General features: G+C 41.5%; 2 protein-coding genes across 2 annotated transcripts; one reads left to right on the top strand and one right to left on the bottom strand.

The window, feature by feature from the left end:
• The first annotated feature begins 25,373 nt into the window (after positions 1 to 25,373).
• Positions 25,374 to 29,767, top strand: dlx6a (distal-less homeobox 6a). Its single transcript, XM_059972580.1, has 3 exons — positions 25,374 to 25,662; positions 26,327 to 26,520; positions 29,410 to 29,767. The coding sequence occupies exons 1-3, from the start codon at positions 25,374 to 25,376 to the stop codon at positions 29,656 to 29,658; spliced, it is 732 nt and encodes a 243-aa protein (XP_059828563.1). The 3' UTR covers positions 29,659 to 29,767.
• Positions 29,768 to 39,210: 9,443 nt separating this feature from the next.
• On the bottom strand, positions 39,211 to 42,383 carry dlx5a (distal-less homeobox 5a). Its single transcript, XM_059971349.1, has 3 exons — positions 42,028 to 42,383; positions 41,162 to 41,346; positions 39,211 to 39,915 (listed from the first exon to the last, which is right to left on the bottom strand). The coding sequence occupies exons 1-3, from the start codon at positions 42,359 to 42,361 to the stop codon at positions 39,601 to 39,603; spliced, it is 834 nt and encodes a 277-aa protein (XP_059827332.1). The 5' UTR covers positions 42,362 to 42,383; the 3' UTR covers positions 39,211 to 39,600.
• Between the last annotated feature and the right edge of the window lie 29,706 nt (positions 42,384 to 72,089).

Below are 72,089 nucleotides of genomic sequence, written 5' to 3'. Positions count from 1 at the left end.
TGGCACTGAACTCACTTCACGATATCAGTAGAAGACTACAGTTAAAACCATGTGACAAGTCAGCATGAGCATTCAAGCACAAATGTACTTTTTATTAATGATATTGTGTGTTTCTTTAAGTTCTCCATTAAATTTAGTGTGTGATTCAACAAGATGGAAATTCAATATGATAAGATTAAAAAGCTAAATTGGTGGCATATTTCTTAGATTTCAAAATCAGAATTGAATCACATTTATTATCATTGCCATTTCTTGTTTTACTGCAGCAGTACAGTCCAAGGCATTAATGCTTCTATAAGTTGCAAAAATACATAAATAAATCGTGCAAAAGAGGAAGAACAAGGTAGTGTTCAAGAATCATTCAGAAATTTTACGGCAGAGGGGTAGAAGCTGTTCCTAAACTATTGAATGTAGGTCTTCAGGCTCCTGTCCTTCCTCCCCAGTTGTATTAATGATAATTGGGAATGACTTGGATGGTGAGAATCCTTCATGATGTGTCAGCCTCATGAGGTACTGCCTAGATTGTGATATACATCATTAAGGACCCTCAATATTCCCAGTCATGGGGAGGGCTGTGTCTGTGATGGAATTGGCTGAGTATACTACCCTCTGTGGCCACTCTTGATCCTGCAATTAGGACTCCATACTAGGCCGTGATGCGACCAGTATATCTGTGGGAAGTTGCTAGAGCCTTTCGTGACATAGCAAATCTCACCAAGCTCCAAATGAAGTTTAGGTGCTGACATGCCTTCTTTGTGATTGTATTAACATATTCGGCGAAGGATATATCCTCTGGAACGTTGGTACGCAATAACTTGAAGCTGCTCACCCTTTCCACTGTTGACCATTCAATCAGGACTGATGTGTGATCTCCTGACTTCCTTTCCTGAAGTCCACAATCATTTTTCTGATCTTACTGATGTTAAGTGCAAGATTGTTGTTATAACACAAGTCAAGCACTAATGTCACACCTACTCCTCTTGGTTGCCATCAGAGATTCTGCTGACAACAGAATCTAGTGTCATCAGTGAACTTATAGATGGCATTTTAGCTTTGCCTAGCTACACAGTCTTGAGTGTAGAGAGCCTAGAGCCGAGAGCAAAGCATACATTCTTGAAATGTGACTATATTGCTTGTCAGCAAGGAGGAGATGCTATCTGAAATGCTTGGGCCAGAAGTGCTGGTATTTCAGATTTTTGCAGATTTTGAATTATATAATGAGATAGTTTGGGATCGCCATCATTTCTGACTCTGAATTTATGTGATAGCAGTGAGCAGTCTTTGTCTTACACTTGTTCATCACAGATATGTACTGATGCAGCTGTTTAGCGTGTTAGATTTTAATCGGCAATTGTCTTGACAAACTCATAAGTGAATTTCTCTGCTGCTTCATGATCAAAAGACAGTTAGAAACATAGAAAACCTACAGCACAATTCAGGCCCTTTGGCCCACAAAGCTGTGCCGTATATGTCCTTACCTTAGAACTACCTAGGCTTACACATAGCTCTCTATTTTTCTAAGCTCCGTGTGTGATCTTTAAAAATTCAGTGCTAAGCATTTTCTTAAATTTCTCCAACCACCCTGCTGAATGTTCATAATTACCTTCAATTTACAATTCATTGTGATAGACCTTTGCTTGTTTCATGATCAACATACCATTCTATGTTCACTCTGATGCTGACTCATCTACTCTTTCAATACACGATTGAATCTTCAATTTTTGCTTTATGCAGTGTTTTTCGATTTTTCATTAACTCTGTTCATTACATACTGTCTGTGGTGCACAGAGACCTGCACATCTCCTGGAAACCTTCCCAGCACCTTGTGGAATTTTCCATTTGTGACCTCATGTTAGCACTCAAAGATATTTTGGATTTCAGAGATTTTTGGATTTTGGAATTTCGGATAAGGGATACTCAGCCTGTACTGATTCACACTGACCGTGGTCTCCGGATGAGGAAGTCAAGGATCCAGTTGCAGAGGGAGGTACAGAAGCACAGGTCTTGAAACTTGTTAATTGGTTCTGAAGGGACGATGGTACTCAATGCCGAGCTGCAAGCAATGAACAACAGCCTGATGTATATTTTGCAATTGCCAGTAGACAGCTAGTGATATTGGTGTCTGCTCCAGACTCGTAGGCAAATTGCAGTGGGTCCAGGCCCTTGCTCAGCAGGAATTAATTCTAGACTTGACCAACCTCTTAAAGCACTTCATCACAGTAGATGTGAGTGCTACAGGGCACTTCAGGCAGCTCATCCAGCTCTTCTTGAGCACCAGAATGATTAACGCAATTTTGAACCAGATGGAAACCTCCATCTATAGAAATAAGAGTTTGAACACTCCAGTCAGTTGATCAGCACAGATTTTCAGAACCCTGCCAAGTATACCATCGGGGCATGACACCATGCGAGGGTTCATTTCCTTGAAGGATGGTCTGATGTCAGCATCTGAGACAGGGACCACAGGGCCGCCAGATGCTCTATGGATTTGCACAGATGTGGTGTAATTCTCCTTTGCAAAGTATGAATAAAAGATGTAGAGCTCATTGAGGAATGAAGCATCACCGCCATTTATGCTCTCAGGTTTTGTGTTATATGTAGTAATGGCATGCAAACCCTGCCACAGCTGCTGTGCATTTGATTATGTCTCTAGCTTAATTCATAGTTGCCTTTTCTCTCTCTCAAAGGCATTTTTAGGTCATATCTGGACTTCTTGTAAGGTTCTGGAATATTAAATGCCATAGATCTAGCATTTACCAGACAGTGAATTTCCCAATTCATTAAGGTTTCCTGTTTGGGTATATTGGGTCTGTTCTTTAAGACAGGTCTTGATGAAGATGGTGACAACTGTGGTAAGTTCATTTAGATCTGAAAATGAACCCCTGAATGTGGTCCAGTCCACTGATTCAAAGCAGTCCTGAAAAACGCTCTTCCAAATCCCTTGACCGTAACCTTGCTGTCCTCACCACTGGAGCTGCAGCCCTCTGACTTCGCCTGTATGTCAAGAGCAGAAGTGATTGGATTTGTGAAAGTGCAGGTGTAGACACCCGCTTCATGGTAGCTGCAGGGTCTAGGACCAGGAAACCTCCTTTAAGGATGCTCCAAAGTATAACAAAGGTGAAGGGTGCAATGAGCTAGCACACCATTTTCCAGCAAGTGAGGATAAATATAGATACAACCAGATCCTCAAAGATGTTTTCTTAGTTTTAAGCACCCAATAAAAAAATCAATGTGTGCGTCCCGACTCAGCTGCCAGAGATTTTGACATATTCCGATCATAAATGCAAACAAGTCAGTCTCTTAACATGTAACTGTCCAAAATGCAACACTGATTGTCAATTCTGTATGATTCCCAGTTCAGAAAACATTAAAGAGTGGCTAGTGTGGGAGGTGGAAAAACTAAGACTGGTAAATTAGTGGATCTTCCTTGAAGGTTGGCTTCAACAAATCATTATTCAGGCAGAACACTGGAAACAATAGTTGGCCCAAGTGCACTTAAAGTTGACATAAATGTCAAAAGTGCAGAGAAGAGCCTGATCTCAACATTGACATTCAAGTACGATTTAGCAAAGGAAAATAATAATAAAAATGCTGCAAATGCTGGAAATCCAAAATAAAAAGAAAGATCTGAAATGCATACAGAAGGGATGGAAATATTCAGCAGGTTGAAAAGCAATCTCTGGAATTAGAAACAGAGTTAATATTGCCCCTTCATCCATGTACAGCAGTCGGGAAGCATTCTATGGAATTAGAAACAGAGTTAATATTGCCCCTTATCCATTCTATCCTGCTCAATATTTCCTAGCACTTTTGTTTTTATTTAAAGTTTAGTTCTATTGCATTAAAGAAAACATGATTTTTTTATTTTTGTTTATTATAAAATCAAAAGAGGGGTATTATAGATTTAGAATTATATGAAATGCACCTGTGTATTATTTTAATTCACATTTAATTGCAAGAAGACCAAACGTAATAGACAAAAAGGAAATAAAATAATCATTGAATGATTTTCTGCATTGCATTTGTAAAGCAGTAGTCAAGTTATTATAAATAAACATTAGATGACAGCAGAACTTATTTACTGCCTCCTTCATCAGAAGACAGTACACCTTGATCAGCACCAAAGATCATTCATGGCCTCATGAAAGTATTCTTTGGAACACACACAAAAATAATCTTTTTGGATTATTTCTCTCCATTTATGCTTTTAGTGTCTAAGCAATATGACTATGAAATGCAATAGATAACTTGCTTTATCTAAAATACACAATAAACATCCAGCAACTTAGTCAGGCAATGAAGGACATCCGAAATCTAGGCCCCCACTCTGCGTTCTGCTTTCGAAGGCCAACAACATGGATGGGTGGCATGGACACCTGGATTCTAGGATGCTGCTCGATGCTCAAAGGCCAGCGACATGGACGGGTGGCAAAGGGCATTCATAATCAGCGGGCTCCGGAATGGGATGACTGTCCGAGCAGGAGGCATGAGCAGTGATGAGGTCTGGTGAGTTGAAGCTCCCAGAGTTCAATCCTGGGGCATGGGATCCTGTCATTGGCAAATCTGGGGGTCAATATCGAAGATCCAGAAATTGACAGCTGCTGGTCAGCCTGCAGACTGGGGTTGAAGAACTGTATGTGTGTGGGGGTGGGTGGGTGGCAGGGAAAAAGGGGGCTTTTTTTGCTATTGTTATTTTGTTGCTTTTTGTGTTATGGGTTGTTCTGCCGAGCATTGTGGGCATATTGCACCAGAATGTGTAGTGACACTTATGGGTTGCCCACAGCACATCCTTAGGTGTATAGTTGTGTTGGTCGTTAACACATTTCACTATGTATTTTGAGTTAATGTGGTTAAAAAAAATCTAAATCTGAAATACCAGCCTTGCAGGCAATACCCACTTACTGAGAAAAGAATAAGTAAAAATATCCATCTCATATATTCCTCGAAGGGTCCTTACATCTGGTGAAAGAGTTTAGCTTACCACCTACTTTGGGTGGAAGTTCTCTGTAGTCATTTGGAGGCAGCGCACAAGTTGGTTTCAACAAGTAAGTAGTTGCACAAGGTCCCTACCAGATTTTACCAGTTGTTTCATAGATATGAAATGGGCAGCCACGATTTGAAAATCTATTTCCAATCAATATTTCTAAAGTTATAGTTATAGAGACAACATTTAATAATAGTAGTACAGAACTCAATAATAGCAGTGAATGGGTAATATAACTTACTGAGTGATATTACGCAAGTCTACTCTAAAAATTATTATAAATCCAGAGCATTATTAAAGAAATTATAAAAATGCACACTGACTGTTAAACATACAAGTTCTGGTGAGTCAACTGTTAAACTTAATCCTGTACGCAGTATTCCAGTGGTTAAACTTCAGGAAGATTTCAATCCAGCTCTATAATAATCAAGCTCCAAAGCTGCAGGAATTAGAATCTTGGAACTGAAATGCATAATGGCCCCTGACTTTTCAACGGAAACTTGGTGACAATATCAATCTGATTGCAAAACTACTCGGTAATCCAAACAACAAAACTCCTGGGGAATACATTTTCCAGTAAGAATGTTATTTGACTTATTTTTACAACTACAAAAATATGTTTTATAGGGTAAGGCAATGTTAATTTATTAAGCAGTGGCAGTTTATAAGTCATATACCCTGTGACATCATTACTGAGTTTGGTTTATTTAAAGCATGGTACATTTGAACATCTGAAACAATTTCTTTTCCCACTGTAAAAATACCTCCAAATGAAGGCAATTGCATAATAAGTAGAGCAGATCAAGATCCCTGAGATTCTAAGTCTGTATTTGTTTGCAAATAATTCCCCAAAGAAAGAAGAAATATGCAGAGTAGAGTATTCATTATTAGGATGTTTGCAATCAATTAATATTGTACTTTAAGGCTTTCATGCCCCCATACTCTAGGAAAATAACTTAAATCTTCTCTTATATTTTTCCATCTTTGAGTAGTTTGCTTGTAGCTTTGCTCCCATATCTGTTTTGGTTAGTCCACAGGGAAAGAAATGGGCTGGTTAAGTTTCATCAAGTGAGCATCTAGTAAACAATGACTGCAATAAACAATTGTACAAAAGATGGAACGTATAAAGGATGTTCAAATAAAACAATCATGCAGGAGTTAAAAAGGTAAAATGGAACCTGAGGTAATCTTTTTTTTAAATGAGTAATGGGGGGTGGGGGGGGTTCAAGGAAGGGTTGGAACCCAGAAGAAACATTCCTATGAGAGGGAAAGCATGGGTACCTTAAATTGGAACTTCCCAAATAAGATGAAAATTAAAATAAAATAGTATTATATGTTCTAAACATATATTACCAGAGAAACAATAGTATATTGTTATACATAAATTAGCCACTGTAAAATCTTCAAACCCTCCAATGCCCTGCTTTAAATGTCACTGCCACATTCCAAAATGTTCTGAAATTTTTCCACAGAAATAATTTGGTAGTTATTTTAACACTGGGTTTCTTAAAATTATGTATTTCTTAGTGCTTGTGTTTTTTAAAGAGTACTTAAGTAAAAAGAGTTTGCTATGCTATACTGCTGTTGTTTATCCAAAAGATTAAACAGTAAATGATTCATTAACTTCTCTGTTGGATCAGAAACCATCTTCACTCATTGCAACCCTTTTTTGTTTGTGAAATCATGGGTTAAGAACAGAGAAACAGATGGCAGAAAGGGATCCAAGCACTGAAGCTTGGTGAAATCGATGGAACTGCATTTAGAGGAAGTTTAAACCAGAAATGTTGGTGATATAACCTCAGTACGATGACTCATACAGGTGATATGGTATGTTAATTATTTTATATGTTTGCAAACACATAACTTTAACCAGATTTTGCTTTTGTGAAATAAAACAGCTTAGCAATTCAAATCAATCCACCTTGCCTCATTACTGATAAACCTACTTTACACTACAACATTAGTTACACTTAAAGATACACTTAATTGATTGTTACAAAGTGGGGCAACTTTGGGTTGTGAGAGGTTTCAAATAAAGGCAGATCACTTTTCCTTCTTACCTTTTGGGAAATGGAAACAAAAACACATGCAGAGTAAGTTAACGTCTGGTTCAGGTCACAATGATTGTTGGAACCCCAGATGTGTCTTTGATACAAGCCAGAGGCAAGGCCGGAGTAGCACTAAGAGTGAAGGGAGGATAGAATGGTAGAGCAGCTGGGAGGAGCACATGTGGAGAGAACAGTGGGAGCAGCTACGTTGGGTGAGGAAGTGCTAAAGATGGGAAGGAGGGGTGAGGGTCAAGAGCAAAGTGCAGGAACGCTAGAAAGGGGTGGTGTTGTTGGGGGGGGGGGGTAGTTAATGGTTCAGACACAGAGGGATCTAAGATGCAGTGGGTACCAAATGTATGTTTTGCCAAAGGTTAGTCATTAGTTAAGGCAAGTATGTAGGAAACCCAACATGATGAGTGAGGTGATTAGAAGGAAAACTGAACAGAATTGTGAAGTTAAGTTTCTGTTATGCAGAACTACATCTGGCGCATCGTCTGCAGATCCTTACTTACTTTTCTGTTGCATGGAAAGCAACTCAAAGAAGAATTTCTGCATGTAATACCTCAATTGTCTTACAAGAAATGTTTGGAAAAACTAGGCTAGTATTCACTGGTGCTTAGAAATGTGAGAGGGAATTTCATTGAAATACATAAGATCCTTAGTGGACCTTAACACTAAAGAGTTTGTTGTATATCCAGAAACTTGAAAACATTGTTGGATGCTACCTATTTCAGAATGAGATGTTTCATAAACTTCTCTCTCAAAGTCTATTAGTGGTTGGAACTCTCTTCCTCAATGGAAGCAGTCTTTGAATGTATTTAGTCAGAAGCAGATAGCGACTTGATAAGAGAATGGTTGAATGATAACAGGAATGTGGAAACACATCAACTATGATCTTATTAAACAGGAAAATGGGTCAAAGGCAGAGTAGCTATTCCTACTCCAAATCTGAATGCTCATACGGTCTCTAGTTGTCATAGACACCCTTGCTCTATCAATACCATGTGTAAACTGATGACCACCTTCAAAAAGTGCACACACATGTATCTCTGACTCTTCAGAACTGCAGTGGAAGCAAGTAATTCTGGACAACAAGGGATGGCTTAAAATAAGAAGCTCAAAATGTGTGAATTAACCCTTATAAAAATTTGATGCTCTAGCAATTTTCAGATGTGACCTAAACCACCAAGGCCCATGTGCTATAAAAGGTAATCCTAAATTTATCACAGACTCATAAAGTCACACATGATGACCCACTGAATCCACATCTCTGACATTACACTACAATATTCTCAGTAATAAAAACATTTTTGGAAACAGTACCTCAACATTTATAGTTTTAGTCATTCCTTATTCTTAACATGTCATTTTTAGCATTGGAGATGGAGAAAGAAGTATTTTTATTTTTGAGAAATTGTATTTATTTTAAACTATTACAGTTGATATGAAAAATGTCTATTGTTTCCTTTCCCTGGTTTATGAAGTAAGCTAAAACCCTTAATTAGACTAGAGCAATTACTCATTATTCAATAAAGCCCCTTATACTTGCGATTGTTTCTGATTAATAGTTGGGGTGGAACTCTCAAAATCTTGTATCATTCATTGTATTACCGTTAGAAATGAACAGTGAGAGAAAGAAGTCTTTATAGAGTTCCTTTTATTTCCCATAGATATATGTCAAAGTAATTTATGTGCTATTAATTATCTTGAAGTGCAGTGACTGCTGCTATATAGCACATGGAACTGTACAAGGAAATAGACTCCCACACAGCAAGATCTTACAAATAAATACGAAACCAATCGTATTTTCAATGGCCCTTTTAAAGAAAGGAACATTATCAGGACATCCAGAAAACTGGTTTTCAAATAATGCAGCCGGATCTTTCATGTCAATACAAACCACTGGAACAGGCAAATGGATCTTTGTCAGTCCTTCCCTCCTTGCCTGCAGTGTCAATGTTGATGAGTTCCTTCAGCCTTTGTGTAAGACTTGAATCTATGCCTTCCTGGCTCAGAGATGACCAAATCAGCCAAGTCAAAGATTGATGTTCTATTGGCTCAATTCACTGTTGGCCAGATCTTATAATGATTAGGTGAAAGTCTCCCTACGTAGATCACTTAAAATCCAACACTGGATTTAAAATTCCACTTTTGAGTACTTTAAAATGCAAATTGGTATTATAACATCATATCTGTCCGAAGCTGGTATCTGCTATTTTGGTTCCAGCAAGATGGTACATTACTAATAACTGCTACCTAGAAACACAGTTCCTCTCCTCCAGAGAGATGCTTATATAATGACATAGCTTCAGAAATCCTTTCCCAGAGTGTAAAAATCAGACATTGAGATTTTTGGCAGCAGCATTCATATGTGTGTGAAATTATCATTTTAAAAAGTATTGAAGAGAGATATACTTCTTTAAACATAATATCACACTGGATGCATCTTTATGCATCTTAAAACAGAAGACATATACATTCCCTGGTTAAGTAACCACATTTCCAGCAAGAAGAAAATTTTACATTTACTTTGCACTTTTAGCACAGGAATGTTGCAAGAGTCCCTTTGAGATACTTTTAAGATGAATGAAAAGAGGTTTTATAAAGTGAGCCGGGGAAGAGTTGTTAGCATACGTCACTAAGCATGATCAAATGGGTACATTTTAGGGTGGGTCACAAAGGAAGACAGCAATATTTTCAGTGGGAATTGCAGATTCCCACTCAGTTCTGAGGAGTTTGAGTGCCAGGTTGTCAATAATGGAGCAAAGGCATTAAGGAATGCAGAACTCGAGGATTATGTGGCTCGAGGAACTCGCAGGCTTGTGGAAGAATGAGGTAATAGGGAGATGAGAGCACCAGAGTGTGCCTTGGAGAAATGAAGCATTTTTTACATACAGGCTTTTGCAGACTCGGGTCATCTCAATGCAATTTACATCCATCAAGATGTATTTGGAAATAAGTGAAGTGGAAACCGCAGTATCTTACTTGGATACAAGCTTCCACAAGCAGAACTGTTATACTAGACAGCAAATCTGGTACTTGAGAATGAATGTTGGTCACAACATTAGGAATAATCCCCTGCTCTTCTTCAAAACAGTGCCACAGAATCTTTTACCTTATCAGAAAATTGTTTCACCTAATTTCACATTTCTTTACTCTCCTTTTTTTTTCCGCGGAGGTAGAAACCTCTGCTTAGCCAATCACTTCTTATTCTCCCGGTTATGGGAAAGGGGTATGTGGAGACGGTGTGGATATTGAAGCAACCAAGTAAAAGTGATTGGTTGCTGTACAGAGTGAAAGAGAAAAATCTTGAGGATCTGCTATTGAGGAACTTTAACTGTGCTTGGAAGAGAGACATTGAGGATGGACATGGAAGACTGGAACAAGATAAGGTGTTTGAAAGAGGAGACGATCCCAAAAGGTGTGAGGGCATATTAATAAAAAGTACAGTACATGTCCTAAGCACAAGAAATTCTGCAGGTGCTGGAAACCCAGTGAACTCACACAAAATATGAAGGGACACAGCAGGTCAGGTAGCATCTTTGGAGTAGAATTAAAAGCCAATGTTTTGTACTGAGAATCTTCATCAGGACATGCACATGTAGTATGTGTCCTTCCCAGGTTATGAGCTCACAATTTATGAACAGCCTTTTGAAGGCTTGGTAAGATGTATTTACTGGTTGCTAAGGAACTGCAGGCATTTTCTGGTGAGTGTGACTGAAAGAGGCCTTTTCCAGGTGCCTTCTCTCACCACCCCTGCCCTCACTGAATTGCAACAATTGGGGACTGGCTAAGGCCAAGCAGAGCTTGTGCTGTAAGAACCTCTCTCACTCACTCACCGAGTTAGTGAGGCTGGCCGGAGGCTGCTCTTCCTGCTCACTGTCCCTTCACAGCTGGTTATGTGATCCTCTCCCACACACTGTTATCCATTTCCAAATTATCAACAGTTCTCTAAATCAGAATTCTGTTGTAAACTGGGGAGGGCACATATCACTTTAGTAACTTGGTACAGGTAGTAGGGGAAAGTATAGCCAGACAGGGGTGTCTTAGTGAAGAAAAATGTCTCAAAAATCATGTTAAATTTCTATGAAAACAAGCAGTTTGGGAAGCAGGTGGCATGTTGACACTCACTGCAAAAGGAATTGAAAGACTAGAGTAGGAAGTCTGATTGCAATTGTACAAGGCCCTGGTGAAACTGAATCTGGAAGAATGTCCACAGATTTTTCCTTCTTGCCCAAAGGAGGATTTTTTTTGGGAATTAAGAGACTGCAACAAAGATTCAGAAGATTGATTTCTGATATGAAGGGAATGTTCTTTGAAGACAATTATCACTATACTCAAATTTAGAATAGTGATGTGGTTCAAGCATACGAAATCCTTATGAGGCTTGGCAGGATAAAAACAAGGTGAGGCCACTGACATGGCGCTGTGATGAAGGGCGTCTTTGGGTGGATATTGAGCTGCCAATCACTGTGGAGTTCGAGGCCTGGAGTTCTGGGTTCTGTCATCAGCCTGTCTGGAGTTCGAAACCTGGAATTTAAGGTCCCATTACTGGGAAAATCCTGGAGTTAGTACCAAAGATGGAAGCTCAGTGATCAATGAGAAGTCAGAAGTGCAAGGTCCAAATTACAAAGCCCTGGGTCTGCAGATCTGTGAGTCTTCTGGGGAAGTCAGAAGTCTAATGCCTGAAAGGCCATGAGCCCACCGGAGGTTGAAGGCCTAGAGGTGGCTCGCACTGGGGTTAGAGGACTGTCTTCGTGTGTGAGTGGTAAGGTGGATAGGAACGAGGAAAGGGTCTTGTTGTTCTTTTGTTGCTGTTGTTGTTGCTTGTGTTGCTCTGCCGAACATTATAGGCACGCTATGTTGGCTTCAGGGAGATGGCCCAGCTCATTGAATACTACCATTTAATATCAGAGAAATGTATACAATAAACAGCCTGAAATCCTTGTTCTTCGTCGACATCCAGAATAACAGTCAATAGAAAGGAAGTAAAAAAACCTCCAAAGTTAAAATTTTCAATATAATAAAATTGTGATAAAAGGACAAATATTTCCACGGTGAGTTGATTTTTCAATGTATTTACTCTGTAATAATGCCTTTGTACTCAGATAAACCATTCTATAGGGACTGGTAATCATTTTACATTATTTTAATTAAGTGTATATCATATTTTTCATTTCTTCATCAAACACACTCTTGATCTCATCACATTTCATTCTGAACTTAATCAAAATTTTATTAGAAAAGGGAATTGCAAATTGTAATTTATGTAATTTCAAAATTAATCTGTCTTTAGATATCTAATCAAATAAGTTAGATTATAAACTGTAATCTGCAAAGTCTCTGATGGAAAGTGAATTCTAAACAATGTCTGAAGTCTTGACAAGTTGCTCTTGTGAAACTCCAACCTACATTGGTGCTGTTAGATACCGATTCAGTCCATTCTGAAGATAACCATTTTTAATTAAGATGCAATGAATCTATTAACATACCTGCTGGCCATGATTGCTGTAACATGACACTTACCTAATCAAGCATGTTCACTGTTGACATTCTAACCAGTCTCCTAATATTCCTTTCCCACCCAGATGCTTTATGAATTATTTCAATGGCTCTGGAATTTTTCTGTATTTTTTCTGCAGTTATGAGAATGAGATTGACATTTATTAATCCCATTAAACCACCATGCATAATTGCCTGCAATGGTAATATTGTTTAAAAAATTATTGTTCTTGATATTTTTCTATTTGCTAATTCTGGTCAGCATATGGATGAAAACTATTTTCTGTGAGCCAGATACACTACAAAAAAGACATATGTGAACACAGTAAGTTTTGTTCAGTTTTGTTACTGTTTATGCATCCATAATAATTTAAAAAACACTAAATATGATTAGAAGCTTGAAGTGGAGGGCAAGTTTGTGAACCATAATCAAAGCATTTATTTTCTGCTGAAAATATTCTGATAAAATATGTTGTAATAATGGTTGATTTAGTTAAATATCTGACCATCCTGGCTAACTAAAAATAAATCCGAATACAACAACTGAAAAATAAATTGAGTTCTTTGGTACTTTTTCTCTCATAACAGGCATCAACGTTGTTTAGGAACATGAGACTCATGGAGTTCAGTGTGAATAAGTAATCCAGTGTAATTGCACAGTGAGGGGGTTGTGTCGGTGTTCATGTATACACCAACCTTTATTCAATTCACGTTGCACCACTCTCACCAATGGGTCACTTTAGTACTAATGTGTCAAAGCTGCTATACAGTGAGGGCAGAAAGATTGACACCAATCAAACACAGCACAATAGATTGCCTGTTCTCATTAAAGTGTGACATCCATAACCTGTTTTAAAAAAATCGTGACTAGCATGAAAGGCATGGTGTACCTAACACCTAGCACAGAATGGTACTATATATACCATAAGGTTTGCCTAACTAGAAATAAGAAACTATTGCTTTCTTGATCTTCTTCAAAATATATATAATTCTAGTAGGTAAATACTTGATCTATAAATAAGAACTGGTAAAGGCACCCTGAACTGAATTGTCACAATTTTATGCTTAAGTAGTAACGAATCTTGTCATATATCACTCATATAGCACTCAATCCTGACTTTATAGAAAAATATGAAAGGTAGAATTTTAATTAATTAAATCATTGATTATTAGTAGCACTCTAACCCTCAAGTTCACAAGCTATTCATTCAAATTCCTGGTGCAGAGTTAGCTTATAAACTAGGTTCAAAGTTCAAAGTTTAAGGTACAAAAGAATTATTATCAGAGTACAAACATGTCACCAGATACAAGCCTGAGATTCTTTTTCTGCGGACATACTTAGCAAATCTATAAAACTGTAACTTTAAATTGTAAACATTGGGAACTATAAACAAACTGTGCAAATGCAGACATTAAAAATAGCAATAAATAACAAGCATAAAATGACAGAATAACAGAGTTCTTAAATGAGAGTAGCTATCCCCTTTTGTTCAAGAGCCTGATGGTTGAGGGGTAGTAACATGGTCATGTGAGTCCTGAAGCAACTGTACCTGCTACTTGATGGCAGCAGCGAGAAAGGAGCATGGTCTGGGTGGTGAGGATCTTTAATGATGGATGCTGCTTTTCTATGGCAATGTTTCATGTAGATGTGCTCAGTGGTTTGGAGGGTTTTACCCATGATGTACTGGGCCAAATCCACTATTTTTGTAGGATTTTCCACTCAAAGGCATTGGTGTTCCCATTCCAGGCCGTAACACAGCCAGTCAGTACACTTTCCACCACACATCTCTAGAGGTTTGCCAAGGCTTTCAAGGCTAGCAACTCAGTGAAAACCAAGCAAGTGTTTATTGTTAGAGGTGAGACCATAAGCCTAGACCCACTGTATCTACTTAGATAGATATAAAACATATCCAATTGTGAAGCAGAAGAGTTCACATGGGTTACTAGCCAACCTTCGAACATCAATCAATATTACTCAAGCTAAGCTAGAAAGAAAAGCTTGCATTTATCATCTTTCATAACTTTATATTTCGCTTAAGTGATTTTTAGCTAATGAACAACTTTGGTTGGAAGCACAGTTGGAAATTTATACTTTGCTGATATACCATAGCAACCTAGTAACACAGGTTTTTTGTCATTCTTTGTCATTATCCCATGTCGGATTGGTGAGCTTCCTCTGTTTGCCCAATTTTTCCTTATTCTCCTTTGGATTTCAAAAAGATATCAATCTCAGGTTTCAAAATCAACAGCTGACATGCCACAAGCTTCCATTTATGGAAGTGAGCTTGAAACTTCTACCACTTTTGGTGGCCTAGTAAAAGGCCTGACTTTAATGATTAAGACTTTGCCCCCTGGTTTGGAACTGCAGCAAACCTATCATTGCTTCTTAATATTGGGAAATTGCAACTAAATTATCCCTTAACCAAATTTCAAGAATGCATGTCAGTATTTTTAATCTTGCCTCACGATTTATCCCTTGCTGTATGGTAAATCCATTCTGTACACCCCTAGTGCCAATACTTTGTTCCATAGATATGGTGTCAGAACTGCTCACAGCTCTCCATGTCTTCTGGAGACAAAGGCAGCATTGCATAAGCTTTGATGATTGTTTTTTGTTTCTGACCAAAATATATTAATGATCTAGGTACTGTATGTGGTTCTCCAATGTTCTCGATAATTCTAATCTAAAATGTGTAGTTGAGGTAACTTCAGACCGCAAAATCTGGACTCAAGATTTGTTACAGATTGTTTTGAGTTGTTGAACTATTCATGAAAATAAGCAATAAGTCATAAATGATTTAATGTTTTGTGATTATTTAATAGAGATGTTATTGATTATTTTGAAATATTTTATCTTTAGGTAAGATATCTTTGGATTTCCACTGCTTTTAGTTGTTCACAATTTTAAGAAGTTCTTAATTTTTCACATAGATAGAGGATATCCATGCTGAAATCCATAACTATATTTTCACTCACCCACCTATTTTCTCTGTAAGTTATTTCTTCAGTTAATACTTATTAATCCATGTCTCCAGCAGACTTAGACAGGTGGCTTCTGTCCCTTCATCTTGCATTATATATAAATATAATAAATATTTGCTTTCCCAATCAGGATCCATGAAGACAACACTAATCATATCACCCTGGTTTGGCCAATACTGCTGCCCACTGTCATCTGCCCTTCAAAGCAAGTCCTTATACAATGCATCCATGCACCCTCTGCATGTTACTTGTTCAAAAACGCAAACAGGTTTATCGGGCATAACCTACTTTTACAGTTGCTCCCTCGGAACAACTGAAACTTTGTGTGAGACTTAGTCAGTCAAAAGGTAGTAATTTCCAAAAGAGCAGATGTTAGGCTCACTTGTCTATGATTCCCTGCCTTTGTTCTTTCACTTTCTCAAATAACAATGACAAGCACAATTTTCCACAACTACAGGGAGGAATCCAAAGAGCAGAATTGAAATTTGGAAAATTGTTGTTAAGTAAACCATTTACCTATTCCCTTTAAACCCCTCTGACTGAAACCTTATGGATCTCTGGATTTGTCCCTCGTTAGTTCCATAAGTTTTTTCGTAAGAACACAAGATGTGGGATCTGGATTCAGCCTAATGAGCCTCCACCCTTCGCTCAGATGAGGGATGACATTTTACCTCAACATCCCTTTCGTAAACTATCCTTTGATTCCCTGATTATGATAGCTATCTTGAGTTGGCGCATAGCCAAATGGTTAAGGCATTTGTCTAGTTATCTGAAGGTTGTTAGTTCGAGCCTTGGGTGCGGCTGCGTGTGTGTCCTTGAGCAAGGCACTTAACCACACATTGCTCTGCGATGACACCGGTGCCAAGTTGTATGGGTCCTAATGCCCTTCCCTTGGACAACATCGATAGCGTGCAGAGGGGAGACGCAGCTTGGGCAACTGCCGGTCTTCCATAAAAAAAACCTTGCCCAGGCTTGGAAACTTTCCAAGGTGCAAATTCATTGTCTATCAAGAATAACGGAGGCCTACACTATTTATCTTGAACGTGCTGTGCACTTGATCTTCCACAATCCCAAAGAATCACTGTCCTGTGGATAAAGAAAGATCTTTTCACTTCTGCTCTGAATGGCTAATCCTTTACGTTGACGTGGTGATCACATGGCAAACATTACTTCTGCATCCAGCAAAATGGAAATCTGCTGTAGGAGCTCAGCATGCAGAGCAGCATTTTGGAGGCAGAGAAATTGTTAATGTTTCTGATACTTCTGAACCTGAATCCTTTCTTATCATTTCTGTCTGTTTTCATCCCAGTTGTTAGACCATAATATGTAGGAGCAGAAGTTGGCCACTAGGCCCATCGAGTCTACTCCACCATTCCATCATGGCTGATCCATTTTCCCTCTCAACCCCATTCTCCAGCCTTCTCCCCATAACCTTTGACACGCTGACTAATGGAGAACCTATCAATCTCTGCTTTAAATATATTCAATGACTTGACATCCACAGCCATTTGTGGCATTGAATTACCCAGATTCACCGCTTTCTGGTTAAAGAAATTTCTCCTCATCCCTGTTCTCTCTTGTGTTGTCCTTATCTCCTCTCTGGCTGTCTTTTAACAATGTGAAGTTTTATTACACAGCTGTTTCCAATCCACAGAAAATTCTTCCGCTAACCAATTAGCTCAGTTTACTGTAGGAAGTAAACTACACATAACTTCACCAAGTTGAAAAATTTAGTAGCTGCTTTACATTTCTCCTTTGCAAAGTCTATGGTTTTAGGAAGCTGGTGCAAGGATGTTATACTGGCCTGAACAACAGAGACAATTTTCCTACTTAGTAACTGATGGCATAGAATATTTTACATTTCCCTGAGAGACCAGGCATTGCCTAAGTGTAATTGAAGCCCCTCATGCTGGTCAGCATCACTCTCCCTCTGTACTGCATTGAGGCATCAGTCTAGAATTTTACAGCCAGGTTTCTGGCTCAAAACCTGAACTACCAACCTTCCCAAAATGCGTATTGACAATGGGGCACAACTTCCTAAATTTGATCTCCTTCCTTGCGTGTTCTTGTTTTTGGCCAACAAAACTATCCTAACTATATCGCACAGTTTCTCAAAGACACTGGACTGACTTTGTGGCCTTATTTAGCTGGGATTCCCACCAAGTAAAGCTAATGTGTGAAGTAATGTCCCATACATTTCCAGAGAGATTGGGCGAATGAATACAAAATATTCTGAAAATAGAAGTTAATGGATATACTGCGTTAACGTCACCATAATTATCTATAGAACGCATCGACTCGTGTATTAGCAGAATCGTGAAGAAGTGCTATCCTCCGACTTTAGATTTACGCGATGTTGGGAATGTTGCTAAAAATGTCTTCCCCTTCAATCAACAGCTACTATTTTGGCAATATTATATTAACTTTGGTACAATTCATGTGCAACTATTTTGTCTTGGGCAAATATAAATTACAGGTATTTTAAGTGTACCCGTTTAACAGTGCTGGGCGCGCTTTTTGGTCGGGAGAGTGGATTTTTCAAAAGAATTATATACCATTATATGTAATTATTAAGAGCAAATCGCCGTCGGAGTTTCCAAATTTGCAGTATTTCCTATAACAGGGGTACCGTACGGTCACATTGGCTGTTTTTCCATAACCTCCCCGTAATATTATGAAAATTTATTCTGCGACGATGGAATTGTGACATAGTGGCTTTACTTGGGGGATGGGGGGAAGGTGTTTCAGATGAAATAAGAAAGAAAGCTGATGAACTTTCACTAAACCACGCTTGACCAGACCGTTGCGTTTTATAAAGATGCGGTTCGGTGAACTAACAAAAAAACTCCCTGCTGTTTGTTATTGATAAAGCTTTCAACTTGCACTTGCTGGTTCTGTGTTATTCGGAACTTCATGTTCCTGGCAATTTATTTGTAGGCTTCTCTTAATAGCGTGCAGCCATAAAAGGGCGGACCGAGAGCTCACGATGCGTGCTGAAACTTTTAATAATGTAGTGAAAAGGCGGACATTTTAGCTTGACTTTATGGAAATTGAATGAGTGAACAAAGGCGAAAGGAAATATACAATATAGGGAGGTAGCTGAAACAACACATCCCTTTCGATCTCCCTATTTATCACGAAATCTTCGTTTGGCGAATTAATCTGAACGGCTTTCAAGCTACATATGGAAATGTGGCGTTCTGCCCTCTATTTCAGCAGCGTCCTGGCAACAGGGCAATTTTCTATCATCAAGGCTAAATGGCATTGAACAATGCATTCTGATATTAAAAAAGAGAGAGAAAATGCTCTGCCAAAGCACTCCGTGATTGCTGCCCTGGCTGTCATTCATCACACGGTACAAACACACACACAGACACACACACACGTGTGTGTGTGTGTCTGTCTGTGTGTGTGAGTGTCTGTGTGTGTGTGTGTGTGTGTGTGTCTGTGTGTGTGTGTCTGTGTGTGTGTGTCTGTCTGTGTGTGTGTGTGTGTGTGTGTGCGTCAGTGTCCGCCCCTTAAAACCTGAAAAGACTTACTGCGATAATGGCTTCACATTTTGTATTGGTACACGGCATTTTCACGCGTGTCCCTTAAAACCTTTTCCCTGTTAGTAGTTAGGAATACATTTGGAGTAGAGATGAAGGGTTCCTGATGCCAATGTTCGGAATGCTTAAGTGTGTTCTCGTTACATTTTCGAAACTAATTATTCTAAAAATAAAACCTTGGATAATTGCACAGACAAGAAAAGGGGTAGGCATCACTATAATTTGTCACAATTATAGCGACTCTAAAAGTCACGCTTATAAATCAGGATCAGGACAGAATAGACTGCGAACATACTGCATCAGTACATTAAAGCATGGACAGAAATTGCTTGGGTGTTTAAGGAAAGGTAATTGTTTGCAAAGTCAGATTGCTCCTTCCTCAGAATGTTAACATGGTTTTTAAAAATCAACGAAATTCACTTTAAGTGTGTATGCTTGTGTGTGCGCGCGCGCGTTTGTGTGTGTGTGTTTGTGTATGTTTGTGTGTGTGTGTGTGCGCGCGCGCGTTTGTGTGTGTGTGTGTGTATGTTTGTGTATATGTATGTGTGTGTGTGTCTGTGTGTGAGAGAGAGAAAAAGAGAGGTGGAGATGTGGATTTTAAAGGGCCAAATCTTGATAAACAACGTATATGGTCATTCTGAAAATGACATATATGCTTCTCATTTTCCTTGGCTGCTTAAGAAACCAGCAAATAACCGGTTTGAATGGAAAATAATTGCCGACTGCGAACGAATGAATCTGCCAGGCTGCAGTGGTTAACGACAAATTAAACTACATATAAAGATCTGTTGTTCAAAGGGAGCTGTACATTTCAATACATTCCTAACAATCATAAATTATCTAGTGCTAAATCCACGTTTACGTATGATGGAGATTTAATGCATTGTGCGAAAAAAATTGATTTGTGTAATAGTTTTGGACACTTTCAACACCCAACATTCCAGCATCTCCTGCCTTCTACCTCCCTAATGCCCCCTTCCATCCCTGGGAGATCGCTCTCTCTCTCTCGCACTCTCTCCCCCACATCTCCATCTCTCTCTCTCTCTCTCTCTCTCTCTCTCTCTCTCTCTCTCTCTCTCTCTCTCTCTCTCTCTCTCTCTCTCTCTCTCTCTCTCTCTGTCTCACACACACACACACACACACACACACACACACACACTCGCTCATACATAGGGCAAGATTTTTATTTAACCACAATTCAATATATTGACCTTCTAAAATTACAATGTCTATTATCCGGGTCTTCAGAGATGAATGTTTTCCACCATTGTTCAGCTACTGAAATTCACTGTAAATATTTGCTCTTCGAAATGCTTGTTTTCTCTCTATCTTTGAGTAGGAGGCCAATGGGGTGGTATGGGAATTGGGTGGGGGTGGGTCAGTGTGTATTGTTTACAACATTATATTTCTGAACACTTTAGCAAAAGAGTAAAATTCATTATATTAGGACGTTAAATTAAATTATTTGAAGAGTGACCGCTAAATTCCTTTCCAAACCTCAAAAATGTAAGCAATAACCCAAATCATCCATTGAAACCAGAGAGGTGCAAACCTCTTATTCACACACTTCACCCGAATTTATGAGAATGCTGTATTCAATGTGAAATATGAACAAGCGCACTGTTATTAGCTTTTTCAACAGGGCCTATTTTGATATGGAAATTTACTTCCCAGAAATTATCCCATTACAGTTGACCTCAAATTAATATTACATTGAAAAGTGCCTCATTTTGGCTTGTGAGTCCTTGTCTAAGTATAAAATGTTTAATCTCTGTTATTTGTTTATTTGTTCAGAACAGCAAAACATCTGACAATCGTTACCCTTTTGTAATTTGCAGCCTAACTGTTACCGTGTTGCAAAATGTAGCTCTCTGACTGGACCATATTTAGAAGGATCTCCACGGGAACGTTCAGGTTTACAATCGCTTCATTGTTAGCAGGCCCCGTGAAGCCATGTTTTTAAACGTGCCATTCCTAGTTTATAGCAGGAACAACTATTTTTGTTTCTATTGTATTAATTTTGAAACATTCTGCTATAATGTTTGTGCCATTTTTTTGCTTGTTTTATTTTTGATTAAAAGAATCAAGATGTGCAGATTTGTTCTGCAGTGGGTATGCTTTAAAACACGGTATAGGCATCAAGAATAAAGAGAGTGATGACAGGGATAATAAATATGTCTTCCTGATAACGACAACCGTCCGCAATGTGGATTAACTTTCAGAGATTTATGAACACTTGATTTGATAACAAGATAAAGTAGTTGGTGTGCTGCAAACTAGATAATCTGTATCTCAAGTAGACGTGAGTTGTCTTACGTAGAGAAGCTGATGCAGAATTTGAATGTAATACTACATTTATAATTCCTTTGACATTATTGGCGTGCAAATCGGTGACTCTGCTGATCTACTAAGTAACTATTGTGTTATTTTTGCAAAAAAAAATTATCTTCGCCATTTACGCCTAAACTTCAATAGTATCTTCTAACTGTAGTCGGATAATCTCTGCAGGATGCTGAGTACCCTTAGACGATTAAATAACCTTCTAGCCCAGTTGGATGTAAACAGGATCTTCCATAAATGCAAACACTGCTTAACAAATTCAGTTCAACAGTACTGTTGTTTTAAAAGCTTTGCATTGTTTTTGAAAATAGTGCGTTTATTTCTCCGTAATATGTATAAAACTAGCTGAAAAATATTTAATCAACTAAATATTTACAGGATTGCTGTGACAGAAAATTACGAGCTATCTATTGGCGGTGTTAATATCGGTTTTCTGTTGCAAAGCTGCAGCATGAAAAGCTGGTAGAACCTTTTCTAGCTTTCCGTAATCCTGTTTCTGCTGGGGTTTTTTTAAACGATGACAACCCCAGAACTCTTTTTCATGGTATTCTGCTAATTTTTCTCTACTCCGTTCCTTTCTGATATTTGTCTGTGTCCATAACCGGATAACCCAATGTAAGTTAGAAAATAATCTGCCGATGCACCTAATCTATCCTAGAAACAAATCAACGAGGGAAGGCTCTACATTAAAATACTTTATTTTTAATCTCTGCACATTTTTAAAGTAAGCTTTTCCGTTTAATTTAAGAAATTGCTTGTTTAGTACAGGGCATCATTAAATTCATCGTTTAATCTGTTTAACGCTCATTCCAGCTGAATTGAAGGAGAGAAAGACGGTAACGGGAAATAACAATAGGTGCAGGCCTATTAAATCTTCAGATGTTATGAGGCCAAAGAGGCATGAACGCGTAGAATGACTAAGTTCTCAGATAGTACCGACAGGTCAATTATTTTCCATGCACTTAAAAATATTTATTGAAAATCATAAATGGCCGTGTAATTTCAAACATTTCTCAAAGTATGAATGTTCGTAGAAGTACATTCATGTCAATATAAACAAAATATCATCCTGTAGAATATTGTAGATCCAAAAGTACAAAGCGGTTTGGTATGTGTATCATTGGTCTGGCTGTAGCCGTTGCTCTCACAAGATTCAGAAATACAAAACGACGGCAAATACATTCTTGCTTCACATATAACTCTTATTGCGCGTTACAATTCTTAATAATTTTTGATCTATTTTCATGGTTCAGCCGTATGCATCAGACATGTATTTGGCCTTGCGTTTGACTATGTTTTTGAACGTTTGCTTCAGTAATGATACGGGATGACAATGTCCGGTTGCACCTGCCAGTGAACATCGCAAGGGTTTTAGAATTTAGCCCCATTCTCTTCTGAACTGCTGCCATCCTATTCATCGATGCAAATTATCTTCTCAGTGGGAGAAATAACATCAGACAACGAATCTCCTGCAGGACAATGCCGACTTTAATAACGGCTAAGGGAAGCAAATCGCTGCTGGCAATGCGCTTAGATCTTAACACCTCGCTGCTTATATTGTACAATTTCTGTACTATGACTGGAAGTATTCAAACGAGTCATTTGTTAATTTAATGCAATACCGCTTAATTATTGCCGTACAAAGAAGAATATCATTTGATCTTTAAGTTGACGATTTTAATATAATGATACAATTGCCTAATAAAGTCAAGAAAGTGCATTGCATCTAAATCATACTGGAATGTGTAATTGTTCTAATAAGTTCTACATTTTGTTTACACTAAAAGAAACCAGAATGCATTGCACTAACCATTAGTTTAAAATGGGCCTGGATTTTATTTTAAAGTTCAGTAATTCCCTTTCCTGGGTTAGTTGTTAACGATAAAGAAAGCAGTTGTGTTTCCACTCTTAACTTACTTTCGTTTCTTAACTCGTTTCTTTCCCTCTGTATGATTTCGTTCTCTGTTATACTAATCTGAAGACCTGCCCGAAACCCAACAGACAAAATTCAAAGGTTTGTTCACTTCGGGAAAATGATCCAAAATCGACAGCTAACCTAATGGGTTGAAAAGGATTTCTCGTCATTCAAACTAAACTGATCTGTGTTGAGTCATGTTAATGGTGTAAAGTGGATCATATTTCCAATTCTTGTGCAAATACGAAAACGAAGCTAAAGTATAGCGTTGGCTAAATTTATGTTATAACACATAAAAAACAGCCGATTAGGACTCTGAACAGACAGACGTGTTGTGATCACCCGACATGGCATTAACAAATAGTAGTCACCTTGTATTCCCACCATTCGACCTGCCAAACATATACAGCACATTGTTCCATATTTGCAATGTTGCATTCATGGTGGAATCTTTTAATATTGGTAATACATTCTTTAAAATGTTAAGAGCTTCTGGCAGATACCAGCGAAAGAGCTGCTGCCTAGTTTAACCTTCCAGTTAACACTGATATTGCTAATCAATATTGTTTTGATAGATTGCATTTCATTTTAAAGGATACTTAAATTAGCCTTACCTCTTCCGTCAGGTGGATGCTTGATATTGTCGCAAGATCCATTCGAATTGTATGCCACCTGAATTAGTTTCTTTTCAGTGTACACTTGCAAATAGACGCTTCAGTGTTTTTGCACTGAGCAAACCTTCTCAGAATCTTTACTCTCAGTTGAATGTGGGGGAAAGGGACAGTACCATCCATGAGATGAGATTTAAAAGACCAGATAAATAACAGTTATAAAGTTCTTTTTATAGTGAAATGAGCATTGATACTAAAGGCTGCAGTTAGACAACCACTTTGATAAGAGGATAATTGATGCGGCAGTAGCATATAATTAGAGGATAATTTATGCTATATCCACTATTTTATTCGAAATGCGGTCATAATCATTACAAGACAAATGTGGGGAAATTCATTGTAGCAATTTTAGAATAATTAAGATAAGTTTTATGTATTTCTAAGTAGATCCATAATTATCTCTACACACATCATCCAAAAATAAATATAACACTCTGTTACATATTTAATTATATTGATAACACAGTGAATCCATTCATAATTTAAACCTAATTAATTTTGTAAGGCACGTCTGGATACTTTAAATCGCGTATTAACTCAGATTTGCCAAACCGCCAACCACGTTCATAATTTGCATATCTTTGAAGATGGCGAGAATATTCTGATTCCCGTGGACCCGGAGGAGTTAACTGAGAGCGTTGGGGCTTCCTTGTCAGACAGGAGTGGGGCTATTATGTCCACTGAGTTAACTGTCTACGTTCTCCCGCTACTTCCATTAAAAAAATAATCTTAAGTGTAAAGTACTGATTAATTTATATATGTGCGTGTGTGTGTGTGTGTGTGTGTTGCCTAATTATTACACAGATAACGTTTCAGTTGTTTTTGAATGTGGTTTTATTAAAAATAAGACTACTTAAGAATAAAAGTTCAATCCTTTGACTCTAGAAAATATAATCTTACGGCATTGTGACCCAGTGCTATGGAAATAACAGTGTGGTTTTGGGGGTTATAATTCCTTTGGATATTTGCAAAGCGAAAGCAATTATTGACGATGTTGCGAAAGGTTGTTTGGGCTGTGCTTTAAGTTAGTCTGCTTAACCCACTGTTGACTGCATCCACTGAATCCAGTGGAAGTGGCAGAAGGATGACGAGGCAGAGAGATGACCAATCAGAAGCTGCTGCCCTTTGGAGACAAATCACTCGACTTGTGGCACATTACAGCATCTGCATCAAGTCTGAAAGCAGAGTCTTAACTTTAGCAGAATCTACTAAAAGACTGCCTCAACTCCATCCGTCCTTCACTCAACTTGGAAGTCCAAAAACCTTCTACTTAAAAACAATAGGAGTTAACACGTTCGCACTTTCTCCTCGGGAGATTTACTTTCTTCATGAAAAAGAGAGATATTTCGCTTTTAAGAGTTTCTTTTTCGGTTGAGTTTTATAATGACCATGACTACGATGGCTGACGGTTTGGAAGCTCCGGACTCCAAATCTGCTTTCATGGAGTTTGGCCAGCAGTCCCAGCAAAGTTCTCCAGCCATGTCTCACAGTCACTACCCGGTGCATTGTCTTCACTCAGGACACTCACACCAGCACGACAGCTCGTACCCGGCCGTCAACACTTACAACAGACCTCTGCCTTATCCCTACGTGAGTCACTCTCATCACAGTCCTTACCTACCGCCCTACCACAGCAACAACACTGGCAGCCAGACACGTTTAGACGAGGCAGGTGAGTCTTCTACCAGACCCAGAGTTGTCCACTTTTGGGCTTCTGTCTTCTTGATTAAATCGACAAGCTTTTCGAGTCACGAAATGACTTCAGCAACCTACATCTTTCTTTTTTTTCGACAATTGATATTTTCCTTCTGTGCTAGTCTTAATTACGTCAATTTCTTTTGGTAGTTTCTCATTTGGAATTTTAGTTGGTCGTGCCGTGTGCCTTTCCCTGCCCTTCTGTTTCGGGATAATATGCCAGTGCAGTTCAAGTATCTGACCGCTAATTTTATGGAATATACACTTCTGTCATCAAGACGCTATATTGCTGCTGCCTCTGTCAATAGGGATTTTAGTGTACGTGCATTTATAATCAATTGTACTGTGTTAATCGATGCATCCTGTTGTTAAATAGCCTGTTTCAAAGCCACTTGTTAAGTATTTTTCTCATTGTATTTGCCGGGGCAGAGGGGAGCGGGCTCCAGGGACAGTGTGTGTTGTGGAACTAAAGATTCTTTAACCCGGTGGAATCGTTAGCCGGGCTGTACTCGTTTTTAAAAGTCAATAAAGAAATGTACTTCTAGGGCCGAAGAAAAACTCCGAAGCAATGTACGTTTAAATAGATTGGGAATAAGCTGTGAACAAGCCGTGAAACACGTCGGCATACTCTTGTTTTCCAGAGCAACAAAAGACAACCGTGATTGAAAACGGTGAGATACGTTTCAATGGGAAGGGGAAAAAAATCCGCAAGCCCCGAACTATTTATTCAAGTCTACAGCTGCAGGCATTGAATCACCGTTTCCAACAGACTCAATATTTAGCACTGCCCGAGAGAGCCGAACTGGCCGCTTCGCTGGGACTCACGCAGACACAGGTATAGTACTCACGAAAAAAAAACATCGGATCTGATTTTACTCCAACCTTTTTTTAAATTTAAGTTATGTTTAAATGCTATGAAGGTCCAATTTCAAAGAATCCATTAATGAGCATTCATTAACGATGCAGGCGGTGTTTTACCAGTGCGTTGCATGTAATGGCACAAAAACGCTAACCTACTCAGCTCCTATCACATTGTCCGAGTTGCATTAAGCGTCGCCTTTTCAGTTTCAGATAATTATCTTTCTACATAGTTTCAGTTTACATCTAAACAATCGCTCCAAAGAACAAAATGGTAACTGCTGCTTAAAGAGCACCACGTGCCTCTCGTCCTGTAGCGAATATCTGATTAATCAAATCACAACACTTTATTTTACCGTTTTATCGGGATACTTTTGAGGTAAGGCAATTAGATGTAACTTGATTTAAGCGACGTTCCCAATAATTATTGCCCTTTGAAGTGCAACTCCCGTTTTACATTGTTTGTTCAGAAAGAGTAATTGGCTCTACTGTACTAGCGGAGAGCTACAAGAATTTGTTGCCTATGAATTTGGTGTTTTATACGCAGCCACAATGGAAGAAGCCTGGTCACCTCAAGTGGACCACATGTGCTGTCCACGTGCAGTTGAATAACAGCACACATAAAATTAACATATCACTTTTCCTTCATTCCTATAAGCCAGATCTATCTTCAGAACTATCTATCATTTAGTTCAGAAGATAGTCTTGTAACAAAATTAGACGTCCAGTTTAATAAACTATTAACTATGAAAGCGGGTGTTACTGTACGATTTGACAGGAGCCGAATGCAGTTCTTTCCCGATCTGAATTCGATCGAGTTTTCTTTAAAAACGTAGGTGAAGGAAGTGTCAACACCTACTTAGAGCTGTATGTTTGGTTGGGATAATGCAATCGAAGAAATAAGTTTGAGCTAGAGAAGTTGCTAAAATGCCTACAGGGGTTTGAATCCCCAGATAAACAATATTTGGATAATTTTTCTGGTTTAGACCTTTGGGATATGATTTTCTTAAACATGAGCTCACTTGATTAATTTTTATAGGGAGTGTTGGGAGGTATTCTGAATGCTGACAATAATTTGATAGATAATAGTGGGAGACTAAAATATGCATCGAAATTTGAGTTAATTAAGCACTTAAGTGACTCTTGGCTGGTGGTTACAGACGCGGTTTTACTTTTACCAATTATTGTTTACTGGGAATCAATTAAAAATTTATGTTGCACTCAGTTTAAATGTGTCAATAAACAATTTTCTTGTTCATTTTAATTGTTTTCTTAAAATACCTGTTTAAAGATGAAGCTAAAGAAATTAGAATGATGTAGTAGCAGAATTTCAGAGGCACATGAGCGCAGCTTTGTGCCAAATCATCTGATTTGATTTTAATTTGCAAAAAAAAACCCCACTATTTCTGTAGGACTCCAGTCTTTCTAAATAAATTTCAAGTAAAGTTACTTTCACAAAAGTGGGTCAATAACCAATGATACCAAATGCACCGGATCTAAGTAAATACTTTCCCAGTGGTTGCCATAATTTCAATACATTTACCAACGCTCAGTGTAATAAATCTAAGATACGTCAGATCTGAAAGCAATGTAGATTTTTATTCATGAATGATTAAACCCACTCTGTATTTAAACATAAAGCTTACCAGTCGTGTTCATACTGCATTTTTGATTACGCCTGTCTGTTTTGAGCCGCCTGTTAGGCACAAAACAATTTCTACGTCACCTTAGCTTCTTATGGGGAATGTCGGTGGTGATGGTGTGAGAATGGGGGATGGGGATAGTGAAATGGAAAGAGATGGGATAAGAAGCAATTATGATGTAAAAGAGCATTTATGATTAGCTTTAGAAGAATGAAGAGGAAAGGCTTAAATCTGTGTATGCAATAACATATACTGTATATTCACAAGTGGCTGTTATTATGAAACAGCAAATATGTGCGGTACAAGTCGGAACTATAGACCTGTAGTCACTCTCAGCAATATTGTTGGAGTTTTATAAAAACCCGCATTGTTTACCTTCCTAGAATGGAACCACATTTTTAAAAAATCCTTTTGAAATCTATTAATTCTGTAGCACAATCCTATAACGAAATTTTATTGTATAAATCGGTAATCATGATCATAATGCAGACCCACATCTCGGATTCACGTGGTCTTTGAGTTGAAAACATAAGCGTTTCTTATTCGGCCTTTTAAAATCTCACTCCTGTGTCGAACGAGGCAGACTCAGCTTCATCCTTTCGAAAGACTGTGGTGCATACTGTATATGAGCTCAGCCTGGGCCTCAAAATGTTTAAATAACCAATAATTTCAGATAGTGCGGACATATATGTTGCATACAATGTTCCCCGAGCATCAGAATGCTACTTTCAGAAATAGGAGACATGAAATAGTTTTGCTAACACACACACACACACACACACACACACACACACACACAAGCTGAGGAAACAATACTTTTAAGAGATTATTAAAATGATTGCATGATGTTTACTTCTCAATTTATGAATTACTGCCTTATCACAGAATAGCGCAGATTCTTCTCTTCGGTGAAAAATAGGAAGCGTTTTATTTGCCATTTAATTGCCACGGTGCAATAATCCACTCAGAAAGATACATACACGACGAAGCAGCGCTGAAACCGCAAGAAAGAAATATGTAGAATTTTTTGTTTAAAAACCCGGCCATTTGCTTTTGTGCAGTTATATGCTTTGTTCGGTCTTTCTCACAAAATCGTTTCTGATTATATTTCTATTAAATATTATATTATATTAAATGTCAATAGCAGAGCTGTTGACCATTCAGTAACTCTTTAAAAAAAAGATACCGAACCCCGCCTAACACTCATGCGTTATTTATTATAGGTAAAAATATGGTTCCAGAATAAACGCTCAAAATTTAAGAAACTGATGAAACAAGGCGGAAATCCCCTGGAGAATGATTCTGTGTCCGGATCGGCTGGTCTTTCCCCTCGTTCCCCATCCATCCCGCCAGTGTGGGACATCTCAGCTTCGGCCAAAGGTGTCAATATGGCCTCTAACAGTTATATGGCAGGCTATTCCCCCTGGTACTCCACGAGCCACCAAGACAACATGCAAAGACAGATGATGTAGCATCCTGATACCGACATCTTTCAATGGAGTGAATTCAATGGGGTTAAAGGGAACCCGTCGTTAGACAATGCCCTGAAGCCCAGGCACCATGTTGAATCGAAGATCTAGCAACGATTACAGTCGCTAAAAGCCGCGTTAAATCGGACTGGCACTGGGCAAAATGGAGGGATGGTCGGTGACTGTAGACATTACAAAAAGTCCGCCACTGTCTCCAGACAGTCCATAAGATCTGATGATCACAAAAATACGAATGCAATATGGAAGATTTTATGCTGGTTTTAAAACAGCGTAGGTTGGTGATGCTAAGACGCACTGGAAGCAGATAAAATTCACGTTGTATGTATATATTGTTTAATTTTAGTTGTACATAGTTTATATGGGTTATGTTGCTTTTCATATTGAGTAATAAATCATAAAAAGTCAATGTGTCTCGTGGTTAACTTCATTAAAAAGTACAAATAAGGAATTTCACTTCAAGGATACATAGGCCATTGATAATAGTCCCCGTGTGGTAAAACCTATACCGCTTTGAAAGGGAAAGCGTGATGTTTGCTTTCAAATTGCATTCAGGGAGGCACTGCAGGATGAAAATGTCAGAACATCATACCTACATATCAGTAAGAGATATACCATCACCAATTATAAACGCCATTAACATTTCAATCTCGTTGCTTTAAGCCAACTTATTAAATTCTAAAGCAATATCATGACATCCTCCATAACTTAGTTTGCAACAATGACCACAGTGGGGGAATACAAACCGCTACACAATTTGAAACCACGCGCACTCTTTGTGAACGTTCGAGTGGCCGTTAGAATAAACTGCGATTCTCACATGAATATTTTAACTATGTTAGAACAAGCAAATGTTTTTTTTTAAAAGGATCATGCTGTGTTCAGAAGCTATGTAACCAAGGTCCTATAAACATCAAATTGAAAGCCTTTGAAACTTGGCCATTGATCTCAATTGACAAAGAAAAGACACATCCAAAATTCCAAAATGACAATAACTGACAGTATGTACAGAACCATTATTACTTACTGATATATAGTTGTTTAGTTCTTGTGAGCAACCAAGGAAGTAAATTACAGAGTCCTATTATCAGCCACGGTTCTGATCTCATCTAATGGACTCGCCACTCCACTGGCAATATTGACTGCTTTTCACGAACTGAGAAAATCTAATGTAAAAATCCAACACGATCAATACTAAACAAAAACCTCCAGCTGCAGCCCCGTCCAATTTAAAGCTGATACTTGCTACAATTTACCGTATTATTCGCGAGAAAGGTTTAGACCATCATAAAAGCGACTATAATTAGGGTAATTTTTGATGTAGCCCGCTGATTACAGCGTTTTTACAGTCAAAGGTAATTACATGTAATTTTCTTCCACTTTTAATACTAAAGAGGTATCGTTATTTAAATTCAGGAAGAAGAAGAATTAAACAAAAGAGAAAGAATAGAACGTTGTGTTATTCAGAAACCAGTTAAAGAGGCTTTTAGACCTAGCAAAAAAGGAGCAGACATCTGCAAAAGAAAATGAACTTCAAATGATGGTTCTGGAGAAACATTTTGCATGTAATTCCGAGAAAACCTGCACAATGGTACATTTGTATAATTCAAGTAAAGCATATGCCAGTCTTTTTAATAATCTTAACATATATTTTAATTGCACAACTATTTAAGAAGTGGATGAAATTTGTGGAATTATTCGAACAGAATTGGATTGACAAGTAGGATGAAAAAAGATTCTAAAATAAGTGAGGTTGGTCCACAATTCTACTGGCACAAGGTAAATACAAAACACATTTCATGCATTTCTGGGCAAATTTTCTATTAAAGTCGCGATTTCAAGACATTGTATTTTCCAGATTATAATGTACCTAGTTTATTGAGTGAGTGCATCGAGTTCGAATAGGTGTGATTTTGGTTTTGCTATTAGGCATCTGGTTGACGTTATAACGCATCGGGGGAAATGCATATACACCTGTGCGTTTACAGAACAAGCATGATTATAACTTTCCAATTTCACATCCAAGACTTTTGGTGGTATTTCCATTTGGAATCCAAGATCAAGTTGCTGAACAGACGGAATGAACTGCCATCAAATTCCCATCCGTGTTGTTTATCTGTCGCTGTGTTCGCTGCATAAATATAGTTCTTCTAAGCGATGCAACGCCCCCTGTATTCGTCACTGTCTCTTATCAAATATTATCCCGTAGGCTAATATTTTAACGGTGTCTTTAAAAATGAGACAGGAAAAATCTGGAGCATCTTAACATAACAGGTGTGCGATCAAAATGAGATAATTCATCTAATGAAGCATAGAATGAGAAACAAATACGCTACAGATTATATCTTAATCTAATTTCTCTCTATATGCAACCGAGATCTATGGTAAATAAACTATGTATTTATAAAAAGGTGAAGATTGCTCATAAATTAAATGTAAATCAACACCACTAAAGTTATACAATATATTTTCATTAGGAAGATCAGCCAACGACATTGTGAATCTTTATTGTGTCTTTGGCTACAATTGCTTCCAAATTAAAATCAATTTTTAGACTTCAATCAAAGTAAAATAAATAAAGCGATTTGATATTTCTCTTGTATTTCGGACTTTCTATTAGAAGTTTTAAACGTTAAGTGAAATCTGCAGGTAAGATTTCAAGCCCGTGTGGATGGCATATGAATGTCACATTAGTGGGCATTTAGCGCTTGTTTTACGAGGCAATGAAGAGAAAACGTGGGGGGGGGGGGGGACATTTTACTCTCTTCATTTGTGTAGCCGCTTCGGTTCCTCTAGCTAAAAAAGGAAACGTATTACTCAAGGCTCATTTGCCCCGCTTAGTGTTGAACTCCCAAAGAGAGTGAACACGATTCAGAAGGAAAGGACAGCATGCAGCGAATTTCTGGATCCGAACGTTAAGCTTACTTCTCTGGAACGGTGAGAACCGCACACATTCTCCAGCATAAGTGTTCCTCGTTCCCTTGGAACCATTTGGTTGGAACTGAATTTTGCAATGAAAAGTTACAAAGTACAAACAGGACAGGCCCAGCCTTCCTCTAATGAGTCAACAATCTGAGATCTGAGATAAAGTTTAATATCATGTATAGTTGCAGATTCTCAGTGCGTTTCCGATCACGCCCGCCCCCTCCGAAGAGTTGCTTGTTTTTGTGTGTGTGTGTTTGGGGGCTGTAGGGAGAAAAACCATAACCATTTACATCCCATTCCCCCACTGCGTCTGTTTTATATATTAAAAAACGCACACCAGAATTTCAAGTTAATTTTACCATTTTTGTTCGGGCTGAAGTTGCATTTCCGCTTGACCCTCGAACCGACTCCTGATGTGGAGCAATGGAAATGGCAGGCGAAGCAAATGTGAAATAACTTCTGACGTCCCGCATGTGAACTGGGCTGAGATCATAAATGCAGCGCTGAAGAGTTAAGTATGAAATGTGTTCTCTCTATATCTCTCTCTACCACCCTCCAACTCTCCCAGACACGAATAAAACGGCATTAAAATATCCCACAGCTTCCTCTAAAAGTGAACACGCCACATAATTTAAGCCAACGAAGTGAGCTGCCTCGGGAAAAGTTAGTCGAAATACAAAGCCATGTTTAACCCTCCCGCTTCGGCTCCTCCGAAGCAAGATTTTCCTACCAGCATCACTACCGCCTGATAGTTGTCTCGACACCATAAAGCAAAACACTGTTTCACAAAAGGAAAACAAAGTATTACTTGGAAACGTTAGGGAAGGATTTGCACGCCATGTGCATAGTCGAAAAGATTCCCTATGATAATGGTAGCAACTGTATTTTACCACAAAATAAATGTACTTGATATATTTTTTTCGAGATCATGAGTGGTTAACAAGATCACCAGTCAGACCTTTAGAGAATATTCTGTTCACCTACATTGCCCGGATTTGTAATATCTCAGCACTGTTGTCAGCTGCATGTGTCATTTCCGCACTGCTTGACCATTGTATGAGTATTGCACAATTAGACAAGCATAGGTAGGTAGGTACATAAGTAGACAGATAAGTAGGTAGATAGCTACTGTAGATAGACGGATGGACAGGCAGACAGACATGCAAGCAGACAGACAGACTTGGGCTCCCGATGATTGTCTTCCCCAGGTTGCCTTGGAGCAATATGTTCAATGCAAGATGCCGCAACACAGCAGAACATGGCAACATATATAATCTGTCAAACATTTTGTATTGAGTCCATCCCTCGCAAGCATTCAACTTACTCTATCCGAGTATTCGACCACTCTTGGTCTTATTGTCCGGAGGAAGTATCCATTCCACAAGGGATCAACGTCAAGTGGGAAGTCCCGAGTTATTCCCAAAACCGCAAACACTTTCCCTTTCCCTTCTCCTCAGGCATAAACTCACCTACCTTCATCAAGAAGATATCATGAAATTTCTTAATATATAACTATACATAACTATACATACTGAGCGAGTTTCACACCTGCCAGTGCACGCCTGTTCCAAGTACATATCCTTCCAACCTTCCATCAAAGGACATTGTGAACCAAGTGTTTTTGCGACGGTTCAAACCTTTGTGCTGTATAACCGGGCAGAAGCGCTGGCTCTACCGGTTGAGTGGAACATACCCAGGTGTGAAATTGTTTGCACACCCCACTACTTCTTATATTGCCAGCAAAATTAGCTATTATTACTGTCAGTATTTTGGGGATGACTGGGTTTATAAAAACTACTGTAATCAAGGAGAGGCGCATCTTTGCAAATTATAGGCAATTGTAAATGTCCAGATTATGATAATAACATCTTAATCCAGACTGAGGGATAATTACTACGAGTTATTACAGCGCTGCAACTGTCCACTCCGGCTATTTTCTCCGTTATCTGCACAGAACAGATGGCTGTTGAGTGGAAAACGCACATTGTTAATCGAACCTGTTCTCAGCGGGCGAAATTGCAGTCGAAAAGTGGAAAGAAACAAATGTGAATGCAAAGAAGAAATGCAAACCACGTTTCATGAGAGAACGCGTGAGTTACCGTGTCAGAGTGTGTAGTGTCACTAATCAGAGCGTCTGAATATTTGCAAATTTGCGACAAAATGCATCGCTTTCTTGATGTTGTTCGCATGTGTGACGCTGAAACATAAGCAACCAATTCCCTGATTCGATGGACAAATGGTAAAGTGAATTTTAAATTGCACACGATACATCCTGCAGTCTTTTCATAAACTGGGTCGCGGTCCGCTCACGTCCTCGGCCTGGTAGATCGGGTTTGAAAGGTAATGTTCCTGCGCGGTGTCCTTCACGTGTCTTGGGAAAAGATTACAACAAAATAAATTCCAACATCGAATCTTTGTTTGATAAACACTGAGCATGGGGAGCACGTTGTTATTTGGAACTGGCCTAGTGTCAGCACCTTTCCAAGTTTAGAGATTTGCTTCTTGTTTTATCGCCCAACTTGACTTCCAGACAGAATACATCTCCCACACGTAGGCACAACGATTTGTTAAGATTATACCACATTTATCCATGATTTCGTCGAGGGAAAAATATCTCTACAACTATGTAACATTCCTCAGCATTTTCAGAAACATTGTCACCTAAATAATTCACGCTGCTAAGTATGTATCCTAAAACCAATATTCGCTTTAGTACCAGCGAATTAAATGGTTGTGAGTATCAACACAGGATTAAAGGAGAAATTACCACAGAATGAAAACAGAAACGGTGAGAACAAGAAACCAGCACATAGACCAACAAGAGACATTTCCCTTCCGTTCATAATCCGATTGTTCTTCGCATCTTGTGTGAAGATTTTAATAAATTAATCCCCACTCCCTCTTCCAGCCCCGACACACACCACTTCTATGCCAAGTCCTTTATGCAGTTACTCCCTGTTAAGATCTATTTGGATGCGTGCCGGGTAATCTGTTTATTTCAAACGCGAACACACGTTCAACTTTAACTATTATTTAAGTTAAAATGCACGGATGATTATAAGGTGCAAGTTTGAGGCGAAGTTTGGTTTCAGAAAATGGTTGTGGATGAAGCTTTAACTTTTCCACGAATTTCTGTCTATCCACGCAGAGTGCTCGAAAACGACCCACACAAAAGGACGCTCTCCCTCCCCTTTGCACCCCGTAAACAATTCAGATACTAAACTTGACGTAGTGACACTAAACTTGATTGTGGTTGCATAATACAAGATGAGAGTAATTAGCCGGGGCTGTATTTCCTGCAGTAAAATGTGCCAAGTGCCGTATTTCTTAGATACTTAAATCTTACAGTCGCATTCACAGACTTTAAACATTGCCGTTGCATGCCGTATCCAATTACAGCAAGCCAAGCTTGTCGTTGGACATGCAGTTTAACAATTAAAATGGGTTGTGATTTGACAGCTTTAAAATGCTTCGATTGCTGGAGGGATAGAATAACGTCAACAGACTGTATGTTATTCATTTTCCCTCGCCTGCAATATAGTAGTAAAGGACGAGTTAATGCGATCCCAAACCCGGTAACAGTAGAAGGCCGCAACAGTCAGGGTTAATAAGCTGCGAAGCAAAGACGCCAACGTCTGCACACTCTTCTATCTTCATCGCATATTTCCATTTTGTTTGCCTAGATACTTTACCATTAAAACAAAACGCATCAACAGAAAATGAAAGCTCCCTGGAGCCATGCCGTGCTTACCCACTCTAATTAAAAAGAACAAGGACAGTCCGTTTTTGATGAAGGTAATTCCTTTCAGGAGATATCAACTCATTAAAAATATAAGATGAATAAATAATTAGTTTTCAATCGTTAATAAGTGAGAAACATTATTTCATATTGTATGTTTATTTTGCGCAGCCTGTGGGTTCTTGAGGAAAGGCACCAATCGTGGTCATTTTCTCATGCCTTTTGTCAGCGTTTCTCTAGCAAGCCCAGGTACCTGACTTGAGTATCTGTGGACTCATCTCCAATAGATATGTGTTCATTTCGCTTCATGTGCGTGCAGGTATATACGTATGTTACTCTGTGCGTGTGCGCCTGTATGTACACACAGGACTGTATGTAGTTAAGGATCCGCGCCGGAAAATGGTTAAATGTATTATTTTTAGATTACTTTTCTAAAGAATCAAACGTGTGTTGGTTGAGTCAGGCTGTGGCCGGGAGCAGCGCTGTACTGGAGCCGGCCTGCCCCCACAAGAATGCGGCTCTCTGTGATCTCAACTGCCGCCCTCTCGGCTCCTCTCTGCCACTCAAAGCTGCTAATTGTGGGCTACACAAAGAGAAAGAAAGTCTGCGGGAAGTCTGCAAGCCAGTCTCCGGGAGAGCTTAGCTACCAGAAAAGCGAACATAACCCAATTCCAGCGGCAAGAGCCCGCCCCACCTAAAATACTTTACTGCCTTAAGGCAAGAAGGTTGCTTTTCAAATGTATCCTTGATCGCTTCACAGAATAGCAGATTCCGACAGAGGCAGTTTTTTTACATACGTAGGTGCGCTGCCAGGAGTGCTAGTGGATTCAGATGCTTTAGGGACATTTACAAGATTCTTATTTAGGCACATGGATGAAAGAAAGATGGAGGGCCACGTGGGCGGGAAGGGTTAAATTGATTTTGGAGTAGGTGAAGAGTCGGCGCATTACGGGCCGAAGGGTCTGTGCTATGCGGTGCTATGTTCTTACCAACGTTTACAACCTGATTAGACATCCTCGATTTAACAGAGTTTTACTGACATGTCGATGTGCTTCAACAGTTAATGAAAATAGATGTTCTTCGTGATAATGTAACATCGGCTAGATTCTTATGATTGTGTTAAAACATATCGGCATTAAACTAATTCCCATAAATATACGTTCAGGTGGGCTTCATACACTATTTCCTTTTGAAATTATTTTATATATTTAATAGGCGGAGATCACATTGTAGACACTAATATTTCCCATCCACCTCCATAGGCGGCTGTTAATATGCTTGCATATCTATGCGATCTCTCCGTCGCCCGAGGATGTACAACATGTCTCTCAATATTATGAAGGTTTTACTAAGTTCGCCTCGCCACCAGCCAGTCCTCACGCTTCCGCCAAGACGGAGCAGCAATGGACAAATCACAAAACCAACAGAGTATTTATAGCTTTATAATGCTCGCTCTACTTTGTTACCAATAGCAAGTCGTCAGGTCCTCTCTTGTGCAACTCCATCTGTCTGGACTTTGTTATGTACAGGCCCGGTACATAATAAAAAGTCTGTGGCCATCAATCTTTTGACATAAAGATCCAATGCATTTGTGAGTTGACCCAATTATCGCCATCGTTGGCTCTGCTGGTGGGTTGTTACATAAAATGGAATTAACTCACATTATACAACCAGCTAATACCCTCAAGTTTTCTAAAAAATATATGACTACACGGGCTCAGAATAAAACCCACATTTACTCAGTTAAGTTCAAAATCCATTTCAAAATAATTGACGTAAAGAACACCAGAATTGGATTCGAAAGGTTGGCTATCTTAACGTGGGCGATCGTATCTCTTAACAAGCATATTTGCTGTAATTCTTTTTGTACGAATCGTTTAAAAGTTATGGGAGTTTAAGATCAACGTGCTGTAGACGTTGTTTATAGAGAAATGTAATTAATTTATCTCAAAACGCGCTAGTTCGGTACAATTGTTATCAACTTGCTGAGTGGGATAAAGAAACTAAAGCACATGTTATTATAAAGGACAATAACCCAACAACAACTTAGTATCTGAGATATTGCCCCTTTGCTATTTGAGAATTGCAATGGAAATATTACTCTGCCTTGTGACCAACACAAAGTGCCACGCTGGTACAAAATATGCACCGTGACTACTCAACCTCTTACATTGGTTCTGTATCTCTAGGATATTTGACTGAATACTCGGCCAAGCAGTAACATAGGTTTTCAAAGCTTCGGACATATCTTGAACATAATTTAAAGCACGTAAATCGGCATGGTTATTTAGAAATTAAGATTGTGACGAGCCCGGCTTGTTTTAATTGAACTTTCTTACTTAAATTACACCCATGTTCCATTTGCTTATGTTTGCGTTTCCGTAGGAATAATTTATTCAATCCTTTTTATATATATATTCCCTCTGATTCTGTTGTAGGATAATACAGCGCCAGGTTCAGAAATTTGAATCCGGACCCAATTTGATCATGATTTTATAATTATTAGACAAGATAAAGCAACAAAAGTTAAATGTCTGTTTTCAAATACAGGTTAATTATCTCCGAAAGATAGAACGCATGCTTCTGTAAAAAGAGGAACGGAAAGCATTGGAACACCCCTTAGAATTAGATCCATTCATTTAAACCTATTTGCTCTGATTGTTGCAATCTCCTTTTTCAAATCCAGGAGAGTACTTTCTCAATTAATATTATGGCTTGAGGCTTAATAGTTTATTTGCAAATTAAACGTAACAGATACATTTTAGTTTCCCAGTAAACACTTTGGTCAGTCTTTTGAGTGCTTCCATAGCTACCATTTCTGAACACTGTTAAATTACATTTAAGCATTTGTTAATTACATAATAACCTGGCCACATGATTTGTATGAAATAAGCTTCCAACAGTGATGTTGTCCGAAGAGTCAATAATTTTATTTAAACAGAATATACAGTTTAATCCAACTATCTACACGTATGTACAGAATAGATGCTACTGAAAAGTCCAGTAATGTTGGGGGGGTCGAAGCCTACTAATGAAAGGCACCGTTGACAGTGTCCATATTGGCCATGAAGTCCGTTGGGAAAGTAGTACATCTCTTTGAAATGTAGAGAACAGAAATGCACCCAACAAGTGGACAGTGTCAGAAATGTCGCTCGGGTGCAGAGTTTGATGTCTCAGGATTCCCACTGAACAAGTCCGCAGTTCTTTGTATACCTCCACCGTCTGTCGGGCCGTGATCAATCCTTTTCGGAATATACCTCAGGTTAATAAATTGTCCCAGATCCCAAAGCTAGTGGATGATGTAGCGAGCTTGCAGACTGCAGGTGGGAATGAATAGCATTGGGATTTGAATACCAGGAAGAGGTGTTTTCCAGGTAGCCCGCAGGGGATGGATTGTGACTGGGAGGTTGATGAGTGTGAACAACTCTTGAGGAGCTGTGACTCTCCCAGACAGCAGGGGACTGGGGAGAATTGCAGGCCATGGGGTCACTGGAACTAGGGCTGTGCTCTGGGGGGATCTCCCCGTTTTTTATGATCTTCTTGATTTTTGATCTTCGGTTCTGGAACCATATTTTAACCTGTTAAAGTAAATTAAATCAACTAATTAATTGATCACAAAGCAGCGATAAATCAAGCAAAGCTATATTACCGCCGAAAGGCTGCATGAGCAATTCAAGTCAATTGGTAAATTTTCGCATCGATTCTTTTAGTAGCTAGTTTATATTGTAAACAAGTCTCTGTTTAAGTATCTGTTAGAGGTTTTATTGCGAGAAAATAAGACCATTGTTTTTTTTAAATGCAGCATGCAACCACCACAACTTGCCTGTCTCCACCCCACCTATTTTATTGCTCGCTTGTGTCTTTTGACATATGTCACACTAGTTTAATCTGCTCTTCACCTCGTACTCTCGGAATTGAGATCCTTTTATTCCAGGTCTAATTAGTCATGCGAGATTTTAGCGCACTCGGGCCGAATTCGTGGCGGCGATTTTACTACAAATAATAGTTTTTTAAAAAATGCAGATCAACGGCAGAAATTAGATTGAAAACACGCAAATAAAGTACCCCTCACCCTCTCGATATTTGTATTATCCTTCTCTATATCACACGCAGCTTTGGTTTTTAAAAAATGCGTCGCCAGGAAAGCAAATAGTTTTAAGTTCCAACATTTTTTTTAAAAAAATGCAACGTCCCTTTCAAAATCAACAATATAATTTCCAAGCGACTTATGGTGAGATTAGGAGTTTAATAAGTAAGAGTTATATTTAATTTGAACGAGTTTTTAATGGTCGGTCGAGCTGGAAGTATAGTATAGAATTATCACACCCTCGCCACTAGAACGCGTTTGGTAAGAGAGAGGGAGGGAGGGAGGGAGAGAGAGAGAGGAGAGAGGAGAGAGGGGGAGAGAGAAAGGAGAGAGGGGGAGAGAGAGAGGAAACAGAGAGATAGATAGATAGAGAGAAAGGGAGGGGGAGAGAGAGAACACTGCTGAAATAATAAAGAAGTTGAGTCGCGTCAACTGTAGCCCATACATAGAAACACTCGGATTTAAGTTTATGTCGGGGGCATTACATTAGTCAGGGGGAACGAAGCCATTCCGGAACAGCTAAAGTTTCTGAGTATGCCTTTCGCAGATTTATGTTTGCCACTGCTAGGACCAGACCCTCGTTTAATCTAGGATTCCTATATTCTCCTAGATACAACGCACAGCAGCTGGCGAAGCCACTCAGAAATGCGGCCGATTCTACCCGGGAGTGTTCGCCAATGCGGCACTAAGCGGCACTGCACACTGGTTGGGCGAGATGCTGGGATCGTTGGCCTTACCTGGGTCTGAGTGAGCCCCAGTGATGCCGCCAGCTCGGCTCTCTCAGGCAAGGCCAGATACTGGGTTTTTTGGAAGCGCCTCTGCAGAGCTGCCAGCTGGAAACTGGAGTAGATGGTGCGGGGCTTTCGAACCTTCTTCGGTTTCCCGTTGACCATCCGGATCTCGGGCTCGGCAAGCCCTTTATCTGAAATCGAAAATCCACACTTTAGCTCTGTAAGATTTGAACGAAACGCGCTCACCAGCACCACGCCAGAATAAACCGCGGTGGGGATTGGGGCATAAAATGCTCCGGGGAACAGAAAGGATGTTTTGCCCCGGCACTCCGGACGTTCATAACGAATGCGGGTCGTTATCTTACTGTCGACTAAACCTCTACTTAAATCCCATTCACATGTAAAAATCCTGTTTTCCTGTACACGTCCTACTTTATATATAAAAAAAACAAGCTGATGTCTTCCGGCATGGATTTACCGCCGGAAAAAAACACAAAAGCGATCTGCTCCTTTTGATATAAAAAACAGCGACACTTTAAGACAAACAAGCCGGGAGTGGACGTAGGGAAGCTCTATTTATTTACGCTAGTGCCATAAACTGCTCACATCTGTCTCTCTATATTTTTAACTGCCGCGACTTTCGATAGGTCAGCGGCTGGCGTCCTCTCCCAAGTCTCCAGTGAAAATTCCACGGGGAATCGAATTTACAAATCGCTCACTGCTCCCGCCGAGCAAGTGAGAACTTCTGAGAGAAAGGGGTGCTGGATTGATGAGACTGTTCCGGGGTGCGGAAAGCATTTCTGTGGCTGCTGAACAAACAAGAGGTGCTAGAGAAATTAGCGAAGAAGTGGTGGAAAAAAATGGCTCCATACCTGGCTGGTTGCATGTTGGCGGTGCCCTGCTGTACGCGCCGTACTGGTGGTAATGGCCGGGGTAGCTGTAGTCGTGGTAGGCTTTGGCGGGGTAAGTGGTGGCCGAGCTGTTCCCTCCGTGGTATTGGTACTGGTAGGGGTTGAGGACTTTGCCGTAAGACGAAGGCGAGCAGTAGCCGTGATGAGGGCCGCCTGAGCTGTAGTAACCCGTATCGGTGGCCGTGGACTCGGGGAGAGTCGGCGATTCCTGCGACGGGTGGTGCATGCTGTGCTGAAAAGTACCCTGTTGATCTGTCCGGATGCTGGGTACCTTGCGATCGAATATTGCTGTCATAGCCCCGAGGTCGATGCCTCTGTGTTTGTATGTGTGTATGTGTGTGTGTGTGTGTGTGTGCGCGCGGGGGGGGGGAGGGGGATGGAGATGGGAGTGATCTATGTAGACATAGCTGTGTGTGCTACAGGAATCGGGCAGACTGTGGCTGGGACTCAGCAAAGTCTTGGTTAAGTTCTTAATTGCGCTATTACGCATTAGATGGATGTGTTCCATTGGATACTGCAACCAGCCACCAGTAACACCCCAACTCGCTCAACTCGTTTAACACCATGCTCAAAGTTTCTTAAACACGAAGCAACATAGGACTTAAAATACAAAAGTATGAAGTCGTTGTAAGGCGATTGTTGGTAAATAACACCCACAGCACGACGTCTAATAACAAAGGCAGCTTTCACCGCGGGCCGTTGGCATTTCTGCCTTTCCGGGAAACCAGATCTTAATTCCCCGCCACGCTGGTTGTCAGTTAACATTTTAAATATAAATTGACAACAGGAGAATCTGGAGTTGATTTTTCTTTGGCGTCGGATCTTCCATTAAAGCCACGACATTTTGTTTTGAATTGGAATCGCTTGCTTTGAATGACATAATACGACAGTTTTTAGTCTCAAGAGATTACGTATCGGCATATAAAGTTATAATTCACAACTGGCTTCTTTGCAGGATAATATTACAATTTACATGGTAATAAAAGTACGTTTAACATGTAGACCAGCTATTGCCCATTCAAAAGGGTAATTTAATCGATGGTGGACACGCAGACGCAGCCTCTGGAAACACCCGTGTTACACGATTTTCATTTTCGGGGCATAAGGGTTGCAAAGGGCGTACCTGCCCTATGTTTTTGATAGTCACCGTGTTTATAAGCGATGTTTGTGCAAGTAAGGTGAGATCTTTCTTCAACAGCTCACTCCTGGTTCATGTGCACTGTAACATCTAACGTCCGTTTTATGAACACTCCTTTGGTTTTTACCGAAATTACCATTGAAAAATAAAAACAAAAATACAAATTGAAATTCAGTGTTAGATTTCTGTAATGCATTTCTGAGGTCAGGAATTTTTTGTTTAATGTGCATGTTATCTACTCCTTTTGCAAACTAGGTTTGGGGAGACTGGTTTACGTATGTCGACCACATTCACTATTCTGAGTCAGGCACAGGTTTAGGGTTGGCTGGAACAGCGCTTTCGAAATTCTTTTTGAAGATAGTCACGATGCTGGCTTACAACTCGAAAAATAAACCGGAGCATTTACATTATACACAAATAAACACAAAACCGACTCGCGCTTTCTAACAATGGAAAATAAAGACCGATTTGGACACATGCTTGTTTAAATCCTGTTGGAACTAATTTACAAAACCTAAATAAATGCTTCCTTGTATTTGAATATGTAGAAGGGTAGCAGAATTTTGATATTTAATGTTAAACTATGTGGATTACACTGCCATCTAACGATCGTTTTGAATATAACATGTTTTTGCTCAATAAAACTAGAACTACTCCATGTTAATCAAGAATGCAGGAAACGCTCTGCAGACCAAGCAGCATTGAAGAGGGGAAGAAGAAATTAAAACATTTCATTTTCATTTAAAACGTTTGAATGTGTATATGAAAACATTCAAGCTTTTGTAGTATACAGCTTGTGGTCATAGAGACATTGAACACCACAGCATAGAAACGGGCAGTTAGGCCAAACCAAGCCAGTGCCAGCCTGTACCCATCTTCCTGCACTCAATCCATAGTCCTCAAAACTGCTCTCATCTATGTACTTACCCAACTTTCTTTTTAAATGTTATAATTGAACCCACATCTACTATTTACGCTGGCAGCACATTCCACACTTGCCAGACCCTCTGAGTGAAGAAGTTTTCCCCCAGGTTCCTCTTAAATATTTCACCTTTCACCCTAAACGTGTGACCTTCAGTTGCGGTCTCATCCGTCCCGAAAGAGAAAAGCCTGTTCACTGTATCTATACCCCTGATGATTCTGTAAACCTTTATGAGATCTCCCCTCTTTCTCTTACGCTCCAGGGAATGATGTCCTAACCTATTCGATCTTCCCCAATAACTCAGGTCCTCAAGTCCCAGAGATATTGTTGTAAATTTTCTCAGCACTCTCTCAAGCTGATTGAAATTTAATTTACTTAATTGAATTTATTTTTTCCTTATGCTTCAGGCATATGTTAGGAATCGAAAAGTGTACTCGCCTATCACCGGGCTGCCATTTTGTCTTTAGTAAAAATTAATAACAAAACACTAGGTCCGCAAGCCAGTATTTAACTCAATTGCATTTTTCTTCAAGAAAGCAAAAAATGTTTAAAGACTTTTCTTGAACTAAAAATAAAAATGCAATAGGCTTCTGGACAAGTGAGAGGTCAGCGACTCACTGGCGAATGACATGGCTCTGTGAGCACACAGTCAGTTTCAAAGACCCCAAATTCACCTTTCCCTGCAGAACCAAGCTGTGATTTACAGCTTTCTGTAAGTTTTGACCCGTACACCTATGAAAGCATCACAAATACTTAAGTATTTCTTGTAGCATCACATTATATCTTCCAATACATGACCCTTCACCTTTGTCTCCCCTTATCTTCCCCCTCTCCCCACGTGTAAATGACTTTACAATGTCCAGGTTCGGAACTTCTTGAAGATATTTACATTTCTTAAGCAGAAGGATAAAAGGAGATTATTGCAATTTTGTAAATGATGTGGTAGACTAGAGAAATAGAGTCAAAGCCAGGAAATTATAGCCTTGTCAGCCTTATATCACTGGTAAGGAAATTATTAGAGAATGTTCTTAGGGACATAGTTGATTTGCATGTGGAAAGGCATAGACTTATTAGTGGAGAAGATGACAAAACAAATTGATGAAGGTAGAGCAGTTGATGCAACATATATGGATTTCAGTAAGGCATTTGCAAATATTCCCCGTAGTAGATTCACTCAGAAAGTCATGAGGCATGGGATCCATGAAACCAGGCAGTGTGGATTTAGAAATTCCTTGGTTGCAGAAGCAGAGGGTGGTGACATATGGAGAGTACTTTGTCTGGAGGCCGATGGCTAGTTGTGTTCCAAAGGGATCAGTTTTTGGATTTCTGCTTTTACTGCTTTTTATAAGTGACTTGGATGAGGACTGGAGAGGTGGTTTAGTAAGTTTGAAGATGACACAAAGGTTAGGCGTGTTGTGGATTGTGTAGAAGGTTGTCATGATTTACAACAAGATATTGACAGGACGCAGAGTTGAGCAAAGAAGTAGCAGATGCAACTCAATGTGGAAAAGTGTGAAGTGATTCACTTTGGAGGATTAAACATAAAGGTGGAGAACAAAATTAACGGCAGTGAGGAGGAACAGGGGAATCTTGGGTTCCAGACCTGTAGGTCCCTTAAGTTGTCGTGCAAGATGACAAGGAATTTGGTGTGCTGACTTTCATTAGAAGGGTGTTTGAGTTCAAGAACCATGAGCTAACGTTGCAGCTCTGTAAAATCTGGTTAGACTGCACTTGTGTTCATGGACGTAAGAAAAATTGAGGGTTATGGCCCATGTAGGAGGCAAGAGTTAGAATGATTGTGGACTGGGTATATATAGGTCAGCACAATCTTGTGGGCCAAAGTACCCGAGCAGCGCAGTGCTATTCTATGTTCTATGATTCATCAGGATGTAGACCAGTTGGAAATATGCATGGAGAATTGCAGGCAGAGTAAAAACTGGGCAAGGTCAAATGTACGAATTGAATTGAATTGAATTGACGTACATGAGGAGTAAAAATCTTTGCATTATGTCACTGTCTGAATGAGCAATGTGCAAATTATAGTAATTTGTAATCAATAGTATGCACAGTAAGATGTGCAACAGAGCAGTCAGGATAGCTTAGAAATACAATTGTGTCAGTGGGGATTAATCAATCTGATGGCCTGGTGGAAGAAGCTGTCCCGGAGCCTGTTGGTTCTGGCTTTTATGCTGCGGTACCGTTTCCCAGATGGTAGCAGCTAGAACAATTTGTGGTTGGGGTGACTCAGGACCCCAATGATCCTTCAGGCCCTTTTTACACACCTGTCTTTGTAAATGTCCTGAATAGTGGGAAGTTCACATCTACAGATGTGCTGGGCTGTCCGCACCACTCTCTGCAGAGTCCTGCGAGAGTCCTGTATAGAGTACAGTTCCCATACCAGGCCAGTCAGGATGGTCTCAATTGTGCCCCTGTAGAACGTCCTTAGGATTTGGTGACTCATACCCAATCTCACATGCGAAAAGGTAATTCTGGACCGAACTTGAATCACAGAAGGATGCTCAACAGCTGTAACGGCTTGAATGCTATCACCTCCTACAAAGTAAAACCAAGTGACAGATGTGACAATTTTATGCTCACTTTGACTAACAAAACACAGAGACACCTTCACAAACTCCCACGTCCGCCAACAACCGTGTGATTTCAGTCTCTAAGGCATCCTTCAGGAGAGTGAACTGCTGGAAAGCATCTGGCCCAGACAGGTACCTGGCTGAGTACTGAAGGCCTGTGCTAGTCAACTGGCTAGAGAGTTCACTGATAATATTTAACCGCTCACTTTGGCAGTGTGTGGTACACACCTGCTTTAAGCAGGCTTCAATTATACTGGTGCCCAAAATGAATGTGGTAACCTGCCTCAGTGGCTCTCACATCCACAGTGATGAAGGGCTTTGAGAGGTTGGTGATGTAACATATCAGCTCCTGTCGAGGAGCGACTTGGATCTGCTCCAATCTGTGTACCGTGGCAACAGGTCAACAGCATTCGCCATTGTTGTCGGCCAAATCGAAGGTGGTGATGCATCAGCGTGTAGGAGGGAGATTGAAAGTCTGGCTGAGCAGTGCCACAACAACAGCCTCTCAGCCAAGCTGATTACTGGCTGCAGGTGACACAGTGTGCAATGGTGGCCTGGGAGCAGAGGGAGAGACACTGAAGTGGGATGAACAGTTCACTGAAATTTAAGAACAGGGCATAACAAAAGGAAAATAATAAACACTAGGCCGGCAGGGTTGCTAAGTAAAACTCTCAGACTAAAAATCTAACAGCAACACTGCAGCACAGAAGCAGTAACTTAATACTAAATTAATAATGCTTCTTTACAACATCAGTCTGCTATATTCTTCTTTCACAGAGTGTGGACTAAGGTAAGCAGGGAGCATTGCCATCGCAGTGGTGTGGCCAAGACTTGCCAAGACTGAAATGAAAAGAATGTGGTTAAATACAACCACAAAGAAACCCTAACTGGCTGTAGCATGCATACTCACGAGCGTGATTGCCGACTCCTTTCAGCAGCCACCCACAAAAGCGTCCACCCTTCGCACCAGAGACTGTGGTTGTGACAAGACCGTCCCCCTAGGTGCCAGAGACTCGTGCTGCTGGAAGTCCCAGATGAGAGGCTTGCCCAGGAGATCATGAGCCAGAACCCAAGGAAGTTCCTCTGGGCCATACCCCTCACAATTTACGAGCCACTGGACCCTGCTGCACAGAGTAGGCCACGCAGGGAGGAGGGTGCAGGGGGTAGAAAAAGCCACTGGCTTCAAAGTTCAAAGTGGGAAGTACATTATTATCTAAGTATGTCTACTGTGCAACCTTGAGATTCGTCTTTTTACAGGCTGCCACAACAGCAAAGAAACCCAATAGAAATGCTATCAAAACCCAATGTGCAAAAAAAGAATGGATCGTACAAACAATAAAAAGTAAACAAATCACACTGAGAACTGAGGCTCACAGAAGACAGTCACGGTTCATCATTGCACTCTGTCCAGGAGCTTGCTAGTTGCAGGGCACAGCCTCAGTTCAGTGTAGAGACAAGTAAAGCTCATAGAACAGTGAGTAAACTCCAGCCAGTCCCTCAGCTCTGGCCCTAACACCGCAACCTTTTTGATATGGCCCTGCACTTAAATCGGCCAGACATTGGCCCATTCTTCGCTTGCGGGCCCATTTCAATTCGGCCACAAGCTTGCCCCAGCAATGGCCGAGCATCAGCTCGCTCCTCGCTGTGGGTCCTGGGCTCTGCTACCCACGGCACTGCCACACCGCAGACTCCATTTCACCAAATCCCCCAGAACACAAGAAACATGATGGGCTGTACAGGCAGTTCAAAAACAAAGCTTCTGAATGGGATTTACAGGCTATTGATTGCAGTGATCGTTGTCCAGATTAATAGAGCCGTTAATAGATTTGTTTGCTGCCACTAAAGCATCAATGTATCTCACCACTGCCACGTTAAACCGGGCTTGAACTAGAGACATGGAGCACTGGACCATTCTCCAGAGATGATGGTGGGCTCAGTCTATAGGAGGCTTCTCCACTATAAATGGTTCCACCTAGCATGGGGCCATCTTGCAGTTCTCTGCTCTCAAGGGGAAATCTTTAGAAGGGAGCTAGACTTTTTCCCCTGGCTTGAGAGGACTCACCCATTGGTGGAGCCACTCTGAGGACAGAGGAGCAGCACCTTATGTTCCATCCAGGTAACTTCCAACCTGACATTGATTTCTTCAACTTTCAGCATTTTCTCTCTCTCCTCCCCTTCTTCAATCCCTCACTGTAGCTTCTTACCTCTTCTCCTCACTTGGCTAATGCCTCCCCTTGCCCACTCTCCTACTCCCCTTTCTCTCATTGTCCACTCCTCTCTCCTATCAGATTCCTTCTTCTTCAGCCCTTTATCTTTCCCATCTATCACCTTCCAGCTTCTGACATCATCCCCTCATCTTCTAGCCTGTCCTCCTTCCCTTACACCCCACCCCCCACTTCTCATGCTAACATCTTCTCCCTCCCTTTCCAGTCCTGATGAAGGATCTCGGCCAGAAATGTCGACTGTTTTTTTTTAACTTACATAGACACTGCTCGGCCTGCTGAGTTCCTCCAGCATTTTGTGCATGTCCTTCTGGATTTCCATCATCTGCAGAACCTCTTGAGTTGAGGGTAGAAAGTCAGCCTTTTCCCACCAGAGTTTTTTTATGCAAGGAGCAGTAAGTGATTGGAATGCACTGCTGGAGGAGTGGTGAAAGCAGATACAATATTAACATTTAAGAGTCTTGTTAACTAGCAGGGAATGGAGGAGAACGGACCGGGGAGAAGCAGGTGGTTTAGTTAGACTGGCGTGGTAGTCACAGGCATCATATGCTGAAAGGCCTGTCTGTGCATTGTATATGTTCTACGTTTTATGTTCTAGGACATTCATAAAATTGTTAAATGTGAGCTATTGACTTTATTCACAGGCTTCATCTCAAACTGAGCTTTATTCTGCCCTGGGAGATAGGTTTCAGTATTGAAATAAGAAACTACTGGAAATTATGTAACAGGTCAGTGAAGAGGGGAATTGAGTCCAGCCTCAACATTGGAATACCAGTGATACAGCCTCTTCACAGGAGCCTCAGGTGTGTTCTTCTGCTCTCACCCTCTCCTCTCCTGTCTGCCAGAGTAAAGATTAAATTCCTCTCATTCTCATTCTTCCAGGTGAAGCAGTCATATTGAAACGTTAACTCAGATTTTTTCTCTCCACAGATTTTACCTGCTCCGCTAAGCCTTTCCAGCACTTCCTATTATGCTAAATCTCCTAAAGCTTCTGCAGCCTGCTTTTCACATTTCCCACACTATTTTGTTTTATCCCTCTGTTTCCACCATTCTTCTTCATCTCCTCTGTCAGCACTCGTCTAGGCAGATCAACTGCAACTTACAACCCTCTCTAGATGGTCCCAACTCTATTTGTGCCACTTGGAAAATCCTAGATTCCATCGTATCACTGATACTCTGTTTGTCCTCTCCACTCTCTGCAACTTAAAACACTCTTGCTTTCTCACTTTACCAGATCTGATAAAAAGCAATAAATATATTAAAATTACTCTATTTCTCTCCCAACATATGTTACCTATCCTGTTAGGTAGCTTCTCATTTTTGCTTTTATTTCAGATTTTGATCATTTTCAGATTTTTGCTTTTCAAACATCTGTCTGTGCAGTACTTGTGAATCCTGATTTCCAAATCATACTACAGTATTTTTTTTCACCAAAGGAGCCACTTCATATTGTTGATACCCCAAGCTTCTAAAACCAAGCACCGGTACTGGATGTCCCAAGAGTTCATGTACTCCAAATTTCATTTCCATTTCAACTGACGTAAAACCCATATGGTGTGGGTCAGCATTCCTCTCTGATGCACCAAGGGACCACACTGGGACCTAACTACTGAGTTAAATAGAAAGCTCTTTGTAAAACTTCATAATCCCATCTACATTAGTGCAACATACTATACCATTAAATCTTAATTGAAAAGCTTGTTCCTCTACTGTATTATTTTATCTCTTATGCCAAAGAATGCGGAGTAATCACCAGCACTCTATTCCTAAACCACTCCTTATTCAAAGAACTCACTTCAAATGGCCAGAAGTCAAGGGAATCAGTTCAACAGCTCAATAAATTGGTAAGTGTGCTTTTACTTGAGCTAATTTTAATTTTAATTTTAAGTAGGCTGGGCACAGCTCAAATGCTATCTATAAAGTTGCTGCTGACAGAACCATTGTCATCAGAATTTCGGGTGGTGATCAGGAGGCGTACAGGAGCGAGATGGATCAGCTGGATAGTGGTGTTGCAACAACAATCTTGCACTCAATGTCAGTAAGGCCAAGAAATTGACTGTGGATTTCAGGAAGGTCCCCTGTCATTATTAAGTGATCAGCAGTGGAAAGGGTGAGCAGTTTCATGTTCCTGGGTGTCAACATCTCTGAAGATCTGTCCTAGGCTCAACATATTGATGCAATTACAAAGAAGGCACAGCAGCAGCTACATTTCTCTAGGAATTTGTGGAGACTTCGTATATCACCAAAGACTCTTGCAAATTTCTATGGATGTACTGCGGAGAGCATTCTAAATGGTTGCATCGCCATCTGGGCAGAAAGGGCCACCACACAGGATCAGAAAAAGCTGCAGAAACTCCTCCAGCTCCATCGTGGACTTTAGCCTCCCCAGCACTGTGGATATCCACATTAAGGATGCTGATCACACAGGACATGCCCTCTTCTCATTGCTACCATCAAGAGGTACATACTGAACATCTCAGGAGCAGTTTCTTCCCCTTTGCCATCAGATTGGACAATGAACCCATGAATATCACATCACTTTTTGTTCTCTTTTTTGCACAACTTATTTAATGATTTTATATATATATATAAATACTTCAAGCAGGTTAGACAAAGAAGAATCGGTGGGTGTTGTGCACTTGGATTTTCAGAAGCTTTTGACAGGGTGCTGTATATGAGATTGCTTAACAAGATAAGAGCCGGCGGTATTACAGAAAAGATACTAGCATTGCTGGAGCATTGGTAGGAGGCAAAGAGTGGGAATTGGCTGCCATTGACTAGTGGTGTTCCACAGGGGTTTGTGTTGAGACCACTTCATTTTATGTTGTATATCATTGTCTCGGATGCTGGAATTGATGGCTTTGCGGCCAAGTTTGTGGACAGTATGAAGGTAGGTGGAGCGGTAGGTAGAGTTGATGAAATAGGGAGGCTGCAGAAGGATTTTGATAGATTAGGAGAATGGGAAAAGAAGTGTCAAAGGGAATGCAGTGTATGGTCATGCACTTTGTAGAAGAAATAAAAGCATAGATTATTTTCTAAATTGGGAGAAAATTCAAAAATCCCAGGTGAAAAGGGACTTGGGAGCCCTCTTGCAAGATTTCCTAAAGGTTAGTTTGCAGGTTAAGTCATTGTGAGGAAGGCAAATGCAACACTACCATTCACTTCAAGAGAACTAGAATATAAAAGCAAGGATGTATTGCTGAGACTTCATAAGTCACTGGCGAGGCCTCACTTGGTGTATTGTAAGCTGTTTTGGGCCCCTTATTTAAGAGAGGATGTGTTAATATAGGAGAGGGTTCAGAGAAGGTGCATGAGAATGATTCTGGGAATGAAAGGCTTACCGTATGAGGACTGATTGATGACTCTAGGCCTGTACTTGCTGCAATTTAGTAGAATGAGGACAGATCTTATTGAAACCTATCAAATGTTGAAAGGCCTAGATAGAGTGGATGTGGAGAGGATGTTTCCTACAGTGGGGGAGTCTAAGGCCAGGGAAACACAGCCTCACAATAGAGGGATGTCCATTTAAAACAAAGATGAGGAGGAATTTCTTTAGCTAGGGGGTGGTGCATCTGTGGAATTCCTTGCCACAAGTGGCTATGAAGGCCAGGTCACTGGGTGGAAGTGAAAGGTTATGGAAGAAGGCAGAAGAATGGAGTTAAGAGGGAAATAGTTCAGCCATGTTGAAATGGCAGTGCAGACTTGATGGGCTGAATGGCCTGATTCTGCTCCTGAGTTTTGTAATTTTATGGTCTTCTTGTTGTAATTTATAGTTTTACTATTATTATTATTATTATTATTGCAGTGTACGGCTGCAAAACAGCATATTTCACAACATATGCCAATGATATTAAATCTGATTCTGATTCTGAATTTGAGCAAATGTGAAATCAAATCCCAAAGCCCATGTATGCAGATATTTGAGTTTTAATTTCAGTAGTTTTTTGTAGAGGCGGCGTAATAGTTATAATTTCTAAATGTTACACTCCTTTTTGGGTGTCCTGATGCTCTGTTGCAGAAAAAAATTCAATCAGCTTCTTCAAATGAGTGCTCTTCCATCATTTCAGAAAGAGCAATTAACCTCACATTTTAGCAACAGCTGTGTGAAGGACAGTTCCTCTACATTCCACTATATCTGATATAACCTCAATACCTTTCCCACAATCTGTCTTCCTAACCTCTCCTAATCCATCCCAGTCATCAACTCTCTTTTCCTCTTCCTTCTCAATCTTCTTCAAACTCTACAAACTCCTTTTGAGTCAGTTTGGTGCTCCATTCCTCCAAATTTACAGTAATAATTCATTCACAGATGCTCACAATATTGAGCTTTGCAAGCTGTCTTTCACTATTTTCTTCAGCATTTCATCTAAAGTACTAAGAGATATTGGACAATGTGAGTGAGTAAGCATTGTAAGCAATACAAGCTAGAATAGCACCAGGCAATGGTGACCTTCAACCAAAATGGTTCTTACCTAATTTGATTAATACTCCACAGCATTATCATTGAAAATGTCCCACATTGTTAACAATACACTGTTTGGCAAGTTAAGTGGACCAATCACATAAACACAGGAGCCTTAAGATCTGGTTAGAGATGGACTATTCTGGGGCGAACAACTCAGTTCTTCACTTCTCAACGCTTTTCCTCCATCTAAAATGAGTGTGGTGCAATACTTTCCACCAACCTGAATGAGCGCAACGTCATTCAAGAAGCTCTGCAGTGTCTTTGACAAAGCAGTCTGATTGGTTGGCTCTGCATGCATCATCTTGTACATTCACCCCCTCCCCACCATCTGCCAGCAGTGACTACATTATGTAGCATCTGCATGACACAGTGCAGAAACCTCTTTGACAGCATTGCTAAACCAGCATGTTTACTGCCTGTAGAGACAAGAGCAACTAACTAATGGGAACATTCCCATTTTTAATTGCCCTCTGTCTTGGATATTTATTACTGATCTTTCACTGTCACTGAACAAAATCCTATTCTAGACCAGAGTAATGAGTACTGGCCTCATCAGGAATGCCTACTTTCCTGATACAGTTAGAAAACAATATCAAAATTTTGGATCTTATAAATGGTGTGACCTGATAATCTGAATGATGACATTGACTGAAATGGACGCTCTTTATGTTAGTGCATGGTAGAACAAGGGTAGGATTGATTGGAATGTGAGGAGACTAGGTTACAGGGAAAATTAGTGAAAGGATAGGATTGTGTTGTGATCTGGTATAGATTGATGGGCTAAGTGGCCTTTGTATCATATTACTATGGAATCTGTGATTTAAAAATTTGAAGCTAATGCCACTCTAATTTTGTATTAAAACTAATTTTAATGTTAATTATGCAAATGGGCTGTACGTTTTGTTGATTGTCCAAACCTGCTAGGTCATATCACACTCAGGAACGGCCTGATTTCATAAATACACGTCTTTGTCTCTTGGACACAGTGAGTTGCATGCTTGTTGACCCACAAGAGGGCGCAGTTCCCTCTCAAGCCAGCATATGTTGCAATGGGACTGGCCACAGAACCTATAGCACTTCTTAATTCATCAGCTCAGAACATTTTCGCATTGAAAATTGCTGGAGGTGTGAGATGACAATAGTGAAGGTAATAGTTCATCTAGGTTCTTTACGGGACCAACAGTTTTTAGCCAATAAATATTCAAAATAAATCATGTTAATTAGAGACAATTCAAGTACAGAGCTAACAGAAATGAGTCAGATCATTTTTTGTCCATTTCCCTGCCAGGTTCATTCATCATGTTCCCCACATCCTACTTGCTTGACTGATGCAAAGGACTTAATTTTCTGGGTCTCTCAATCCTAGAATCCGATGTGAGCTGTAGACAGATGCTGGGCCTCGGGCAGTGCAGCAATGATACTTGATTCCCCAAGCATCACTCAACAGTCTATAACAGGCACCAATGTTCAGGGCAGGTTTTACCAGCAGTCAATTGTGACTGACTTGTAATTGCTTTAAAAGTTTCTGAGCATTCAGAGACATTTAAACCCCATTAACAATAAATAATTAAAAATCATTAAACTTTTATAAGTTAACTAAAATACCTTTAAACACTTAAATAATTAAAAATATTAAAGTGAATGAAATAAATTAAGCAAGGAACTTGCCAACCCAAAAACCTCTTACTTAATTTCCCTTACATGCAAGATCTGAGAGGTGGTTTATGAAGTTTGTGTCAGGGAATTCCAGAAAATTGGGCTTCATTTCTATGTTTCTATCTACATGCTCTACCCCAGGGGCTCTGTGGGGGATTCAGATTACTTTCTTCGACACCTTTTTAGATTAGAACACCAAATGGTATTGTATGAAGATAAATCTGATTATTAAAGGATGGTGCAATTGCACAATGATCAATACTGCCACAAGACAGCTCTGGTGACTAGGATTTGTTCCTAAGATTCTTGCAACATATTGCAGATGATTTGTACACTGATCTGATGAGGGAAGTATTAATATTGCTGTGATTTTCTAAGTTCTGTTCAGTTAACAACTACTTTTGACATTCCTGCTTGCTTTAGAGGTGTTCTATAGGGTCCCTAAACTTGCTACATTGTGAGCAATTGAAAACAACTATAAACAGGGCCAAATGAGAGTTGTTATGATTATGTTATAAGTCCTTGTGATGGAAGTGCCCTGGTATCTTCAGGTTATTTGAAGCGTTGATAACACTGTAATGATGACACCATCTGGTCATGCATACACCCAAAGGTAGTATTTTAATATCTTAAAGATAGTTACAAGAATATGCAATATATTTGCTCATATTTAGTCATAGAGCATGCAACCAGGCCCTTCTAGTCACTGAGTTGAGCTGGCCATCAAATTCCCATTTAAATTAATTTCATACTGATCCAATTTGATAGTCCTCATTAACTCCCCACAAATTCTATCACTCACCTATACATAAGGGCCAATTTACAGTGTCCAGTAAACCTTGTACTTTTTAGGATGTGGGAGGAAGTAGGAGCAAATGGATGAAACCCATGTGATCACAGACAGAACATGGAAGCTCCATCTGGGCAGCACTGGAGATCAGATTTGAGCCTAGGTCTTCTAGCTGTGGCCCTTGTTCTGGTTCTCAATGAAACAACCATAAGAGCCTCACCAATACTTCAGTTTGCTCATTCGTATGCATGCCTTCGTTGAAATGCAGAATTGCAGCTTCAAGATTACTCCATGGGTGGAGGCCATTCTAACAAGACCCTGCTGATTCCGATTGTGAGACCTGTGTGGCGAGCCTCAGAGCATTGGGCTGCAAGGTTTCTCGATCACCTGCTTCTGTTAATTGTTGTCTTAACTAAAGTCATTAAGCCCTTGAGTTTTCTGTTTAATCTTGTTGTTTATTTTGACTGGCACGGGTTTTCTGCATTCTGTGATTACTTAAAGCGGACTCCTGACTAGCACTTATCGGGGTTCCTTGATCTGAGAGTGGTTTGTCTTGCGGTGTCACTCGGTAGAGTCATCAGTGTTCAGTTAGAACACCTCTTGTTTCTATCGCTACATGGGAGCCTGTCATTCCTCTGCACACTGTGACACAAGGACCCCGCGATCAATGGACCCAGCAATGGTTCAACAGTGGCTTAGACATCAGTTGGAGGCAAGAGTGCCTTCTATTCCAGCGCATGTCCAGAATCTACGTTCTAAGCTATTCCATTTTATGTTCTTCCTAGGCTCTCTAGGTTGGAAAGGTTCACCGAGTCTCCCTTGTTATTCCATGTTTTTGAGTTATATGCAATGTTCCTGAGTTTACCAGCCTGTCTTAAGAGCATCAGATCTGTTTGAGTTTACCAGCCCCGTCTTGAACTTCACAGGGCTCCCTGGGCCAGCAGGTGCTGGCCTTGGTGAAGGAGGTACTGTTGTGAGCTCGACAGGCCTGCACGGCAAGCCTTGGAGCATTGGGCTCTGAGCTTTCCAGAGCACCTGCATTTGTTAATTGTTGTCTTAACTACAGTTACTAAGTATTTTCTGTTCAATCTTGTCAAGTTTATTTTGGCTGGCATGGGTTTTCTGAGTTCCGTTATTATTTAAAGTGGATTCCCAATTGGTGCTTATTAGGAGGGTCCTTGCTTTGAGAATGATTTATCTTATGGTGTCATTCAGTCGAGCCACTGATGTTCTGTTGGAACTCCTATGTATAAGCTCCTGTTTCTGTCTCTACATGGGAGTTCTGTCATTCCTCCACTGCCAGCCAGGCTCCGTCATTGTCGGCTCATACTATGACAGGCTTCATCCAGCTGTTTCCTCCTCCCACAAACCGGCCCCAACTCCAGAGTGCTGCAATTCTTTTTTTTCTCTTTCAAGTGTGCACCAGTTCCCTCTTCAAACCGAACCTCGACAACATCCCCAACAGAGCAGTTCCGATCACTGATCACTGCAATAAAACTTTTCCAAATGTGCCAAAGGCCCCACTCATCCCTGATATTCTCTCTTCCCCCCCCCCCCCTCCCACTGGGCCAAAGATACAAAAGCCTGAAAGCACATATCACCAGGCACAAGCTTAAGTTATATCCCCCTGTAATAAGACTACTTAACAACCCTTGATTACAGTAAGATGAACCCTTGACCTCACAATCTGCTTTGTTAAGGCCTTGCACCTTATTGTCCACCCTTCCTGGACTTTGTCTGTCACTGTAACACCTTATTCTGCATTCTGCTACTTGTCCCCAGGTAGTACCTCAATGCACTGATGCGATGTGTTTCCATTATTGGAAGCAGTCGTTTTGGTCTCCGCTGACCCTGGGACAAAGACTGCAGCTATATATTTTATCTTGCCATTTGTATTTTTATATACAGTACTTACTTAATGCCACCTTCCTGCGAGGAACAAAAAGCCACAGCTTATTCGGTCTCTCTTCATAACTCAAGCCTCTAGTCCTGGTACTATCCTTGTGAATCTTTGCTGGCTATTCTGTTCTAGCCCATTATGGTTTTAACAATTCCGGTGAAGGCCTGCTTGCCTTTATTGGTCAGGGCCTGGAGTACAGGAGTTGAAATGTTGTGCTACAGGTGTACAAGGCATTGCTGAGTTTCTGCTGTACTGTGTGCGTTTCTGTTCGCCAGGTACAAGAGGGATGTCTTTAAGCTGGAAAGGACACAGAAAAGATTCACACAGATGTTACTGAGCTTGGAGAGCTTGAGATATGAGGAGTTTTTGAATAAGCTGGGCCATTTTTCCCTGGAGCACAGAACATTAAGGGGTGCCATTTTAGAGGCATATCAGATCATCAGAGGGACACTGAAAGGGTCACAGTCTTTTTCCCAGGACTGGTGGAGTCTAAAACAAGAGGGCACAGGTTTAGGTCAAGAGGGGAAAGATTTAAATGGGAATCTGAGCTGCAGTTTGGTAGAGGCAAGTATAATTATAATGTTAAAAGGCACTTGGTCAGGCACATGTACAGGAAATATTCAGAGGGATATGGGGCAAAGTAGACAAATCAGAATCAGGTTTGTTATCACTTACTTATATGTCATCATATCTGTTGTTTTGCAGGAGCAATACATTGCAAAGATTTAAAACTTCTTATATGTTACAAAATACGCAAATAAAAGGAGTAAAAAGGAATTGTTCACGGTTGAATGGCCATTCAGAAATCTGAAGGTAAAGTGGAAGAAGCTCTGTTGAGTGGTGATTTTCAGGCTCCTCTACCTCCTTCCTGATGGTAGTGAAGAGAAGAGGGCTTAAGACAAGAAGGTGGATCTGAGGGTCTGTAGTGATGGATGTCTTCTTCTTCTGGCAGCACCTCCTGAAGATGTCCTTGATAACAGGAAGGGTTGTGTCTGTGATGGAGCTCACCACTGCTGCCTCTTGCAATCCTGTGCATTGGAGGCTCCATTTCAGTCTGTGATGCAACTTGTCAGAATGCTTTCCACTGTAGATCTACAGAAATTTCCAGGAGTCTTTTGTGCAATATCAAATCTCCTCAAGCTCCTAATGAACCAGAGCCTTCATGATAGCATCAGTGTGTTGGGCCCAGGAGAGATCTTCAGAGCTGTTGATGCGCAGGAACTTGAAGTTCCACTGATGACCCTCAATAAGGAGAACACTGGTGTACGTCCTCCTGACTTCCACTTTCTTAAGTCCTCAATGCATTCCTGGGACCTGCTGACATTGAGTATGCTCAGTAGCTGAGCAATCTCACTTCTGTACACCTCTCTGTCACTGTCAGAGATTTCACTAACAACAGTGGCGTTGTTGATCCAGATGTGCCCAGTTCAGACAGACGACTTGTTTGGCATGAGTGATTTGGGCTCAAGAGCCTTTCTCCATGCCATAAAACTTTATCAGATTCTCTTTCAAATGCCTCTGTTTCAAGGAGAACAGTCCTAACCCTTCCACCTTATCCATGTAATTTAAGTCTCTTGCCCGTGAATGATTCAAAATTTCTTTTGCTTCCTCACAAGCAGTCAGGACCTTAGCTTCAAATCTCAAAGATTAAAGTGCTACCATTGAACCAAGGCAGTGTTACAGATAGTTTTGATCCTGTCCTCATATCAACATCATGACCACCCAAAGCAGCAGGCAGTGTAAATGAACGGTGAAATGCTGCACAGTTTTCTGGAGCTCTAGTCCTATGTGCAATGGTTTGATTAGGCATATATTTGTACTGTTTCAAGAACAGAGCTTCCTCAAGAGAAGAGGGAAAAGGTCACATCATTTGACAAAGGCTGATCCTATATATATCTTGAGGATTTAAAAGTTAACTTTGGCAGAGGTGCTTGGCACATTATGGAAACATAGAAAGTTGTAGCACAAAAGTAAGACTTTCAGCTCATTGTATCTATACCAACCCTTGGCAAAACAAAAAACAAACATTAAAATAATTCACAAGGCCATAGAACCTAGTTTGCTTGACTTGTATTTTGATTTACGAAATGTTGAAAAAAAATCTCTACAATACTCCTTTGATTTTTCTGTCATTTTAATTCGAGACTATTTAGCTTAATTTTATACATTATTTAGTTTTTGATTCTTTTTAAATGCGTACTTAGTGTTGACATAACTGAACTTCGATCTGTCTTTCTTTGAACAGGTCCTTTACAATAGAGTTCAAAATGTTTCTTCTTTATTGGTCATTTTCAATGTTTATCTTTAGTTTGGTAGGGAAAATCAGTTGCAGATACACATGAAATCCTGAGGTCTGTGGCTAATATATTAATACCTACAAATATGAATTCCAGAAAGTTTTAGCAATGCCTCACAACACCAGACTTTATTGAATACAACAAGTACTCAGGCCCACTTATTTACTTATATTTTGACAGAAGTTATGACAGAAGTTAAACAGCACAATGTCACTTAGTATTAAGGCTTCTAACAGGAAGTATCAGACAATAACTATTATCTCTGAAATTTACATTCTTGTAAGTAAACTGATATCTTTTGGAACACACGCACACATAAACATAAACACACACACATACAGAATGCTGGGGGAGCTGAGCAGGCCAGCAGCAGTTACAGAAAAGAGTAAGCAGTCAATGCTTTGGGTTGAAACCTTTCATCAGGACAGGATAAAAAATGAGAAGTCGGAGTGAGAACATAAGGGGAGGGATTACTTAATTTCCTTACTCTGACTTCTCACCTTTTTTTCACACTCCCGGTGAAGGGCCTCGGCCTGAAGCATCAACTGTTTACTCTTTTCTGTAAATGCTGCTTGGCCTGCTGACTTCCTCCAGCACCTTTTTTTTTGCGCTGCTTGGATTTCCAGCCTCTGCAGATTTTCTGGTGTTTGTGGTATCTTTTGGAGAGGGAATATTGGAACAAAGGAGCTGGCTTTAAGTAAGGTCCAATGGCTGACATGATTCTAATGGTCATCATGAGTTTTGAGGATCCATGAATCAGGGGAGTAACTGAACACAAAGAGTTGAGAAGGTGGTGAGTAGGGGAGAGGGAGAGAGTTCAGAGTTTGCACATAGGTCTAAGGCAGGCTTTGCTCCTAATAGGTCTGTTTGCTCTATTGTAAATAATAAACAACTCACACCAAGTACGGATTGGTCAGGTTCCTTTAGAGAGTTGATTCTGTTGTGGATAATTGCACAATACTCAGAGCTCTCCCTGGAAACAGGCATAAACATAACATTTGTTTCCACCAGGAATGGTTTACTTGAGTTCCAGCGGGTTGGATTTCAATCTACAGCTGCCTGCCTTGTGCAAATTCAAAACATTGAATAACCAGCCAGTGAAGAGGCTCAAGAATTTCACTGAAGGATAACTGCTCTCAAACAGTGACTGGCTGAAGAAGCTCAGTCTACGGCTCGCCTTTCCTTCACCATGCCAGTCACATTATGTCTGATAGTATGTCACTGCAGCAGTAGCCAGGATATGTTAACCTGTAGTCACAGAGCAGTCTTCAAACCAGATATTCAGCAATATTTGATAAAATTTCCTCTTTCCATTCAGGAGGCATATAGAAATTTCCACTGGGACAAGCATCAGGAAAAAAGACATCAAGTAAACTACACAAATGCGTATGTTAAAGGAAGTGGTGCTTGGTATGGACTGTATCCCAGTAATTCTTTTAATTAGAGGCAGACTGGTTGTTGTGGAAAATTAGCACCCTTGGGTCTTGATGCATGGCTGGGTGCATTGTAAGTGTAGTTGATTGTTCACATCTGGAGATGGCTACTGTGTACCACGGATATAAATAGAAACCTGGCACCTACTACTATTGAAATAACTGTGAACAAATCAATGGCCAAAGAGTACAGCAAGAATAAGGCAATTTGTTCATTGATCAAGACAGAGAACAATAAATTATTAAATAAACACACTTGGATTTTTTTTTGCTGATTCTTACAGTAAGCTGTGACATTGCATTTTTGCCCTAGAGCGAATTAACTGATCTGGGCTGCAATTTCCGCCCGAGCTAAGAGATCTCAATTTTGAATCGGATGATTGAAAGTTCAAGTCCCACTTAAGAGATTTGAGCACAAAAGTCATTGTGCACAATTGAGTGTGGTACTGAGATTGATGAAAGTGTTATACTTTGCGTGAAATTGCTGGTTCTGGTCAAGGTGGCTCCGAAGAGCATTGTGTTTCAAACTTGTTTTATAATTCAGAGTTTGAGCCCACACAGGGAGTTAAGACTCAGGTTAGGGTTTGGGGACAGGGATGAGAGGCATAAGGAGCAGCAAATTAAGAGATTAGGCAGGGGTTCATGTTCAGTTCAGGGCACTCCATGGTCAAACATTAGCAATCCTGGAGGCTTGTTTGGCAGGCGCGGAGGAGACTAGTGATCCACAAGTCAACGAGATCCAGTCCTGGATCAAAGATATGTACAGGTGGGAGCCATGGGGGCCAGTGAACACCACCCCCCTCAAGTCACTGGATTAGAGGTCCAAAGATACGTACAGTTGGCATCCGGGGTTCAGGTGGGAGTTATGGGGGCCAGTGAACACCACCCCCCTCAAGTCACTGGATTAGAGATCTGTGCGAGTTGGGAAGTTGAGGCCCAAAGGTCAAAACCATGCTCAGCAAGTCCTGGGGTCGACATATAGACATCAGCGAAATCTGGAGGGCCAAACTGAATTCCAGAGCGCCTTGAATCTGGAGATGGGAGCCTGAAACTCAACGACCAAAGGTAGGGGCCAGAAGGAGTCACATAGGCTTGGGCCACCAGGGAGATCCCATGTAAGTCTGGAATTCGAGGACCGAAGGTCAAACCCATGACTGGCGAGTCCTGGGATAAAGTCTGATGTTGGAGGCATGATGTTTGCGAGCTGGACAGTTTGGGAGCAAAGTTGGCCTGTCTTGGGGCTGGAGGCCTATGTGTGTGTGAGGGAGGGAGCGGGAAGCAGGATAATAAAGGAGCGTGTTTTGCTATTGTTATCTTGTTTTGTTGTTTTGCTTCTGTTGGGCTTGCTGCCTCGGTGCTGGAATGTGCGGCAACACTTGCGGGCTGTCCTCAGCACATCCTTGGGTGTGTTGGTTGTTAACGCAAACAACACATGTCACTGTACATTTTGATGTAGTTGATAAATAAATCTGTATGTTTAATCAAAAATCTCTCTGTCCTCTTGAAGGGCTGTGAAAAATCTCATGCTGAGAGATTGAATTTGTTTATCTCTTCCCAAATGCAGCTAGAATAGGTTAGAGCCTGTGATGCATTGCTTTTACTTGGGGAACCCACACTATTGAAATTGACTGCTGTGTTTCAGCAGTGACGATGCTTCAATTATTTTCTTATAGGATATCAGACTTCAAAATAATTTACAAGTGGTTGGTCATGTTCCTCTGTTGGCTTGCACACGTAGCATGACACAGGAAGTGCATGGACACCAGTTGCCATCACTATATGAACTTTGAACTTCACTGTAGTAACATACTTCAAAATTAGAGGACAAACTTCACTGACGTTCACACTGAAAGGTTTCCCATCTGGGTCAAGAAGAATGAAAAGTCAAAGAGTCAAGCACTGTGGAAACAGGTCTTTCAGCCCAACTTGTCGATGCTGACTGTGCTTCCCGGTGAGCCAGTCCCCTCTGCCCATATCCCTGTTATCTCCTCCTACCCCTGTATTTATCAAGAGAGCTTTTAAATGTTGCCGATGTCCCCACCTCAACCACTATTTCTGACTGCTCACTCCAAATACTGTTGCATGAAGTAAAGGGTACCCAGGCCCAGTCCTTCTTCATAATGCACTCCCGTTTTTCTAGAAATCAGCATGATGAATCCTTGCTGCACTTCCACTATGGCAAATGGGACCAAACTGCATGTAGGAATGGTGTCATTTAGACCCTGTGCTTTCATTTGCTGGAACGCTCATTCCGTGTCATTTGATAAGTAAACAAGGGCTGTCCTATCCAAAGCTACAGAGATGAAGGGCAATTTTTTAGTAATTCTTGGCTTGGAATGTCCTCATTCACCTCTGTATCAAAGTTCAAAGAGACCCTGGGAGTCTGCCACATTAGGTTAAATAAGTCAAAAGTACCAATCAAATGGGATTTTCTTGATGTTTTACAAAGTCTGAATTTGAAAGGCAGCTGATGTTTAAGGATAAACAGCAGAAGATCATGGATTGTCAGATGTAGGGATCTACAACATTTGTATAAGGATGTATGGCCATGTTAAGTGAGTATGCTTGAAAATTACAGATTGAGCATAACATGGAGAAATGTTAATGGAAGATATTGTGATAAAGCATTAAGCCTGCAGGAAGCAAAAAAAACACTAACAAATTAGGGGAGACAAATACTGGTCCTCTACAGAGAGAAACAGGGGAAATGATCATTGTGAATAGCAAATTGGCAGTGCAAGTAAGGAAATAAAACGTCTTCAGAAATGAGAGCACCTCATACAATGTTAAGGAAACAAATGTCTAGAGAGAGGGAGGTAATGGAGGAAATAAATATTAGTAAAGAAATGATGCTCAAGAAACTGATGGGACTGAAGGCTGACAAATCCCCAGAGCCTGATAATCAACATCCCTGAATACTGAGGAAAGTGAGCTTGTAGGCAATGGATGTATTGGAGGTCATTTTTAAAATTTATTGAGATATAATATGAAATTCTGGTCCTTCCGGTCCTCCGGGCCACATTGCCCAGCAGTTCCCTGATTTTTAATGCCAGCCTAATCACGGGGTCATTTACAATGACCAATTAACTTACCCTCAGTAACATCTTTAGACCGTGGGAGGAAACTGGATCACGCAGAGGAAATGCACGCAGTCACCAGGAGAACATACCCACTCCTTACAGGCAGCAGCGGCAGTTGTACCCAGGTCACCAGTACTGTAAAGCATTGTGCTAACCACTACGGTATCACACCACCAAGTCATCTATGAACTCGAGAGCCATTCCAATAGGTTGCAGAAGTGCAAATGTTACCCTACTATTTCAAAAAGGAGGGTGTGCGGGAACAGAGAAAACAGATCAATAGAATTTATTGCACAACATACAAAAATACTTGGAAAGCCTCAATGGTTTGAACAAAGTGTTTATAGTCCAAGGGAAAAGTGAAAGCTGAAGGTGAGTTTATTATCATATGCACAGGTGCAGTGAAACACTAGCAGTGGCATCATAAGCATAGCATTGTATAAGATAGAGTCACAAGAAAAACATAATTTAAACTAACTATATATAATTACTACAAGAAAGGACACAATTAAAACAAGGTCTATTTTAGTGCAAAATGTTGCAAGTGCTCACACTGTTGGTAAACTGTAGTGATTAGGCTTGTACTAGTTAGTTCAAGAACCAAATGGGTGTAAGGAAGTAGCTGTTCTTGAACTGGCTGGTGTGAGGCTTCAGGCTTCTGTACCTCCTGCCTGATGGTAGCTGTGAGATGAAATGGCCCAGATGGTGGGGATCTTTGATGTTGGGTAATGTGTCGTTTAGACCAGAATACTGTCTACAGTACCCCATAGAAGTTTGCTAATATTTTGTGACAAGCTCAATCGCCTTAACCTCCTAATGTAAGATTTCGTGTGGTTGCATCTGTGTGCTGGGTCCAGGAATTTAAAGCTGCTGAGTGTCTCTACCATCTGCACCAAAGATGGACCCAAGCCCAGCTGCAAACGGAGGAAGGTTTGGCATGGGGCTAGCAACTCCATCCCATAAATGCCCAGTGCCACGGTAATGTCAACAGAAGCTCCAAAGAACTCATCCCTGGGAGGGGAAGGTTATGCCAAGAGTAGGGCCTACACTTGAAAGAAAGACTAGCACAGGATGGGTTACTTTCAGCGGTCTACGTATCAGTATGGGTAATGAACTTAAGAAGAAGAAGTCGCTCAAACTTAGAAGTTCTTTTATTCTCAGAGAATGCATACTATATACAACTTTGAAATTTGTCTTCTTACGGTCACAAAAACAAAGAAATCCAATCAAACCCATTGAGAAAGGACTGTCAAGCACCCAATGTGTGAACATGAGGACAAGTCATGCAAACAATAATAAGTAAACCAAAAACACAGAGTTAATGTTCACGAAAATGAGCCGCCAGCCACGAAGCCGGTCCAGCCCATTAGTTGCGAGTCACAGCAGAGAAGAGTAAATGCCACAGAGCAGCAAACTAAACACCGGCCCATTCCTTGCCTCTGGCCCTAAACACCCAATCTTTCCAACCGGCCCTTCACTTACATTGGCCCAGCATTGATCACTGATCCCCTCATGCAGGCTGGAGATAATCTAGTGGTTTATGATAAGGAAATCAGAATTAACAAACTTACTAGAGGTGTATGAGGATGTAACTAATAGAGAACCAGTGGATGTGGATCTGGGTTTTCAAAAGGGTTTTGGTTAGCCTTGGGCAAAAGAGATGAGTGCACACAATTAAAGCAGATGAGATCAGCAGTAATATACTGGCATGGATTGAGAATTTGTTGGCAGATAGGATGCAGGCTATAGGAATATCTGGGTCTTTGTCCATCTGGCAGGCAGCAACTCTTGGGTTAACACAAAGATCAGTGCTTGGGCCCCATTTCTCTTCACATTCAGTTCCCACTTCAATGAATTTGTTGAGGGAACAAACTGCAGCACAAAAGAAGGTTCTTGTGGTCAGGGAAGATGGAAAGTGAGCTCCTTTCTTTCTTTTTTCAATCTTTTTATTGATTTTTACAAACAAGAGAATATCTCTGCTATATATGTCAATAGCAGTACATACCGAAGGTAAAATAAACAATATCAGAATCACACATAGTGTTGACCTACAAAGTGTAAATTTGATATAGAATGTATAATTCTCCTCTTATCAATTTATGAAGAAAGGAAGCACTATTAGAAATTTTTATATAAAAGAAAAGAGAAAAAAAAACACTATTCTAAAAAGAAAAGGACTGGGCGGTCCATCCTGAGAGAAAAACCGAGAGAAGAGAGACTGGCTGATCAAATCCAAGGTTCTGAAAAAATAGCTGGAAGAGAATCAGTACAAAAATCAGATCATATGAAAATATTGAATAAAAGGTCACCAGATTTCTTCAAATTTAAAGGATGTATTCAAAGTCTGACTTCTTATTTTCTCTAGACTTAAACAGGACATGATAGAGGAAAGCCAATAAAGGCGGTAGTGTAGCGGTGTGCTACAAACAGCGCTAAAATTACGACACGGAGTCGGTAACTGCAGTCGAAGGAAAAACTTTATTCGAAAACTTCAGCCTCACTTTTAAGCCTCTGTCAACCGGCCCCCCATGGCGAAGAGGCTCCAAAGCTCTGTGCTCGCAAACCCCCGTAGGCTATCTAATTGTGAGTCGGTTCGCATACGCTAGGAAATGAGCCGCCACATAACCCCCCCCCAGAACCGGCGATACACCCCCCAATGTCCACAGCCTGGGCCAGAACCTGCTTGGGAGGTCGGCCTCTGCGCCGAGGCGCCGGAAACTCGGCCGGTTGCGCCAGGTCCACATGGGCCGGCTTGAGGCGGTCCACCGTGAAAACCTCCTCCTTCCCCCCAACGTCCAGCACGAACGTGGACCCGTTGTTCCGGAGCACCGTAAACGGCCCCTCGTATGGCCGCTGCAGCGGTGGCCGATGCCCGCCCCTTCGTACAAACACAAACTTACAGTTCCGTAGGTCTTTGGGTACGCAGGTCGGGTGCCGCCCATGCTGTGAAGTGGGTATGGGGGCCAGGTTACCGAGCTTCTCACGTAATCTGCCCAGGACTACTGCGGGTTCTTCCTCTTGCCCCCTCGGGGCTGGTAGGAACTCCCCGGGGACGGCCAGGGGCGCGCCGTATACCAACTCGGCCGACGAGGCGTGCAGGTCGTCCTTGGGCGCTGTGCGGATGCCGAGAAGGACCCAGGGAAGCTCGTCCGCCCAGTTGGCTCCTCGCAGGCGGGCCATGAGGGCCGACTTCAGGTGACGGTGGAAACGCTCCACTAGCCCGTTCGACTGTGGGTGGTAGGCAGTGGTGTGGTGCAGCTGAGTCCCCAAAAGGCTGGCCATAGCTGACCACAGGCTGGAGGTGAACTGGGCGCCTCTGTCGGAGGTAATGTGGGCTGGTACACCAAAGCGGGATATCCAGGTGGCGATCAGGGCTCGGGCGCAAGATTCGGAGGTGGTGTCGGTGAGCGGGACCGCCTCTGGCCATCTTGTGAACCGGTCCACGATAGTCAGGAGGTAACGCGCTCCGCGCGACACTGGCAGGGGGCCCACGATATCCACATGAATGTGGTCGAAACGCCGGTGGGCGGGATGGAACTGCTGCGGTGGGGCTTTGGTGTGCCGCTGAACCTTGGCCGTCTGGCAGTGCATGCACGTCCTGGCCCATTCACTGACCTGTTTGCGGAGTCCGTGCCAAACGAACCTGCTGGAAACCATCCGGACAGTTGTCCGGATGGAGGGATGCGCCAAGTTATGAATGGAGTCGAAAACCCGTCGCCGCCAGGCGGTCGGGACGACCGGACGGGGCTGGTTGGTGGCGACGTCACAGAGTAGGGTCCTCTCACCTGGGCCCACGGGGAAGTCCTGGAGCTGCAAACCAGAGACTGCAGTCCTGTAACTCGGAATCTCCTCATCTACCTGCTGTGCCTCTGCCAGTGCCTCAAAGTCTACCCCTTGGGAAAGGGCATGAACGGTAGGGCGAGAGAGCGCATCCGCCACGACATTGTCCTTACCCGAGACGTGCCGGACATCCGTTGTGTATTCAGAGATGTAGGACAGGTGGCGTTGCTGGCGGGATGACCAGGGGTCGGATGCTTTCGTAAACGCAAAGGTAAGCGGTTTGTGGTCCGTGAACGCGGTGAAGGGCCGACCTTCTAGGAAGTACCTGAAATGCCGGATTGCCAGGTAGAGCGCCAACAGTTCCCGGTCAAAAGCACTGTACTTGAGCTCGGGTGGCCGCAGGTGTTTGCTGAAAAACGCCAGGGGTTGCCAGCGACCTGCGATGAGCTGCTCCAGCACCCCACCGACTGCCGTGTTTGATGCGTCCACTGTGAGGGCGGTAGGGGTGTCCATTCTGGGATGTACTAGCATTGCGGCGTCAGCCAAAGCTTCCTTCGTTTGAACGAAAGCGGCGGCGGACTCCTCGTCCCAGGTAATGTCCTTGCTCGGACCCGACATCAGGGCGAACAGGGGGCGCATGATCCGGGCAGCTGAAGGGAGGAAGCGGCGGTAGAAATTGACCATACCTACGAATTCCTGAAGGCCTTTGACCGTGGTGGGTCGGGGGAAGTGGCGGACCGCATCTACCTTAGCGGGCAGAGGGGTTGCCCCGTCTTTAGTAATCCTGTGGCCCAGGAAGTCAATGGTATCAAGTCCGAACTGGCATTTGGCAGGGTTAATTGTAAGACCGTACTCACTCAGTCGGGCGCAGAGTTGACGGAGGTGGGACAGATGCTCCTGACGACTGCCGCTGGCTATGAGGATGTCATCCAAATAGATGAACGCGAAGTCCAGGTCCCGTCCCACCGCGTCCATTAACCGCTGGAACGTCTGTGCGGCATTCTTCAGGCCGAACGGCATGCGGAGGAACTCGAAGAGGCCAAACGGGGTGATGAGAGCCGTCTTGGGGACGTCGTCAGGATGCATCGGGATTTGATGGTACCCTCGGACAAGGTCGACCTTGGAGAAGATCCGGGCGCCGTGCAGGTTTGCCGCAAAGTCCTGAATGTGCGGCACAGGGTAGCGGTCCGGTGTGGTAGCCTCGTTCAGCCTGCGGTAGTCGCCGCACGGTCTCCAGCCCCCCGTCGCTTTGGGCACCATGTGCAGGGGGGAAGCCCAGGGGCTGTCGGACCGCCGGATGATCCCCAATTCCTCCATTCTCTGGAACTCCTCCTTCGCCAGTCGGAGCTTGTCCGGGGGAAGCCGCCGAGCACGGGCATGGAGGGGTGGTCCCTGTGTCGGGATGTGGTGCTGTACGCCGTGCCTGGGCATGGCTGCTGTGAACTGCGGTGCCAGAACCGATGGGAACTCCGCCAGGACCCTGGTGAAGTCGTTGTCGGACAGCGTGATGGAGCCGAGGTGAGGGGCTGGCAACTGGGCCGCGCCCAGGGAGAACGTCTGAAAGGTCTCGGCGTGTACCAGTCTCTTCCTGGGCAGGTCAACCAGCAGGCTGTGAGCTCGCAAAAAATCCGCACCCAGAAGCGGTTGGGCTACGGCGGCCAGTGTGAAGTCCCACGTGAACTGGCTGGGGCCGAACTGTAGCTGCACCTGACGGGTGCCATAGGTCCTTACTGTGCTGCCATTCACGGCCCTCAGGGGGGGACCCGGTGCCCTGCTGCGAGTGTCGTAACTTGTCGGAGGTAAAACGCTGACCTCAGCCCCAGTATCGACTAAAAAGCGGCGTCCCGACCTGCTATCCCACACATACAGGAGGCTATCCCGATGGCCAGCCGCCGTAGCCATCAGCGGCGGCTGGCCCTGGCGTTTCCCGGGAACTTGCAGGGCGGGCGGCAACGGCGGGCTTCTGCGCCCCACCGCTGGTGGTAGAAGCACCAGTGGTCATTGGGCCGGGGGTTAGTGGGCTCTGCGGCCGGGCCTGGACTGGTTTGCTGCCGGGAGCGTGGCTGGGTGATCTGTGCGATGGACGCCCCGCTCACCTTTTTGGCGTTCCACAGCAAGTCCGCCCGGGCTGCCACCTTCCGGGGGTCACTGAAATCCGCGTCGGACAGCAGCAGGCGTATGTCCTCGGGCAGCTGCTCCAGGAATGCCTGCTCAAACATGAGGCCTGTGTGTCCCTCGGCCAGAGACAACATCTCGTTCATTAAAGCCGATGGAGGTCTGTCGCCCAAGCCATCCAGGTGCAGTAAACGGGCAGCCCGCTCGCGCCGTGAGAGTCCGAAAATCCTGAGGAGCAGGGCTTTGAATTCCGTGTACTTGCCGTCTGCCGGGGGCGACTGCACGAACTCCGCGACCTGGGCAGCTGTGTCCTGGTCGAGGGAGCCCACCACGTAGTAGTAGCGGGTGTCTTCTGAGGTGATCCGGCGAACGTGGAATTGGGCTTCGGCTTGCTGGAACCATAGGTCCGGGCGCTGTGTCCAGAAACCCGGCAGTTTCAACGAAACCGCATGAACAGAGGCGGCGTCGGTCATTTCTGGTCCAAAAATCGTTTGGACCGTCGGGGTCACCAATTGTAGCGGTGTGCTACAAACAGCGCTAAAATTACGACACGGAGTCGGTAACTGCAGTCGAAGGAAAAACTTTATTCGAAAACTTCAGCCTCACTTTTAAGCCTCTGTCAACCGGCCCCCCATGGCGAAGAGGCTCCAAAGCTCTGTGCTCGCAAACCCCCGTAGGCTATCTAATTGTGAGTCGGTTCGCATACGCTAGGAAATGAGCCGCCACAGTAGGAGGGTTAAAGGCCTATTTAAGTAAAATGGCTTTCCTAGCCAGTGAGCTCCAAGGAAGGTGCAAAGAGGCTGTAATGAGTTTCAGAGAAGCTGCAGGAATGGGCTCAGTAAATGCATGGCAGATGCAGTATAATATAGATAAGTGTGACTTCTTGATTCTCAAAACAAAAAGAGAAATTGTTAATTGAATGCTGATATATTGGGGAAAGGAAAATACACTAAGACATGGATGTTCTTATCCATCAGTTTCTGAATGCAAGCATTCAGGTGTAGCATACAGTTAAGAGGACAATGGCATGGTGACCTTCATTGCAAAAGAATTTGTGTACAGAGCCACGATGTCCTGTTGCAATTTTACAGAGCCTTAGCAAGACCTCATCTGGAATTCCTTTGTTTACTTTGGGTCTCCTTGTCTGACTAAGGATAACTTTGCCTTGGAAAAGCTGCAGCAAAGTTGTACTACTCTATTTCCTGGATTGGCAGGACAGACATATGAGGAGAGATCGGGTCTAATAAGCCTATTTTCACTGGAGCTCAGAAAAATGAAGAGAGGATTTCATAGGAACCTATCAAATTCAACAAGGAGAATATTCCTGAATGGTTCAAGAGTTCTGAACCAAGGGTCGCAGCACAGAATTCCCAGTATACCATTTAAAATCAAGGCCAGGAAATGTCATTTATTGCTTAAAACAGGCATTGGAGGCCTAATCATAAAATATATTCAAGAAGGAGGTAAATTTATTGCTTAAGGATATAGAGCAAGCTCCCTGTACCAGGACAAAAGTCAGTGGTATCTGCGTCCTTTATCGACCTTTGGTAAACAACTCCACCGTTCTGATTTTCTAATTACTTCTCCAGCCTATTAAACATTCAAACCAGCCAATAGTTCTGAGAATAAATTAGAAT

This window comes from Hypanus sabinus, chromosome 6, assembly GCF_030144855.1.
Source record: "Hypanus sabinus isolate sHypSab1 chromosome 6, sHypSab1.hap1, whole genome shotgun sequence".
NCBI classification, from domain to species: Eukaryota; Metazoa; Chordata; class Chondrichthyes; order Myliobatiformes; family Dasyatidae; genus Hypanus; species Hypanus sabinus.
The sequence above is the reverse complement of the archived record's forward strand: the minus strand, read 5'-3'. Positions and strand labels throughout refer to the sequence as shown.

Bases quoted from the DNA above. Each gene is read 5' to 3' on its own strand.
- dlx6a (XM_059972580.1), top strand. From the start codon at position 25,374: ATGACCATGACTACGATGGCTGACGGTTTGGAAGCTCCGGACTCCAAA. The intron at 25,663-26,326 runs GTGAGTCTTCTA...CTTGTTTTCCAG, and splicing joins GACACGTTTAGACGAGGCAG to AGCAACAAAAGACAACCGTG. The intron at 26,521-29,409 runs GTATAGTACTCA...TATTTATTATAG, and splicing joins TGGGACTCACGCAGACACAG to GTAAAAATATGGTTCCAGAA.
- dlx5a (XM_059971349.1), bottom strand. From the start codon at position 42,361: ATGACAGCAATATTCGATCGCAAGGTACCCAGCATCCGGACAGATCAA. The intron at 41,347-42,027 runs GTATGGAGCCAT...TTTCGATTTCAG, and splicing joins GCCAACATGCAACCAGCCAG to ATAAAGGGCTTGCCGAGCCC. The intron at 39,916-41,161 runs GTAAGGCCAACG...TTACTTTAACAG, and splicing joins TGGGGCTCACTCAGACCCAG to GTTAAAATATGGTTCCAGAA.